General features: G+C 40.4%; 1 protein-coding gene and 1 pseudogene across 1 annotated transcript; one reads left to right on the top strand and one right to left on the bottom strand.

Moving 5' to 3' along the window:
- Nucleotides 1-17422: 17422 nt before the first annotated feature.
- On the top strand, nucleotides 17423-18859 carry LOC133758716 (52 kDa repressor of the inhibitor of the protein kinase-like; annotated as a pseudogene).
- Nucleotides 18860-28087: 9228 nt separating this feature from the next.
- On the bottom strand, nucleotides 28088-62084 carry BPNT2 (3'(2'), 5'-bisphosphate nucleotidase 2). The gene is made up of 5 exons (XM_062188477.1): nucleotides 61667-62084; nucleotides 47505-47667; nucleotides 46073-46168; nucleotides 34978-35139; nucleotides 28088-33708 (listed from the first exon to the last, which is right to left on the bottom strand). Exons 1-5 carry the CDS (start codon nucleotides 62051-62053, stop codon nucleotides 33437-33439), a joined length of 1080 nt encoding a protein of 359 aa, XP_062044461.1. The 5' UTR covers nucleotides 62054-62084; the 3' UTR covers nucleotides 28088-33436.
- Between the last annotated feature and the right edge of the window lie 10005 nt (nucleotides 62085-72089).

Below are 72089 nucleotides of genomic sequence, written 5' to 3'. Positions count from 1 at the left end.
TAATCAGGCTATTTGGATTATATTAGAAGTACTGTCAAGATGTGATGTGGTACCAAACTTTAAGTTTCTATAATGGAAAATGCTATTAATACAAATGTTTGAGAATTAAAAAGTCTAATGATCTTGTGTTACTAGACATGATAGTTATCTTAATGAGAAAGCCCCAGAGGCCTAAAGGGTTAAATACTTGTAAAATCCTACAGGTGCTTTCAAAAATACTGTGAAGTAAGCAAGTGCCTCTTGTTGGTTGATGAGTTTATAATTTTAAACATGGCAACTTAAAGTCTTTTGTCATCCATAGTTATATATGATTTGCTGCTCATAAAACTAAAGTGTTGTTGGTTTTGTGTTTAGCTGTCCTCCTATAGATTCCTATGGCCTTTTTCCAGCCACTTCTATTGTATTCAGTACTTTGGGATGGCTCTGTAAACAGATGAAGCCAATAATGTATTAACAGTACCAACTGAGAGAAAGTATGGTTAACTGAGGTTACTAAAAACATAAAGCAATTCAAATCAATTGGAAATCTACAAAAAGAGTTAAAGATTTTAAAAGCTATTATTGAAATTTCTATATTGGTCTATTATGCTATGTTATATGTGTATACATATTGTATGTCCACATGGGGAAATTTTATTAAGAGTTTTATTTTAAATGGCTTATAGATAAGATTGTCCATAAATTTAAGCTGCTAAAATCAATCAAAGATACATTTTAATTTGTGGGACCTGAATCTGTGTATCATATGTTTTAAACTTGTTGGTAGAAAGAAACTAAAAACATTTTATATGGTTGTGCTTAAGTTTACTGGTTAAACAAACTATACCATGTTAGATATTTAAGAGGTATTTTCAAATACATGATTCTTAAAATTTATAGAAGGCATTGGACCTTCTGGTAAATGTTTTCTTAAGTTGTTTTCTAGTGGTTGAAACGGTTTGCTAAGTATTCATGTGATATTGCTATTGTCAGCAAGCGATCTAGGACTTGCTCCCTCATTTCTCTATTCTAAGCCCAACTTGTCCTTTCATTTCTCTATTCTCTTCAAGGTAGGAAACTAATTCTATTATGAAGGAATCTGTAGGACGCACAATTTAATCTTTAGACCTTATAAAAGAGATGGCTAACATTTTTCTGGAATAGCATAGCCAAAATAAGAACTTAAATAATAATCTCATAGCTAGATTCACTTCGCCATCAGTGAAGTATACAGTAAGTAGAAAAAAAACCTCCCTTTCAGACCAAAGGGAAAGAAAGTTTTAAAGTGAGAATATAATTTTCCTCATGGGCATTGTCTACCTTAGAAAAACTACTACAGAACATGCCTGTGACTATAGACTTGTAGTTCAGGCCACCGAAGATTAGAGATGGGAAACGGGCACTCCCTTGACTTGCATCCTCTGGTCTGCTTTAACACAAACCAGGAGGAAAAGAAAGCTAGGCATCAGAAGCAATGGGTGGCAGGCCTATTAATGGCTGATCTGTACAGTGATCTGCCCTCAAGGAGACCCAACAGGCCAGTCCACTGCAGTGGCTTTCAATGTGGTAAGCCTGGGCTTCTGCAGAAGTCAGCTTGTGAAGAGCCCTGGCAGCTCTGCCAAGAGTTGGATCACTGGAAATGGACCTGCCCTGGAGTCGAAGGATGCCCAGGTCAGAGCCACAGATCTTATTGGCTCTAAGTTGAAAAGCCCTTCACTCAGCCCAACTTCCAAAGTGACCACTGTAGCTGAGGGGATGGTCAAGTAGGGTCAGCAACATTGCAGGCAGAACTGTAAATTTCTTGTTAGAGATGCCCCCTGCCTTTACCTGGCCAGCTCTCCTCCCAGGCCAGCCAAGTAATGAAAGTCAACAGAATGCCTTCCCCTAGGTGGTTCACACCTCCCTTAGGATATACCCCATGTGAAGAGATAGATAGGTCTGGGCCTCTTAACTTACAAGGCCTAAAGCCCACCAGATTATTTTCAAGCCCCTTCTATCAGGTTCTATTTGCCTCTCAATCAGAAAACTTAATTGTAGCTTAGACAGCACCTTTCTTAGCTCCTCTAATAATGACTCTGTCCTTTGTTCTAGACCCTGTCTAGCGCACTTGGGCCTCATTCCTTTGTAATCATAACCTCTACTCTACCACCAATGGCTCTACTCCCAACCTGTGTGTACTGATGGTCCTCTTCCCCACTTAATGCTGTATAATTGTTCAAACCTGGTAAATGCCACTCTTAGGATCATTGGTTACTATCCTCACTCTGTCTTTTATGACCTTGTCTAAATATGATCAGAGTCAGTGAACTTGGAAGGCTTCCATAGCCTTTGCAACTCATGATGACAGCCTAGGGTGGTTACTGGTGCCATAAACTAGAGTGTCAATTTGTTGGGTCAACAACAGGAGCCACTGTGCACTTGCTCCTCTTGTGGGATCTCTGTCCTTAATGTGCTGTACATTGTGATTTAATGCTATAACTAGTACTCAAACAGTATGTTTCACTTTGTGTTTCTATGTGGGTGCAAACTGTTGCAATCTTTATACTAAATTGATCTTCTGTATATAAAGAGAATTGAAAATGAATCTTGATGCAAATGGAAGGGGAGAGGGAGTGGGAGAGGGGAGGGTTGTGGGTGGGAGGGAAGTTATGGGAGGGGGAAGCCATTGTAATCCATAAGCTGTACACTGGAAATTTATATTCATTAAATAAAAGTTAAAAAAGAAAAAAAAAAACTTAAGCAGTTTGGATATAGAAGAAAGATTCCTCAAACCATCAAGGCAATATACTCAAAGCCAGCATCACATTGAATAGGGAATAGTTGGATGCATTTCACTAAGATCTGAAACCAGACAGGGATGCCCAATTTCATCATTGTTATTCAATATATTTCTGGAATATTTATCCAGATCTATTAGGTAAGAAAAAGAAATCAAAGGGACCCAAATTGGAAAAGAGGAAGTCAAGTAATCCCTGTTTGCAGAAGACATGATCCTATTTCTAGGGGAGCCAAAAGACTCAACTAGAGACAATTGGAACTCATAAGAGAGTTTGTTAAAATTGCAGGCTATAAAAGCAACACACAAAAATCAATAGCCTTTATATGTACAGACAACACTATGACTGAGAAAGAATTTATAAGATCAGTATAATTCACACTAACTACAAATAAATTTAAATACTTTGGAATGAAATGAAAAAATCTTCCATTTTCATGGGTTAGAAGATTTAACATCACCAAAATATTCTTACCACCCAAAATAATTTACAGATTGAATGTGATCCCTATCAAAATAGAAAGGACATTCTTCTCAGATCTAGAAAAAATGATGCTAAAATTCATATGGAGGCATAGGAGATATTGAATAGCTAAAGCAATCTTACACAACAAAAACAAAGTTGGAGGCATCAAAAATACTCGATCTCAAGTATACTAATGGGCAGTTATAATCAAAACAGCCTGATACTGGCACAAGCATAGACATGTAGACCAATGGAACAGAATAGAAACCCCAGAAATTAATCAACACATATAAAAACAAAAAAAGCTACTCAATCCCTGGAGAAAGGACAGTCTCTTCAAGAAATGGTTCTGGGAATTCTGGATTTCTGTGTGGAGAAGTATAAAACAAGACCCCTACCTTATACCTTATCCAAAAATCAACTAAAAATGCATCAAGGATCTAAATCTATGACCTAAGATCTTCAAACTACTAGAGGAGAACATTGGGGAAGCTCTGCAAGAAAGACATTGGCTTAGGCAAAGACTTCTTGGAAAAGACCCCAGAAGCACAGAAAATCAAAGTTAAAATAGACAAATGGGATTACATCAAGCTTAGAAGCTTCTGAACCACAAAGGAAACACTCAAGGAAGTGAAGAGGCAATCAACAGAGTGGGAAAAAATATTTGCAGTGCAACTTATAAAGGATTAACAACCAGAACCTATAAAAAAGCTCAAGAAATTAAGAAACAACTGAACAAATAATCCAGTTAAGAAATGGGAAAACATATACATAGATATTTTTCAAAGGCTACAATTCAAATGGCCAACAGACACATGAAAGGATGCTCAAGATCACTAACTATTGGGGAAATGCAAATCAAAATCACAATGAGGTTTTATCTCACCCCAGTTAGATTGGCTATCATCCAAATCTCAAAAAATAATAAACGCTGGCAAGGACGTAGGTGGAAAGGTACCCTAGTACATTGTTGTTTGAGAATGTAAATTAGCATAACAATATGGAAGACAGTATGGAGATTCCTCAGAAATAGATCTACTATATGACCCAGATACACTATTCCTGGAAATTTACCTGTATGAAATGGAATCAGTGTATGAAAGAATTATCTGTACCCCCATATTTATTGCAGCTCAATTCACAATAGATAAGATATGGAATCAACCTGGATGTCCATGGCTAGATAAAGTAAATAGAACAAATTTTAAAAATCAAAAATAGGTGAAATCATAGAAGTTAAAATATATAATGTGGTTACAAAAGCCTGGGAAGGAAGTGAGGAGGTAGCAAAGGGTAAGGATTGATTGATGGACAATCAGTTTATAGCTAGATAGGAATAAGAATTTCTGGGGTACTATTGCAAAGTTGGGTACCATAAATAATTAATATATGTATGTTTCCCTATATAAAAATAGCTAAAATATGGGATTGGATGTTTTCAATTTAAAAAAAAATGTTAAATGATTGAAAGGATAAGTATGTTTACCTGATTGAACGTTACACTGTGTAGATGTAATTAAATATCACATAGTATCCTATATGTGCTATTTTTCAAAGTAAGTAAAATAAACCAGTGGTCCTCAAACTTAAGCATCAGTATCACCTCTCAATGGTGAAACACAGATTGCAGGACCTCGCCCTCCTTATTTCTGAATCAGTGGTTCTGGGATGGGACCTGAAAATTTATATATCTAGTAAGTTTCTGGGTGATCATGATGCTACTGGTCTAGGGGCTACCCTTTGAAACCACTGCTCCCTAAAAAACAAATGTTTGAAGCTAGAAAAACACTTTCTGCATAGCCCTGCCTCCAATTTCTAAAAGGTCTGTGGGTGATGTAGGCTAACACCTGAAAGGATGAAAGGATTAAGATGAAGTAAGCATCAGTCAAGAACTCTGCAGGTGCACACAAAATCCATCCAGCCTCACAGCTGCAGCTTCCCTGCACAGCACCAAGGATGAGCTGTTCATGAGCAACTGTGGACACAGCTTTGTAATCACAGGCCCCTGTGATGAAAAGAATCAACTAAGCTTTTGGGAACCAATGTGTTCTCCCGTTGGCCACATAATAATTGAAGGAAACCCGGTTCTCTCATTTTCTCTTTTCTTTCAGGTGAGAGTTAGTCGCCGATCTGCATCGCTGCCCTTTGAGAGCCTTTATTTAGCAAACATCTGTATTTTCCCTTGTTCTGAGAAGAGCTATTCTTTAGTGAAGAAACACATCATGAGTTTCAAAGTTTGGCAGACACTTGGACTGCTTTGCTCACCCTTACTTTTCCCTCACTTTCTGTATCATGGTTCCACAACTTCCCAGTAGGAGGACCTTGCTCTTCATGTCTCTAAGCCTCAATTGTTTTCTTCCCTACAGTAAGCCAGCAAGCATGTCTCACCACTTCCAAGGGCTATTGAGAGGAGTAAATGAGACAGAGAATGCCCCAAGCTTGGAATAGGGTCTGCCATGCAGCATACTCAGCTTTATGACTCCTGGAACCTGACTTTCCTCAAGTACCCCACAGCAAGGTGCCTATATTGAAATACTGAACTAGCAGAATCTGCATTCCTATGCCAGGTGCCCATAAAATGCGCCCAATGGATATTTCTCAGGATCTAAGGAAAGCACACACATTCTCCAGATCAGTTCTGATCATCAATTACTGTCTCTTGCTCCAGCCCAATAAACCCCAGGTTTGGGACACGCTCTTATCTCATGGCTGGGTAAGAGATTGGAGCTCCTTGTACTTCACTGCTTTGCCCAAGATACCACCCTTTTCAGGGAGTAACCTGGAAGATGGGGAGCTCTTTCGTAATGAATATTTGATCTACCTGTTTGCTGGAGCCACAGGGATCCTGAATGGCAGATTAGCAATTGTTGGGAAAGAATTTAAAAGGATTCTTAGCTGAAAATAACTGAACTGACCTTAGCTACTCCCAATCTGGCAAGAATTTATTAAGTTGGGAACTCCCAGTACCTCAAGAAGGGCAAAGACAGAAGCCAGCAACAAGGCACAAATTATCCTGTGGGACATTGAAGAAAGACCCTGGAGCTACTGTTGATGGTGGCACAGGCACACACAGTCCGCCAGAGGCTACCTTTCAGAATTCTGCTGGGTTCATGTACAGTGGATTGCTTCACTGTGCTCTTCACTTTCATTCTTGCATGCCATGCTAGCCTGTTAATGTCACTGCTCTCCAGGTTGAAACCACATGTGAAAGCTACAGAGTCCAAGCCCTGTTCAGTATTCTGGTGGCAAAGAAGACTGAAAACAAGAGTTTCTACTCATGTGAAGGCAAAGCAATAAAAAGAAAAGGTGTGATGCATAGCTCCAGGCAGCAAAGAAACAAAATAAATATCTATAAAATGAATGGGCCCTAAGACAGCCTTTAATTTTTAATTAGTTTTTAACATACTCAATGTGCTTTGTAGATTCAATTCTAAGAACATAATGATATTCCTTTCCTCCTTAATTCATTTCCTCTCTTTCTCCCTCCCACTCTCCTTCCTTCTCCCTTTCTTTTTTTTTTTTTAGCTTCTGAGATAGCATTATTTTTAAATTTACATTACAGTAAAAAGACTTAATACTTCAACAAATAAGAAACTGAACAAGTGAAAAACAAAGAGATCCTAGTTTAGTGAAAATATAGACAGAGGCTATAAGCCAAAATAGAATGGGAAAATGACCATTCCACCCATATATAATACATTTAAAAATAATCACAGATAAGGGGGCCATCACAGTGGCACACTGGGTTAATCCTCTGCCTGCGGTGCTGGCACCCTGGGCTCTAGTCCCGGTCGGGGTGCCGGGTTCTAGTCCCGGTTGCTCCTCTTCCAGTCCAGCTCTCTGCTGTGGCCTGGGATAGCAGTGGTAGATGGCCCCTGCACCCGCATGGGAGACCGGGAAGAAGCATCTGGCTCCTGGTTTCCGATCAGTGCAGCTCCAGCCGTTGCGGCCATTTGGGGAGTGACCCAACAGAAGGAAGACCTTTCTCTCTGTCTCTCTCACTGTTTGTAACTCTACCTGTCAAACAAATAATTACAGATCATTAAAACTGTAATAGTATATATAACATTCCAAAACAATTGTTTGACAAAAATATAAAACAAAGTTTTATAAAACTATATTTGCTGCCCAAAACAGCACTCCTGCCTCAGAATCAACCCTTGGGACATTCAGATCTGGCTAAAAGGTCCATGAGAGTCTCACAGGCATGGAAAGCCATGACATGATGTCAAAAAACAATCTAAATGAAAGACCCTGGTGAACAAGACTCCAGCAGAAGGAACAGACCATCAAGGAGAGAGGCGCCTTTCTCTGAAGGGAGGAAGGAACCTCCACTGTGACATGGCCTTGACTAAACAAGTTCAGAGTCGGTGAACTCAAGGGACTTCCATAGCCTAGACAGCTCATAGCAAGAGTCTCGGGTGATTGCTGACGTCACAAATAAGAGTGCCAATTGTTAAATCAACAATGGGAGTCACTGAGTACATGCTCCCCATGTAGGATCTCTGTCCTTAATGTGTTTTACTATGAAATTTAAAAACACTACTAGTCGAACAATACCCTATACCTTGTGCGGTTGTGTGAATGCAGCCTATTGAAATCCTTGCTTAGTATATACTAAATTGATCTTCAGTATATGAAGGTAATTGAAAGTGAAACTCGATAAAGGGTGGGATGGGAGAGGGAGAGGGGAGGGCCACAGGAGGGAGGGAGGTGATGGGGGAAGCCACAACAATACAAAAGTTGCACTTTGTAAATTCACATTTATGAAATAAAAAATAAAAAAATAAAAAATAACTATACTTGCGGCAATACTGATACACAAAGATGTTTCATTTTTTGTCTTCTTTTGTTTTTTAAATTTTAGCACCCACATATAAGGGAGAACATGTTCATTTGTCTTTCTAGTTTCAGATTATTTCACTCAACATGATGGCCTCCAGTTGCGTTCATTTTGCTGCAAATCATAAAATTTCATTCTTTTTATAGCTGAATAATATCCCATTGTGTATATGTATCACATTTTCTTTATCCATTTATCTGATGATGGACACCTTGGTTGACCCCAAATTTTGGTTATTGTGAACAGTGCTGCTATGTACATGGTGGTACAGGTATCTCTTTGATAGACTGTGTTCATGTCTTTTGGGTGTATACCCACCAGTGGGAGTGCTGAATCATATGGGAAGTCTATGTCTAGTTTTTGGAGAAATCTCTAAACTCTTTTCCACAGAAGCTGCACTAATTTCATTCCCACCAACAGTGTATAAGTGTTCCTCTTTCTCCATATCCTCACCAGCATTTGATCCTCTTTGTTTTGGGTATTAGCCATTCTGACAGGTAGGAAGTGATATCTCATTGTGGTTTTGATTTGCATTTGATGTTTAGTGATATTGAGTATTTTTACATTTTTTGTTAGCCATTTGTATTTCTTCTTTTGAGAACTGTCTACTGAACTTCTTTGCCCACTTCTCAGCTGGATTGGTTGCATTTTTATTGTTGAGTTTTTTAAGTTGAGGATGTATTTGGGATATTGATCCTTTGTCAGATAGGTGGTTTGCAAATATTTTTTCTCATTCTGTTTGATGTCTCTTCACTCTATTGATGATTCCCTTTGCTGTGCAAAAGCTTCTGAGTTTAATATAATCCCATTTGTTTAGTTTTGTTTTTGTTTCCCATGCTTTGAGGGTCCTGTCCAAGAACTCATCCCCTAAACCAATGTCTTGGAGTGTTTCCCCTATGTTTTCCAAAAAGTTTTTAGTCTCAGGTCTTTGATTCATCTTGAGTTGGTTTTTGTATATGGTGAGAAGTATGACTATAATTTCATTCTTCTACATATGTAAATCCAGTTTTGCCAGCACCTTTTGTTGAAGAGATTACCCTTACTCCATTGTATGATCTGAGTACTTTTTATCAAAAATCAGTTGCTATATGTATGTGGTGGTCTAGACAGTTTCATTGCTCTGTGTATTGGTTTTATGCCAGTACCATGCTATTTTATTTACTATAGCTTTGAAGTATGCTTTGAAGTCAGATATTGTGAAGCCTCCAGCTTGATTATTCTTGTTCAGGATCTCTTTGCCTATTCTATGTCTTTTGTGTCTCCATATGAATTTTAGGATTTTTTCCTAGTTCTGTGAAGAACATCATTGGTATTTTGTTAGGGATTACATTGAATCTGTAGATTGCTTTAGGTCATGTAGATATGACTAATCCATGAGCAAGGAATATCTTTACATTTTTTGGATCCTTGATAATTTCTTTCATCAATGTTTGATAATTTTCATTGTAGAGATCTTTCACTTCTTTGGTTAAATTTATTCCTAAGTATTTGAGGTTTTTTTGGCTGTTGTGAATGGGATTTCTTTTGCTTTTTCTTGTGTGTTCATCATTACTATAAAAAAAGCTACTATTCATGGTTTTTTGGATATTCATTTTATAACCTACAACTTTACTGCATTGGTTTATTAATTCTAACAGCTTTTTGGTTTTTAGGGATTTCCATGTACAACATCAAATGTGCAAATATGGATAATGTGACTTCCTCTTTTCCAAGTCTCTCTGCCTTTCAATTAAAATGGGAAAAAAATAACAACAAAGGTCAACATCCAAAGGTCATAAGCATGAGTTGCCTCAGCAGAGATCTGAGTGAGACAGAGAATAACACTAAGACCAGATGGCTGTTAATAGTGTCAAGATGAAAGCAAAAGGAGAAAGGGTGTGCTCTGAGTGTAACAGCATGTAGGTCCCAACAAGCCCCAACAGAAGTCAGTATTTATAACCTTACACTGGCAAGTGTGGAAATAAACAAAGGCCCACCAACTGAAAACAATGAAGACCATCAATTCTGCCATCACAAAGGAGGAATCCACCATCACATGTGTTTTGGCAGAGAATCAAAACAGGGAGAAAATGTAGACAGCTTTGTAGTGCAGAAAAAGGAGGGTTTCCAGGTTTGAGGTTGTTGGCCTGAGGAAGCTGGAGATGGCTAACCAGAACTAGGGCATCCTGCATGACTGGATGGGGGTACAGGTACTCAATCCCAGATACTCTGATACGGAATGAGGGCATTCCAAGTGGCATCTTAACTGCTTTACCGAACTCCCACCTCTTGGCCTCCCTGTTACATTGTGTTTGCAGTGTCCTTATAGTCCACAGTGAGCTATGTTTGTCAGGGTCTTCCTCTGGTTGCTGGTCCTAAATTGGAAGTAGGGACAAAAATTAAGCAAGTTGCCAATTATTGATCAAGTCCTGGCCATTTGGACCTAATTGTTACAGACTTTATTGTTTAGGATCCTGGATTGTTACTAGAAATATAATCTAATCTGATTTACAGCAAGCTAGCTTCCTGGGTTGTTTACTCTAGATAAGGGGTTGGTTTCCTGGGCAAGTTGCCGTGGATTGTGAGTCAAAACTGCTTTCTATATTTGGTCTGGCCATTGTTCATGTATATATTCAGTCTCTCATCACTTTAACCTTTTGTGAAAAAAAAAAAGAAAAAAAGCTTAATTTTTTAACCCAATAACAATTATTATCAAAAAATACATTCAATATTTCTATTCTTTTAAAATTCTTGAGACTTGTTGTGCAATCTATCATATGTTCTATTATGGAAAGTGGTCTATGTATTTTTTTAAAGATTTATTTTATTTATTTGAAAGAGTTACAGAGAGAGGTAGAGACAGAGAGAAAGAAAGGTCTTCCTTCCACTGGTTCACTCCCAAGATGGCCACAACAGCCAGAACTGCACTGATCCAAAGACGGGAGCCAGGAGCTTCTTCCGGGTCTCCCACATAGGTGCAGGGGCCCAAGGACTTGGGCCATCTTCTATTGCTTTCCCAGGCCATAGCAGAGAGCCGGATTGGAAGAAGAGCAGCTGGGACTAGAACTGGCGCCCATATGGGATGCCGGTGCTTCAGGCCAGGGCTTTAGCCCACTCTGCCACAACGCTGGCCCAAAAGTTGTCTATGTGTTGGTAAGAAAATTGTTATTCTGCAGTTATTGGATAAAAACTTCTGTAGATGTTTGTTAGGTTCAATTGATCTAGGATGCAATTTAACTCTCCTGCTTCTTTGTTGATTGACAGGATGATAAATCAATTTCTAAAAGTGGGGTGTTTAAGTCCCTGACTATGACTGGATTGGAATCTATCTCTCCCTTTAGGTCTATCAATATTTGCTTTACGTATTTGGGTGTTCCAATATTGGGGATATTTATATTTATGTGATTTCCTCTTGCTAAAGTAAATCCTTTAACATTATAGAATGACTTTCTTGATCCCTTTTTACTACCTTTTTTCTTTTAAGATTTGTTTATTTGAAAATCAGAGTTATAAAGGGAGATGGAGAGGGAAATGAAGAGGGAAGGGGGGAAGTAGAGAGAGAGAGGAGAGAGAAAATAGGAAGGTAGATATTCCATCCATTGCTTCACTCCCGTGATGGCTGCAACTGCCCAAACTGGACTAGGCCAACGCCGGAAACCAGGAGCTTCATTCAAGTCTCCCATGTGGGTGGCAATAGACCAAGATCTTGGGCCATCTTCTGCTTTTCCCAGGCCATTATCAGGGAGTTGGATCCTAAGTGGAGCAGCCAGGACATGAACTGGCACCCATATGGGATGCCAACAATGTAGGCAGAAGCTTTACCTGCTATGCTACAGTGATGACTCCTACTCCCATTTTCTTATAGGTTCCATCTGCATTGAATATATTGCTCCATCCTTTCACATTTGGTCTAGAAGTGTGCTTTTAGAAGTGAAGTGAGTTTCTTTTAAACAGGATATAGTTAGATTCTGTTTATTAACTCATTCAGTCACTGTATCATTTTATTGGAAAATTTGATCACTGACATTTAAGGTAATAATTGACAATTATTGATGGGAAACGTATTACTATTGCCATTTTGACACTTGTTTTTTGTTTTTAATGTAATTCTTGTACTTCTTTGCCCCAAAATTTTAATCTTGCATTGTGATTAAGTGATTTTTCTCTAGAGCTGTACTTTGATACCTTGGTTATTATCTATGGTATTGCTATGTGTAGATTCTGTTTTGTGGTTACCTTGAGGCTTAAAAAATCTTTTTGTGGCTATAACAAGCTATCTTGAAATGATAGCAACACTGATTATATAAATACGAAAAAGACATAGAAAAAAATAGATAAGAAATCCAAACAAAACATTTGACATCTTTGCTCTGTCCCTCTCCACATTTTGAATTTTAATGTTACATTTGACCTCTTTTTATATTGCAAATATTTTAATATTTTAGCATAGTGATTATAATTTTAGTCTTCACCACAAATATATAAATGATGTACACACTGTGTTTATAGTATTACAGCATTCTGAATTATTATGTTAATATGGTTCCTCTTACCAATAAGTTTTCTACCTTATGATGTTTATTAGTGGCTCTTTCTTTTAGTTTCAAGAACACCGTTTAACATTTCCTATAGCACAGGACAAGTGCTGATAAATCATCTTAGCTTTGGTTTGTTTGGGAGTGTCTTTAACTCTGCCTCATATCTGAAGGATAGCTTTGCTAGAACAGTACTCTTGGTTGGCAGTATTTTCAATTCAGTGCTTTGAAAGATTGTTCCCATTACCTCCTGACCTGTGAGGTTTCTCTTAGGAAGTCTATAGTCAGGTAAATTGAGACTTTTTGCAGATTTGAGAATCATTTCTTTATCTTTAACCTCGGAGATATAGTTTATAAAGTGTCTTAGGGGAGACTTGATCTTTGACTTTCCTTTGCTTATATAGTTTTATCTTTCTTTAGGTTTGGGAAGGTTTCTGTCATTATCTTTCTGAATATACTTTCTACTCCTTTGGCATTCTTAAGTCCCCCCTTGAATTCTAATAACTCAAATATTTGATCTTTTCATGCTGCCCTGTATTCCCCATAACCTTTTTTCATTCTTCTTGATTCTTTTTTTTCTCCTCCTGCTCTGTATTTTAAAGTTCAATGGTTCTTTCTTGTATTTGATCTATTCTGCTACTAATGCCTTTTATTATGTTTTTAATTCCACTTAGTCTATTTTTTAGCTGAAGGACTTCTGCTTGATTTTATTTACTGACTTCCATCTCTCTATCAAATATTTCTTTTAGACTATTGAATCATGTCTCTGTGTTTGCTTGAATTTTGTAGAGTGTCCTTAAATCTGCTGTTTTTGAAATCTTCACTCAAACACTTTAAATTTTGATTCTGAGATGGGTGGTTTGTGGCATTTTATTTTGCTCCTTAGGTGAGGTAATGGTTCCTTGGAAATTCTAACACTTGTGTAGTATGATGTCATCCGCACATTCCTGGATTAGTTATAGTGATCTGGTCTTATTTGTGGTTATCTTTCTAGAAATTCTGAGCAGTGTGTTCTGCTGTTGAGGTTCACTGTTCAATGGTGTACCTACTAGCCACTGGAGGTGCTGGCTAGGATATAGGATTGCCCAACGAGGACCGTGGGACTCCACTGGGCACTGACTCAGGTCCAGAGACTTTCTATTCAGGCTTTGGGAAAGGGACCATTCAATTCTGCTTGATGTTGGGTTTTATCAACCTGACAATGAGTTCCAAAACAGCCTGTTGATCTCTTGTTGTTTGTCTAAGGTTGTGGGAGGGTTGAAAATGGCAGCTCCTCAGTTGAGTTACACCTGGATCTCACAGTCACCAGGCTCTGTGAATCTTAGGTGGGTATACCAGGCTCATGAGAGGCTGGTGATGATAAATGCCAAAACAAGTATGTAAACCAGGGCACTAGTCTTTGTCTGATATTGGATCAAACCCAGAGACTCCTCCTAAGATCCTGGCATAAGATGGAAACTGCTGGGATCTTCCCAGTCCAACACTGTTGTCCAAGACACAGTGTCTTTGCTGCTTCCTATCTGTTCAAGGTTGGAGGAAGGTGATAGAAACCCTGTTGGCCCTGGGCTGCTGCACTGGGTTCTGCATTCTCTGCACCCCTCAAAGATCTGATAAATACCCTCCAGATTCACCAGAGGAAATGTTAACTCCTTCATGGTCGGTTTCTAGCACTTTATTTTGCTCTTTAGGTGCCAAAATGAGGCTGATCCATCCAAGTACAGGTTTCTACCTGATACTGGGCAGATCTAGATGCCCAGTCAATGAGAACCAGCTGGCTGCTAGAAAAGTTTGGGCTTTCTGAAGTGTTGGAACCAGTGCAGTGGGTCTGGATTTGTGTTCCAGGGTATAGTCTTAGGCTTCCTCTCCTAGCCTTTCTGTAAGACTGCAGTTTTCCTTTTTGTCAGTGGGTGAAGAAGAGGTGGCAGAGGCTGCATGGCTCCATATTCACTTCCATATCCATATTCATGGAAAAGGAAGGGCCTGAGAGCAGGGTGCTAGTCTGAACTTTTTCTCTATGGGCCTGGTACTATCTTCCTCTTCCTAGTGGGAGGCATCTTTCTACACTGTTTTACTTGGAGCTAGGGGATGGGTGATACAGGCAGCTCTTTCCTTCTTGCTTTATTCAATGTGACTTTTCTTCTGATGAGGCACTGTGGTCTTTTATCTGGCTGCCATAGCTCTTGGGAAGGTGACTTGGTGTGTGTACAGCTGTTCACATTGGTGTCTCCGCTGCAGAGGTGTTGCTGGATCCACTTATTCAGCCTCCATCTTGGCTCTGTCTCTACTCCTTTTATTCTTTTACACTTGGTTCCCAGTGTGGCAATGTTGAGGCAATGAAAACCTTTAAGGGATGGGGCTGTGTAGGAGGTGATTAGGTCACTGGAGGCACTACCCTGAGAAGGGAATAATGCTGTTCTCATGGGACCCTAGTTGGTTCCTGTGAGAGTGGGCTGTTATAAAAAGAATAAGCCTGGCTCCCGAATCTCCCTTGCTTTCTCTCTGACCACATGCTCCCTCCCTCCCACACAAGCTCCCATCATAATACCAGATACCATGTTGTGATATGGCCATGAGCTGAGGAGATGGCCAAAATCATGTTCATGGACTATGATCTAAATGAATCGCTTCTTTAGAAAGTACTCAGTTCCGAGCATTTTGTGACAGCAACAGGTAAATGAACTAATGAAGTTGGAAAGAATGGAATCCTGAACATCAGAATAGAGTCCTATTGACTGATTCTATTGAAAATACAGATCCTGTACCCCAAAATTCCGCCAAGATTTCTTTGCCAGTAGAAGCATCCTTATGACTGTTGCAAGAAGAGTTGAATCTCCCCTTATCTGAAGAACCAGTAATGACCTTCACTAAGTCAACTGCTTTGCAAGGGACTGCTAATGTTCTCCAGGACATACTCCCACCATTTCCCTTTGCTTCAAAGCCTATAACTAGATTCAACTACTTGGAGCCCCCAGAAGATGAGACACAAAATATGATGCATGAGGAGATGCAACACATGTGAACATAATTTGCTAATTTATATTGACAGAAACCTGTCCTACTCTTACTCCTACTGTTTAGTTTTTATCCTCAATTACTTATATGGATTATAATTCTGTATAATGACTTTTCTTATAATTTAGACTAAACAAATTTGGGTGTCTTCTATAACGATGTATGTGAAATGATTAAATATCAAACTTGGCTGAACTTCAGCAAGCAGAAAGGGCATTTATTTCCTCTACAGAAAGCATAAAAGCATCCACATTTCTTCCAAGGCAGCAGCAAACTTGAACCTAATGTGAAAGAATTGCTGCCACCCAAGAAGCTGGGAAATTCAAGCCTCCTTTTTGTAACAACTTAAAGCTGAAAATGGATCCTAAAGAATGAAGGAAGACAAGGAGAAACAAAAGCTGCAAGGCTGAGAAAAATGAAAGGAAAGGAAAACATTCCAGGGGTGGTCAGAAGCAGGCAGCAGGTTTTTCGCTGGAGGAAAGCAACCTCCTTTGGGTAGTGAATGCACACTCTGAAATGAATTGGCTACCTACACTCTGAGAAGCTATGAACATTCTGCAGTCAATTAGGAGGCAGGAACTTTGGGAGAAAAGTGAAGCAATTCTGACCCCTGTGAGATGTGGACCAAATGGAATGCACAGATGAGGTTTCATGATGTCAGGAAACTTAAAAATGTTAACAATAGCTAACTTTTATGGGTGATGCCAGATGTCATGATTAAGCTTATGGGAAAACAAAATTATCTTGATTTTTCAGTTAAGAAAACTGAGGCACATGGCAGATAAATCACACGTTCAATGTTACACAGCTACGTCATCTGATTCCTGTGCTGTGTCCACCACTGCAATGCACTGCCTCCTCAAAGAAGAAAAATGTCCCTGCACTTCCCCAGAGGTTTGCTGTAAACAGTTCCTTAAGAGAGAGAATGATAATTATAATTAGAATGCCACCAAATAGCACTCGTGGTTGTCGTACATAGTAACCTACACTACCAAAAGCACGTGCAATTCCTGCTTCATAAGGTGGAGAGGATGTCCAAAGTTATTGTTGCGTTCATGAAGTCCCAGATGGACTCACTTGTCGCTGTTGCCACTTATCAGTATCTAGATGGTGCACCTCACAAGAATTTTTGGACTGATCCAGTGCTCAGAGTCTGAAGAGCAGAAAGCAGTTTCCCTTGATGTGATGCGAGCGCTTGGCAGGTACAGCACATAACTGGTATGTGTTATTCTTTGTCTTGCTGCCCAGAAGACATTATGTCTTGATTTTTTTTGACAGCTTTCACCTTAATCTTTGCTTTCCTAAGTATATTTTCTATGTCTAGTACATCCTAGACCTTATTATCCACTCTATTTAAGCAAATCTTATTTCCCAAAAACTTTCCTGATGCATTCACAGATGACTTTTGGTTTTGTTTCCTTTCTTCCCCCGAATTCAGTAACTGACAAACTGCTAGACTTATGGTGACCTGAAGGGGAAAAGTGGCACTCCTTCTTGACAAAGTAAATTTATCCTTTTCTGGCTGGAAATACTTTTATTCTACCTGCACAAATGTCAGAGTTCAAGCTCTGACTTGACTGATACCTTTTATTACTCTGTAAGGAGCATTTAAATTTGCTGTCCAACTTAAGTTCACCCAAATTATTAAAGCAGAAGAGGTTCATCTTCAGGAAACAGAAGCCTAGAGTTTAAAATGTCCTATCTTCCTTACACTCCAAATGACTAAGTATTTTAAATCACGTGTATTTTAATAATACATTTTCCCCGTGCGGCAGTCTTGCTGAGTGGGCAGGCTGGCCTGGCTCCTTCCTTGGCCCTGACAGGCAGCTGGGATGCCAGGAGGAGGTGGGGAGGCGAAGACGCTGAACTTCCGCGCTGCCCCTAACTGCACTCGGAAGGACTTGAAGTCTGATTGGGCCTTCTTCAGGTTCCTGCAGGATCCAGCCAGATGTCCAAAGAGGGTGGAGAATTATAGAAGAGGCAACTTAGAAGATAAAGCACTTGATCACTTAGATAAACAGCATCGATTGTGTGCCAAACACTTTGAGATCTCTGTAATCTGTAGAACTATATATTTTGCAGAGACATCAGAAAAGGGAAGGATGATTGAGTTATTTTATTTCTCAAAATTAATTGAAGCAGATACTGTGAAGTCATTGGGTGTCCTTATGGAACTGTTCTTTGAGATAATGCAATATTAACAATATTTGATCTTACCAGTCATTTGAACAATCTTCACAGTAGACACAGAAAACAAATAAAAGAAATCAGGACACTGAAACAGAAAAAAAAAATGATGAAATTTCTGAACAGGAGCAAAAGTATAAAAAAAAACAAACGCCAGCAATGTCCAGAACTCCAGTGCAGAAGAAGGGGGTGATGAGCAAGATGAAGACATTTTACCTTTAACCTTTGAGGAGAAAGAAAACCAAGAATATTTCAAATCTTTATTTGAAATTTTGATTCATATGGGCAAACAAAATATACCTGTGGATGGACACGAGGCTGATGAAATCCCTGAAGGTCTCTACTCCTGATAATTTTCAGGCTCTGGGGCAGTGTGAGATAAATTCTGGGGATGAGGTCTTGAGGAAGTGCTTTGGAGCACAGACCTTAACACGCTGTTTTGTTCCAAGGCGCAGCAGAAGCAGATGCAGGAGGTCTGTGAGAGCTACCTTCCAGAAGAAACACCCAGGGAAGTGAGGGACTCTCACTTCTTTTCCGTTATCACTGACGATGTAGTGGACATAGCAGGGGAAGAGCACCTGCCCGTGTTGGTGAGGTTGGTTGATGAATCTCGCAACCTGAGAGAGGGAATTTGGGGCTTCCTGCCTCATGAAGCTGATGCAGAAAATCTGGCTGTGAAACTGCACACTATGATGATTGAAAACTGGGGATTAAATATGGAATGCTGCCATGGCCAGGCTTACATTGTGTCCAGTGGATTTTTTTCCAAAATGAAAGTTGTGGTTTCTAGACTTAACAGAGAAATATCCCCAAGCTATCTACACACTCTGCTTTTCCTGTACCTTAAATATATGGTTGATAAAATCAGTGCCTGTTATGGGAGTATCAGTTGCATTGGGAAAAACTAAGGAAGGTTTTTTTTTTTTTTTCATTGATCACCACACTTCTTCTAAAATTTGACAATGTAATTCCCTTTCTTTTTTAGAACAGTGAAGGAAAAAAGCAAAGAACTGAAGGAAATTTGCTATTCTCAGTGGACATTCGGGCGTGATGCTTTTGAAATTCTCGTAGACCGTCTGTAAGCACTTGTTTTATGCATGGATGGTATAATTAGTGACACAGAGATTAATAACTGTACTCTGCAGTGCAGTCACAGATTTTGATTTCATTGTTACCATTGTTATTCTTAAAGATGTCTTATCCTTTACAAGAGCCCTTGGGAAAAATCTTCAGGGGCAAACCTCTGATGTCTTCTTTGCAGCTAGTAGTTTGACCACAGCCCTGCATTCACTGAATGAAGTGATGGAAAATATTATAGTATATCATAAATTTTGGTTTGAGGAAGCCACAGACTTGCCAACCAAGCTTGATATTAAAAAAAAAAAAAAAAAACTCCCTGGGAAACTCCACAGGTCTCAGCAAGGCAACCTGGAGTCTCAGCTAACTTCTGGGAGTTACTATAAAGAAACCCTAAATGTTCCAATAGTAGAGCTCATTATTCAGGGACTTCAAATATATTCTCAGAGCAGCACCTCAAAGCTCTTAAATGCTTATCTTTGGTACCCTCGGTCATGGGACAGCTGAAATTCAGTACATCAGAGGAGCAATATGCTGACATGTACAGAAGTGACTTACCCAATCCCGACACTCTCTCAGCCAAGGTTCATTGTTGGAGAATAAAATGGAAACACAGAGGCCAAGAAATGGAGCTTCCATCCACCGTTTATGAAGCTTTCCATCTGCATGACATCAATTTTTTTCCTAATGTGTATTCCTTACTGAAGGTGTTATGTATTATTCCTATGATGAAGGTGGAAAATGAGCACTATGAAAATGGATGAAAGCATCTCAAAGCATAATTAAGGAACACTTTAACAGACTGAAGGTCAAGTAACTTGGCTTTGCTTTATATAAATTTTGATATAAAACATGATCTAGATTTAATGGTGCATACATACATCAAACTCTACACAACTAAGTTTCCCACAGAGAATTTAGAACCCATTGAAAATACTTGAGACTTTAAAAATAGACCTTCTCAGGGCTGGCGCCATGGCGCACTAGGTTAATTCTCGGCCTGCGGTGCTGGCATCCCATATGGGCTCCGGTTCTAGTCCTGGTTACTCCTCTTCCAGTCCACTTCTCTGCTGTGGCCTGGGAAAGCAGTGGAAGATGGCCTAAGTGCTTGGACCCCTGCACCTGCATGGGAGACCAGGGAGAAGCACCTGGCTCCTGGCTTCAGATCTACATAGCTCCAGCCGTTGCGGCCATTTGGGGAGTGAGCCAACGGAAGGAAGACCTTTTTCTCTGTCTCTCTCTCTCTCTCACTGCCTGCAACTCTACCTTTCAAATAAATAAATAAAATCTTTAAAAAAAAATAGACCTTCTTTTGTATTTTACATATGTTGGCCACTTAATCAATGAGTATCTTTGTCTGTAAGCTTCCCATTGAATGTGCTAGCCATTGGCTGGTGCCGCAGCTCAATAGGCTAATCCTCTGCCTAGCAGTGCCGGCATACCGGGTTCTAATCCCAGTTGGGGTGCCGGATTCTATCCCGGTTGCCCCTCTTCCGGGCCAGCTCTCTGCTGTGGCCCAGGAGTGCAGTGGAGGATGGCCCAAGTGCTTGGGCCCTGCACCCCCATGGGAGACCAGGAGAAGCACCTGACTCCTGGCTTCGGATCAGCGCAGTGCACCGGACGCAGCACACCAGCCGCGGCGGCCATTGGAGGGTGAACCAATGGCAAAGGAAGACCTTTCTCTCTGTCTCTCTCTCTCTCTCACTGTCCACTCTGCCTGTAAAAAAAAAAAAAAAAAAAAAAAAAAGAATGTGTTAGCCATTGATAAATCTAATTATTGAATGGCTCCTGTTAAACTCCCGTGTTTGGATGACCTCTTAGTTCTTCCAGAGGGTGGCACTGGAAGTGCCACATTCCACTTCTGTGTCTCTGGTAGTGGGACTCTGGAATTATTTCAGTTAAGTCATATTAGGCATAACATTTACTTCCACTGTGGATCCAATTATCAGGTTTGCATTAGCAATGTTTTGAAGAAATAAATTTTCAGGATGTGTGGGAGGAAGAAAAAGATTTTAAGCAATCTGCAATGAAGCCCACGATTAGCCTTTGACTAATAAGAGTTCTGATTAATATGAGTTGAAAATCTGAAATGAACAATTACCCAGGAGATGTTAGTGATCTTGCTACACAAGGATTTAAGTGTAAATTTTGTCTTGATCAAATGATTTTGAAGGGAAGAAGTTAACACCATTATTGCTCCACTTCTGGATGTTGCTGTTTAAATTCCTTTGTTGCGCCTACATCTTTTTAGCAGGTTTATATTGAACATTTGTCAAATGGTCAAGACATTGTCCGAGGCCATGGATACTGAAAACTGACTTACCTGTATTCTTCTTTTTCTGTGACTCTATTGCCTAGTCTTGATTTATAAGCAAAACTTGGAAAACCTACAAAAAGAAGTGCTTTGTGGTTTATCTAGAAATAATACAGAAAATATTGCCTTTTTTGCAGAAAATTGATTTTGCATAGTTTATTTGAATCTAAACAAAATGTAAATTTGGTTTAAAAATACATTTTATTAGATTATATATGCTTAATCTCAAAATGCGCATTAATTCTCAAAATCATGATCATCAACTTTTATCATTCTTCATCATGCATGGTCTTAAAGGAAAACAATAGTGGAAATTGTTAAATGACCACTATATTTGTAGATCATGTAAGTTTTTCCTTTTCCTTTTTTCATGTTTCTTGATAGCCAAGTAATAAAAGATTAATGTTTATAAAGATGATTAAAATAAGAATAAATATTACATCCTAGAGAATGTGTGCACTCTTAAACTAACTTAAAATTTTGTTGAGATGACTTTTCATTGCTCACAATGCTTACTTATTTTTTTAAAGATTTATTTATTTATTTGAAAGTCAGAGTTACACAGAGAGAAGGAGAGTCAGAGAGAGAAAGAGGTCTTCCATCTGCTGGTTCACTCCCCAGTTGGCCACAACAGCTGAACTGGGCCGATCTGAAGCCAGGAGCCAAGAGCTTCCTCTGGGTCTTCCCACACAGATGCAGGGCCCCAGGATTTGGGCCATCATCTACTGCTTTCCCAGGCCATAGCAGAGAGCTAGATCGGAAGTGGAGCAGCCAGGACTCAAATTGGCACCCACGTGCGATGCCAGCACTGCAGGTGGTGGCTTTACCTACTACACCACAGTGCCAGCCCCAATGCTTACTTCTTGAAATCAAAATGTATAACACCTGCAAGGAGTCAGGAAAACAATGTTCATAAATAAAAGAAAAAATAAACCAAAGAAAATTTGCAGAAGTGACAAAGTTAATGAAATTATCAGATAAGACTCTGAAACAGATAGTATAATACGTTAAGGTGTTTAAAGTAAAACAGGAATAAAATCAAGAGACAAATGGAAACTATTAAAATATAACCAGTGAGGGGGCCAGCACTGGGGTACAGCGGGTTAAGCCACTGCTTCTGATGCTGTCATCACATATGAGAGAAAATTTGAGTACCAGTTACTCCATTTCTGATATAGCTCCCTGATAATGTGGCTTGAAAAGCAGCACAGGATAGCCCAAGTGCTTGGGCCCCTGGGCCCATGTGGGAGACCTGGATGGAGTTCCAGGCTCCTTGCTTCAGCCTGTCTCAGCCCAAGTCATTGCAATAATCTGGGAAGTGAACCAGCAGATGGAAGATTGTGTGCGTGTGTGTGTGTGTGTGTGATTCTGTCTTTCAAATAAATAAATAAATCTTAAAAAATAACCAATGGAAAAAATTAGAGCTAAACATGACAATATTAGGTTAAAGAATTCCTGGATAGATTGAGCAGTAGACTCAATACTACTATAGGAGCAATAGAGGGCAACAGAAATAAACCAGAGTGCATGACAATAAAAATTATCTAAACTGAAGCACACGAGCAAAAGATTGAAAAAAGTAGTGAGGAGAACTTCAGTGACCTCTATTAATCAGTTTAATCTAAAAGTAATGGCAGTATCAGAAGGAGAGGAAAGAAAGGACTATTACTTGAAGAAAGGATAAGCACAGGTTTTCTTATCATAAATCCTGAAAGTCAACCAAAGTCAAATAAGATATACAGAGATAAACTAAACCAATACAATTCCATGATAAAGAGAACACCATCAAGCATCCAGAAGAAAAGGACAAGTTACATATTGGGGATTATGTCAAGCAATACTCTCGACTTCCTGTCAGAAATAATGCAAACCAGAGACCCATAAAAAGAATAGAAATTTATCACCAAAGTAGCTATTACTTGATTCTTGTTTATAGCCTTTGCCTATTTTTCTGCTGATCTACAATCTTTACTTTTTATTTGTTGAACTCTTTATTTCGTGAAACCGTTAAGCTTTTGACTGTAATGCAAATTTTTTTAAAGATTTATTTTATTTATTTGAAAGACAGAGTTACAGAGAGAGATAGAGACAAAGAGAGAGGTCTTCCATCCACTGGTTCCCTCCCCAGATGGCCGCAGTGGCCGGAGCTGTGCCAATCTGAAGTCAGGAGCCAGAAGACTTCTCCGGGCCTCCCACGCGGGTGCAGGGGCCCAAGGACTTGAGGAATCTTCTACTGCTATCACAGGCCATAGAAGAGAGCTGGATTGGAAGAGGAGCAGCCGGGACTAGAACTGGTGCCCATATGGGATGCTGGCGCTTCAGGCCAGGGCTTTAACCCACTGTACCACAGTGGTAGCCCCTGTAATGTAAATTTAAAATGTTATCTCAAAAAATTTCAAAATTCCATGTATTGCATATTCTCTCAGGACTCTGTCAGCTAAGTGCCAGTGACCCCAGATTAATATATCCCTGCTTTAGATGTCTCCTATGCTTTAGAGCTATGTTTTGCAATCCATAACTTTAACTGAATATGCCACATGCTCCTCAAATTCAGCAATTCCATTTTAATACTCAGCTGCTTGTGGGGTCCTTAGCTTAAATAACTTGTATCTCCAAATCTACCAAACAAGAGAACAGATATTCTCATCACTCACTCTTTTTTTTTCACACGATTTCTGAAAATTTATAACTATAGCTACCAGGTGACTCTTCAATGTCCCTTTTTCCATTTACAGTGGACAGTTTTGGACTCTATCATGAAATTCTATAAAGAGACCTTAAACTTTGTCATGCGGTAGGTCTAGAATTCTCTTTAAAAAATTAGTTTTCTTCCTAACTGTAAACAGTACATACTCAAAATGAGTAAAATACCTATAAGAGGCTCAAGAAGGGAACCCCTGCAAACCCAAGGAATGGATGGTGACATGGAAACTAAAAAGAGATCAAAGTGTTTGAAGAAAAGAAGAAATAACAAGGGGAAAAGAGTTTCTGGGATGGATTAAACAACACAGCAAAATTCTAGCCACGTAGGCATTTGGACATGGCAGTTCAGTAGGCTGAAGTAAGAAACGTAAAAATATTACATTATCTAACTCTCCTCAGATGCACTGATTCCCCACTCTTAAGTACATTTACCTTCCCTGAAGCCAGATGCTGAAGAGCCACTGTGCTTCTTGCGCCCTTTTTACCACCTTATCTTTCCCACTCTTGACTCTTTCAAGGACTGCTTGCTTTCACACAATCCAGGACAAAAGCTGATCCAATGCAAGCAGAGACGCATAGGAGCACAGGGGACCACAGCAAATGATGCTGTGAGTTGAGCTTATGTTTGATTTCAAAGAACAGGAAATCTTTATTTCCTATCAGGGTATATGACAGCCACAGCCACAGAATCACCATGGGCAAACCACAGAGTGATCTGTACCTCCATGCACTGAAGAGTACTGTGCAATCAGCCCCCACCCACAGCCATGGAAATGCTTGGTAGTTTTGGGGTTGATGGCATGGATTTCAAATGAATGCCAGGGAGTTAAATTTCCCTCATCATCTCAACAGAGGTTAAAAAAAAAAAAGGCAATAGGGAATTAGATAAACAAAGTATACCACTCACCCACTAACCTTTCCTGAATTATGTATTTAGAATAACAAATACAATTATGATATATTTTAATGTGATCCCACTGCTATGAAAAGGACTTAAGACAACATAAAAGCACCCATCTCAGAGCCCAAATGCTTAATTGGTTGAACTCTGTAATTAACACACAATTATTCTTAGGTGTTTAAATTTAACTGAAAAGTGATCTCTGTTAAATATAAGAGTGGGAATAAGAGAGGGAGGAGATGTACAATTTGGGACATGCTCAATCGGACTTGCCCCAAATGGTAGAGTTAGAAACATACCAGGGGATTCCAATTCAATCCCATCAAGGTGGCATGTACCAATGCCATCTCACTAGTCCAAGTGATCAATTTCAGTTCACAATTGATCATACTGATAGGACTAAGAGTCAAAGGGATCACATAAACAAGACTAATGTCTGCTAATACTAACTGATAGAATAAAAAAAGGGAGAGAACAATCCAACGTGGGAAGCAGGATACACAGCACACTCATAGAATGGCAGATATCCTAAACAACACTCTGGCCTCAGAATCAGCCCTTAAGGCATTTGGATCTGTCTGAAGAGCCCATGAGAGTATTATAGGCATAGAAAGCCAAGACACTCTGGGAGGAAAAAAAAAAAAAAAAAACCCTAAATGAAAGATCTCTGCAAGTGAGATCCCAGTGGAAAAACGGGCCATCAAAGAAGGAGGTACCTTTCTCTGAAGGGAGAACTTCCACTTTGACTATGACCTTGTCTAAATAACATTGGAGTTGGCGAACTCAAAAGGCTTCCATAGCCTTGGCAACTCATGACAGGAGCCTAGGGAGATTTCTGATGCCATAAACAAGATTGTCAATTTGTTAAGTCAACAACAGGAGTCACTGTGCACTTACTCCTCATGTAGGATCTCTGTCCTTAATGTATTATTCAATGTGAATTAATGCTATAACTAGTACTGAAACAGTATTTTTACACTTTATGTTTCTGTGTGGGTGCAAACTGCTGAAATCTCTACTTAATATATACTAAATTGATCTCCCATAAAGAGAATTGAAAATGAATCTTGATCTGAATGGAATGGGAGAGGGAACGGAAGATAGGAGGGTTGCAGGTGGGAGGGAAGTTATGGGGTGGGGGGGAAGCCATTGTAATCCATAAGCTGTACTTTGGAAATTTATATTTATTAAATAAAAGTGAAAAAAAAATGTAAAAAAAAAAAGTTACCCTGAATCCTATAAATATGTACAATGATTTTTAATAAAAAATGTTTAATGTTTAAAATTAAAAAATATTTTTAAAAATGGCCTTGATATGTACCATGATCTTCAATAAAAACTGTAGTTGAGAAAAAAAATTAGTCGTATGACTCCTCCAGCATTTAAACAGGTCTTTTGTGCCTCTGTATGTACCAGTAGCCAGGAAAGGGAGGTTGTGTGTAGGAGTGCTAGTGAACTCCAGGATAGCAACACACACACATTCCCAGCTGGCACAGGGATCCTCTCCCCACCACCTTCATACTCAGCTCTGTCAAGGGGCAAATGTCCATCTACAAAGCAGACAAATACTTTTTCCGGAAACACTGAGGAAATTTAACAGAATTACAGAGAAACCATGTAGCCTCTGAAAAGATCAATTTATTTTGTGGCTTGAATATCTGTCCCCTGAATTCAAAGATTTAGCTCCCAACATCTTGAAGGGGTGGAAACTTAATCCAGTTATGGTGTTGAGTTAGCACTGGGGCTTTTGGGAAGTGATTAGATTGGATTGTTAGATTCCTGGTGGCCTTATGAGACCACACAGCCATACACACTGCCTGTCTCTTGCTGTATATCATGCTCTGTACCACTTTGTACCCCTTTGGAACTCTGACAGCAGGAGACTGAACCAATGGGACTGATGGGGCCCGCCTGGTCTTAGGCTGTGCACCTCGGGAACCATAGATAAATAAACTTCTTTCCTTTATCCGGCCAGCCAGTCTCAGGTATTTTATTATAGTAATTAAAATTTAGTACAATTTGTATCTAAGTAGGGCAACAGAAGAAAGATATTGTGGGCAACAAAGAGCAGCTGTCAACGGCAGTAGAGAGCCAATTCATTTGTCAGTGTCAGAATGAAAGTGTCTTGCTATTCTGAAACTTGCTCTATTGATCCTCAGAGGAAACCAAAATAAAAACTATCTTGAGAGATTGTATGATGTCCATTATCTGCAAAACTTGATTATCATTCTCATTTTATATTACTACCTCTCTACAATTTTTCTTTTGTTCTCATTTCCCTATCTCCATCTTGCTTTTAGCAATCTAACAAAGGGCTCAAATAATAGTTGTACTATTTGTCACGTAGATATCTGTTCTCAGATTACTTATGTACATTGAGAAGCCCACAAAATTGAGTTCAAAGCAGATGCATCCACAGAGACAGAACACAGGATACAGGGTACCAAGGGCTGGGGGTTGAGGAGAGAATGGGGAATCACTGTTTAAGATGTAGTTTCTGGGGCTGGCATTGTGACGTAGCAGGTAAATTTGCTGCCTGTGACGTCAGCATCCTGTACTGGCACCAGTTCAAGGACCGGCTGCTGCACTTCTGATCCAGCTCCCTATGAAAGGCCTGGGAAAGCAGCAGAGAATAGCCCAAATGCCTGTATCCTTATGAGAGACCCGGAGGGAGCTCGTGGTTCCGGGCTTCAGTCTGCTCCAGCCCTGGCCATTGCAGTTGTTTGAGTGAACTAGAGGATGGAAGATCCCTGTCTCTGGTCTCTTCCTCACTCTTTAACTCTGCCTTTCAAATACAATAAACCTTTTAGAAAAATAAATTTTAAAATGTTTCTTTTTGGAAAATGGGTAGTAGTAATGATTATACATCATGAATGTACTTAATACCAGTGAATTGTACATTAGAAAATGTTTAGAATAGGGGATGCCATCATGGTGCAACAGGTTACAACTCTGCTTCTTCTCTCCCCCCCCATCCCCTACTCCAGTGGCTCCGCTTACAATACATCTTCCTGCTAATGCTAACGTGCCCAGGAAGGCAGAAGATGGCCAAAGTCCATGGGCCCTTGTCATCCATGTGGGAGACCAGGACGGAGTTCCCGGCTTCTGGCTTCCACCTGGCTCAACATTGGCTGTTGCAGCTGTTTGGCAAGTGAACTGGAAACTGGATGATGTCTCTTGTCTTTCCCTCTCTATGTTGTTCTGCCTTTCAAGTATAACTTTTTTAAAAAAGAAAATGGTTATAATAGTAATTTTTTGTGTCAACATAATAAAAGGAACAGGGAAAAAAAAAAAGCAGATGCAGCACACCATCTCTCTCAGACATGACCAATTTATTCATAGAATTCAAATTGCATTTGGCAGTTTAACCAGGGTAGAGTTTGGGACAATTATGTTATTGTAAGCAATCACTATTTCTACAGTTAATTGACCAAGGGGTAGTACCGGAAGGAAAACAGAAATGTATCAAAAAAAAAAAAAAAGTGTGCGTGGTGATAATCACAAGATAAATATTTGCAAATGAAAGAAAAGAAACCACCAGCTCCCATAACTGAGGCATGAAACAGGATACTGCTAGTAGTCAACTTTCATGCAATTTAGTTCCACACACACTAAGCACCTAAGAAAACCAGGTCTAAGTAAGTATCGGGAACAGGGAAGAATCTAGTTTTATCGCTTTAAATGTATCCTGATTTCAATTTCTCTCATCTTTGTTGGCCTAAGAAAGGAACTCATAGGAAGTGGGGATAAGTTTGAAGAGGAACACAGACAGGAAACACAGTTTCATAGTTTTTTTTGTTTTAGAGTTTTGTTTATATACACGTGGAGCTGCTCAAAATTGCCATAGGGGAACAAAGAGGCCACATACGCCAGTGTTCATCATGGCAGAATAGGGTCTCTTCTGTTAGGCTTTTTTAGCCTAGTTTTGACTACTGCCAGCAGAGGGCATTAAAGGGTGGTTGGAAATTAAAAGTGTATGAGTGCTCCCTCTTTAATACAACATAAATGATGAAGAAGGCTATAACAGCTAATCTAGGGAAATAAGAGAAAATCGTTTTTGTAGGTTAAATGGTCTAATGATGCACTAGGCTTTTTTCCTATTTAAAAGAACACAGGGGGTGCAATTTATTCCTAGAGAAAAATTTACTATGTGTATATATAACATATACCTCAAAAATAATTTTAATGGACATACTAACCAAAAATCATTTTCTTTTTTATAATTCACACAAATTACATGAATTCTACCACTTCAGGAAATCCTTAAAAACACAATACATAAAAAGTTTTAATATTATTCATCATTAACTTATGAAAGTTTGGCTTACATTATCTCAAAGAAAAACTTATAGATCTCATTTTCCAACAAAATTATTTCACCACCCAACTTTAAAAAGAAAAAAAAAAAGTTAACCAATGGTCAATTGGAATGCATATTATCTGCCAGGCTTTGATGAAACAAAAAGACACAACTTACAAAATCATCACATCATAAAACCCAAACTTCATTTTGAAATACATAGCTTGATCTCCTTGCCCTTCCACACCCAGAATCCTCTACCCTCTTAGAAACTGTTTGTACACAACATATAGTATTTTTTAACAGTAATAAATAATTCATATATTGTCATGAATAAATACCAATTTTTTAAAATCAAAATGACTCTACATGACTAGGGGAAAAGGTACAGCATCACATACTGAAATGATTTATTTAAAAGTAAAATTTGTAAAGATGTGATCAATCCTGGTTTTATTCATTGAAATTAACAATCATGATATGGAGTATCATTTCAGACCTATTTACATCAAGACGCCAGTTCTTATAAAAATGTACTTTAGTTGAAAATGCTAGATTATGCAAAAATAATTTCATATCAATTTTATTTAATATTAATGAATTCCCAACTCTAATATTAAAAACATTAAAACAACTTAAATTTTAATGGCAAAAAGTTCCTATTTTCCCCACCTATTAAAAAAAGGTTTTGTTTTCCCTTATTAACATACAATGCCCTATTGTTAAGGCACAACTTTTTTTAAGATAAAAACAGAAATCATAGATTATGTTTACTTTACGCAAGGGTTACAAGACAAACTTTTTGTGGTCATATAAATAAATACATCTTAAATTCAACCAAGATCTAAAGTAAAAACGAAAATTCACTGTTTCTATCTAGAAGCAATCAACACACAGCCAAGACAGGCAGCTGCAGTTAGGATAACGCAAACAGTTCCTGTTTTAACCTGTAAGATTGTCTTACAAAGGACATCTCCAAGGTCTAATCCAAGACAGGAAAATTGGAGTTTCTTTTCTGCAGTGGCACTCCACCTTTTGCACTTGGGTTAATCAGAGATATGTCATCTTCAAAGCCTAAGTAAAGTCCAGATTTTGAATTTACACTGAGACAAGAAAGAGCAGGGTGCTGATGCTAAGGGTTAGGTCAGATGCCTCTTATCCTCCCTGGCCCCTGTGCCCAAGCTCCTCCATCTTCCTTCCCATCTCTTTCTTAGCCTTGGCCCAAACAACCCTCCTGGTGTGCAATTTACAAAATACTCAAGGGAAGGACTCAGCAAAGGAGAAGAATCTGCACAACTGCTACTTTAAACACGTAAATCAAGATGCTTTTGTAACTTCATTATACATTACAGACAATTCACTAGAATATTACTGGTTTCAGATGAAGACAGACTAAAATTGGGGTAAGGATACAATCACATACCAAAGACAAGTATGACCATCTTGTAGGCCCTTGTAAACTTAACTAAAATGGGGGATATAAATATGAAAACAAAAGAAAAAAAACAAATTTCCTCAAGCAGGCTTACCTATCCAACTCCAGTTTTTATATTTACATTCGTGAGAGATGCTTTGGAAAAAAAGCTTTGTAAAGACCAAAGTACTGGATTAAACTTGAAATGTAAAGGGTCGCTACTCTGAAGCCTATCTCCCTTCACAAGCTTTGAGAAGTCAGTCATCTAGCCATTTGCCAGGAACTTTATCAAGGCCTCAGTTCTACTTTAACATTTCAGCAGCCAATCACAAAGAAATGGTTACACGAAAGAATCTGGGGGTGAGCATACAGGCTGAGAAAGAGAAGAAATAAAAGAATATTAATGAGCAAGGGAGATGTTTGGAACAGGGTAGAGATGATGAAAAGGGACTAAAGACAGGGCACTCAATGGATACCAAGGTTACTGATGGCACTGCTTTTACGAAATGTGATGCAAAAAACTCAATTTCAAAGGAAAATTAATCCTCCAAATGAGAGCAAAGATGAATGAAAGGAAAAGGGAAGAGCAGAAATCGGGGTGGTGGGAGTTATTAGTAAACTGGACCTATTCTGCAGCTTTAGAAATAGTTTTATATAATTTTGGGAGGTATTATATGCCTCACTTACTCATGAAGGTGTTTTACTGGTATGTTCTGTCATAATGTCTCATATAAATAAATATAAATACTGTTTCCTGTACTTGAAATAATTCTGTAATGTTTACTGCCTCTTACAAATAAACAAAAATTTAAAAATGAAGTTTCTATAAAAGCGCTGATAAATCATTAATAACTAGACTATCCTAACAAATTGTAAAAATAAGTTATTTAACTCTCAGCCAATAGCTTAATTTTTGCACACAACACACATCCTTCACATATTTAGTTATACAGATTAATGAAATTAAAAATAAAGCCAAAGCAACCATGCTTGCTAATATGAACTATTTTTACCTCCACTAAATCATAAAATTTTAATATTAAAAAAACCCTTCCAATTAAATTCCATTTCCAACTTGCCAGTCTCATTTCCCTTTGATTGAACTACAATTAAAACAAATGCTTACACCACAGGACTTGGATAATGGAATCGTCTTTTGCTTTCTCTCCTGGGAAAAGGATTTCCTCATTTTGCTGCAAAATAGAAATGAGTTTCTTGATATTCTTTTCAAAAAACCCCATGCCTGTTTAGATATCAAGTGTTCTAACTACCCAAACTGAATGTTCAAAGGCCTATGTAACAAAGCCTCTGCCAATAACTAATTTGTGATCCTTTGCTAGCGACCAGAGGAAACCTTGGTATCATATTAACTTTAGTTCAATAACGGGGAACTGAAGGGCACTGGACAGTGTAACACACAAACCTAAAGTATGCACATGCTACCAAGCTAGAATGTGCACTCTTCAGTCAATTTTATTTCCACAACAGAAAAACAAATGGAAAGTCGTTTTAGGGTTCAAATAAAAAACAAACAAACAAACAAAAGAAATCATGAGAAATCCCTCTCCTTATCAGTGTATTAAGGAATATAAGGCCATTAAAGTCACAGAAAATAATGGCATTGATTTTATATGAAGTTTTCACATATCATATTGAGAGAAATCACACATCTCAATCAAAAATAGCTCATCAAGCTAAGTTCTCATTGCGGCAACACAGGAATATTTCATCATCTTTTTTTCCAGATTCTTCAGGGTGCACAGAAAAAAATTTCACAAGAAAGTAACTTTAATTTTCATTACTGTAATCTAAAGGAAAACTATGGAGTATCAAAAGTTACTACTTTGAGAGTTTCATTGGATCCTAAACATTTATTAGTAGTAAAAGCAACCATGGCAAAAGCAACTATACTCACTCCTGATAGACAATCTTCCACATACAAACCTGGCAATCTTTTAAAAAATTACTAAAACAAATTTTCTGAAAATAATAAAAGCTAGTTCAGTCCACATTATGTCAAATAACTTTCAATTATAATAGAATCATTTATAATCTTACAGTGTCTTATAGCATTATTTTACTCCTAATGAGAAAATGTACCAAAATTATAACCCTGAAACTTTAAACCAAACCTTCCAAGTTAAATACTAAATGCTGGTTAGGAGGGGAAGGATAGAATCATGCATCTTCCATAGGGAAAACAAAAACCTATAGCAAGATGGCAGAAATGTTGAGCCCATGGGTACAAATACATTTTTTCTTTAAAAAACAAAACACATACATACACACATACATAGAAATTATGATTACAATGGAAATCATCATGTCTATATTTTCTACAAGCTGGTGAATTTGTTATTAAAATTTCAAAGAAAAAATGATTTAAGCTTTTTCTATTTTAATCCATAGAAATATTCAGTAACAGATACAGCATTTGTTGTATATTAATGAATGTGTGGTCTCTTGTGCTTTCTATCCAAATTAGGAGTAAAAATCCGCAATTACCTTATTGTCAATGAGATATAATTGTAAGTTACATTAAACATCTACACAAAATCAATCCTTCCTTCAGCCCAATTCTGTATGAAAATACTGACAGAGTGAAGAATCATGATGTTGTGTGAAAATGGTGACTCAGAACAACATAGACTCAGCTATAGATTTTAATTCACAAATATATATATATTTATATATATATGCGCCTTGTGTATGACAACTGTACGAAAATAGTCTCAAAAATAAAGACAATACTTGAGACACGAAGCAACCCATTTTCCCTGATCTTTCATCCTATTATAGGGAAAATAAGTCTCTGATGCTTCATAAATACTTTAAAAAGTCCGAGATGGCCTTAACCATGCATAGTCTCCACATATCCCTTGATGCTTCCAGTGTGTTTCAGGCTAACCTTTTCCACTCTGGAAGAGTTGTACCCTGTAATCAGTTATGCTTATTTATGTCCTGTCTTCTCTAGATCTGGTAGTTTTCTGATCAGAGCCTGGTGGTTCATTCTGATGCTAGCAAGCAGTCCCCCTTCAATGCCGTCTGAACCGGTGTAACTAATTTCTTCACCATTCAGAGTGGTCATATGCCCCCCAAGGGCTTTTAAGATGGCATTGCCAGCACATATATCCCACTTTTTGATGTATGTCACATGGATATATAGATCGGCTTTTTCTTGATTCTGGTCAGGCACATCCAACAGTGCTAAAACTTTATAACCTGAAAGATAAACATAGGACTTAGGTTATTGCTCAAAAGAGCAGGAACTCACTGCAACTGCTTCCTAAGTTTAAAATTATTTCCATTTAAAAGCATTTTTTTACAAGTAACTGTAGAAACACTAAATTCAAGGAACAAAAATGTACTGCAAACTAACTTATTAAGCAAGTCTCAAGCATAAGCTATTATATGCCTATAATTTTATTTTAAAAATGTTATGGTTGTTTTATATGGAATGCCACATTCAGTGTGTGCCATTTTCTATGGAATGACATCTTATACAAAACTATGGAATGACATGTTATACAAAAGCTAGATATCAGTAAGTTTCACTAAAACCTCTAAGCAGGCCTGGGTTGAAATATGAGAGTAAAAATTAGTACTATCACCCTAATTACTTTTTATAATGCGGTAGGATTTAAACTTTTCCTTTTTTTTTTTTTTTTTAAATAAGGAAGGTAGATACATGCAATTTGCAATTTAAACTGCTGGGGCTAAAAGTTAATCATCGGCCAGTGCCGCGGCTCAACAGGCTAATCCTCCACCTTGCGGCGCCGGCACACGGGGTTCTAGTCCCGGTCGGGGCGCCTGATTCTGTCCCGGTTGCCCCTCTTCCAGGCCAGCACTCTGTTGTGGCCTGGGAGTGCAGTGGAGGATGGCCCAGGTCCTTGGGCCCTGCACCCGCATGGGAGACCAGGAGAAGCACCTGGCTCCTGGCTTCGGATCAGCGCGGTGTGCTGGCCGCAACGCGCCAGCTGCGGCGGCCATTGGAGGGTGAACCAACGGCAAAAGGAAAACCTTTCTCTCTGTCTCTCTCTCTCTCTCTGTCCACTCTGCCTGTCAAAAAAAAAAAAAAAAAAAAGTTAATCATCATTACTGCTCCCTTTTTTACTGTGCTGAAAGATGTTCTAGCACAAGTGTTTTCTGATTATAATTTGGTATTTACATGCAGTAAAACGCTTCTGACCACTTGAGTCAAACCCAGACCTTAGGTTGTTTTTGTATGGACAGATCTTCTCTAGTATTTGAGTATGGGAAATCACTGTTGTGAGATTGCTGAGTGTTTTTACTTCTTTTTTTTTTTTTTTTTCCTTTTTTCTGAAAAGATAATCAGTGTCACTGAAATTCCACCCCAGAGATTACCTACTTTGAAGTACACTATTTCTTTTCACTTTCTCCTTAAGCATGGGACAAACAGAACAGTCTCCTGACACAGCCGTGACCATGCCAGGAATACCATCTGGGAATCACCATGCAGCAGGAACATACCAGCACCACCAGCAGCGATAATTGTAGTCTGGTTTCCAAAAGTCTGAAGAGCAACTTGCTTGACCATCCCTGAATGGGAGCGAGACACAACAATCCTTGGCGTCTTCTCATTGTAGGAAGACCGGGCTTTTACATTTGAACCACCATCTACCATTGCCCAAGCTGAAAAGCAAATATAATAGCCATTAATAGTACTGAAGGTCTAAAATACAAGTTGTTCTTTTTGGAATTCAAAGTACCAAGTGACTGAAAACATGTCCTCGTTTACGGAATTATTTTTTCCAAAACAGAGAGTATTCCTTAATAAATATTCTGCACGATAACCTCTATCTCGAAGTCTGATCCTTGGGGAACCCAACATGTGGCATAAGCACAATGAACTTACCTGGATAATTCAAACTTTAAGTCTGTTTTTTTCCCTTTACTACCTCTACTTCAGATACACTCATGGCTTCTATTATGTGCCTATTGGCTCAATCTAAGTGGCTGTATAAACAATAACAACAAAAAAAGTTATATTTATATATCTTTTTTATCAGGGAATAGAAAAGGAAAAATAGAACAAAATTTTGCAAGGAAGAAGGAGACCCCAGAGATGGCTTGAGATGTTTTCCTGGATTTGGAAGTTTTCTTCACTATCAAACTAGACAACAAAACAAACAATTTAGAATTATTCCAATTAGATTGTCCTGGTAGCAGTCACTCACTATGGGATATAATATAATCCACTAACACTAGTCATGAAAGCAGGCACATCACCAGCTTATCCCTGGCTGCTGAAAAAAAGCTAAGCAGCATCTGGGTTTCTAAGTTGCCCAAGGATGAATCTCCTAGTCTCCTCTTATATCTCCTTCTGAAAATCATGTGCAGCAATAAGGAGAGCCAATGTACACACCCATGATCCACACCTACAGAGAAAGCAGGAGACAGAGGAAAACTAAACACAAATAGGTGAGAAAGGAGGGCAGGAAATACCACACACCAAGAAAAGAACAGGTGCTGACCCAGCGTGGGGATTACAGCATGGGCTTCACAGAGGTGCCCAGAGGTTGGAGAACTCTTAGCGGTGGGAAAACTCAGACAATATCAACCAAGATTTCTTCCCAGAAGGAAAAGGTCCCATCTAAAATGGGAACTACTGAAAGTAGGCCCAAAACTTGGCAAAGCATTCAGAGGCTTGGAGAAGACCTGGGATCAGAAGCATAGTCTTGAGAGCTAGCGTGGGCTAGGATTTAGCTGATGATACAGGCCATCCTTTGGGGTAAGGCAGCAACCAGAGCTAAAGAGAACAAAGGTTTGAAGCTTTGAGCCTTAGGGAAATGAGATTTGACCAAAGACAGAAGAAATCCGAAAGCAAAACAGGGTGTCTGATAATCAGATAAAGCCTTCCCCACACTAACAGAAAAGAATGCTCCTGAATGGTGAATTATCCAAATTCTCTTCCTGCTACCATGTAACAATCAATCCCCCAGTAATTGGCCCAAACAGGAAAAAGAAGTAAAAAGCTACAATGCCCGCTGAAAAATAGAAACATAAAATGCAGATTAAAACACTTCAGGATAGTCAAAAATTTCCACGAAGCCGAGGAAAACTATGAATTGCTCAAACAAATAAGCAGGGTGGATATTTGGTGCAGCAGTTAGGACATCTCTTGGGATGCCTGCATTCTATACCAAAGCCTGGCTCCACTCCTGATCCCAGCTTCCAGCTAAAGAACTCCCTGAAAGTAGAGGGCTGTGGTTCAAGTGGCTGGCCTTCTGTGATCCATGTGGGAAATCTGGATTGCGTTTCTGACTCCTCCCTCTGGCTTGGCCCAGCTCAGGCTGTTTTGTACATCTGAGGAGTAAACCAGCAGATAAAGGATATTTGTTTCTCTTTCTCCCTGTCTTCCTACCCCCTTCTCTCTCCTCTTTTTCTCTCCTCTCTATGTCCCTGCCTTTCAAATAAAAGAAAATTTTTAAATTAAAAAAAAAATAAAAATAAGCAATATGAAAGAAAGCAGCAAGACTTAGAAAAGTTGGCCAAATTTTATAGGAAGATGTGAAACAGGAATTCATATAACACAAAAAAAGAATTTAAAAAAAAGGACAAAATCACCGTAGACTTAGCACTAAATCACAGGACAAATCAAGGACAAAAGATCTGTTCAGAAGTAAAGCAAAGAGAAAAGTAAAAAGTGAAACAATTAAGCAGACAAAAGAAATCAGACAGAAAGTGATGGATATGCAAGCCAGTGAAAGGGTCAACATATGTATGTAAGCAGTTCCTGAAAAAGAAAATGAAATTTATATAGGGAACTAATCTTTACAATTACAGCTCAAGGAAATGTCCCTGTAATAAAAGAGGACCTAAATGTTTACATTGAGAGATATACTGGGTATCTGGGAATCTGTCCTAAATGTCAATTCTTGTATTCTTAACAGAAAAATTCTGATGTATCTCATAGTTTTCGCTATTTAAATTCTTTGCCATTTATTCTGTGCAAAAAAACTAACCATTCAGGTTGATATTGGCCTTTTTGCCAACAAGATTCAACACACACATATATGCAAATGCACACACCAGCTTAACAGTTTCTACAAGTTAATTAAGATAAAGGAGTGTACAGTGGGTTGAAGAGTGTCCTACTGAAATTCATGTCCACACAGGACCTCCGCAGTTGACCTCATTCAGAAATAGGGTTGTTGCATATGTAATTCGTCAAGTTGAGGTCACACTGAATTAGGGTGGACCCGAAATCCAATGACTGATATCCTTATAAAAACAGTACAAGAGATGAACATGTGAAGACAGAGGCACAAGAAACTGGAATAATGTGACCACAGACCAAGGAATGACAAGCATGTCTGGAGTGCTTTCTTTTCCTCTGTCTCCCTACCGCTCTGCCTTCCAAATAAATAAACAGTCTAGAGCCACCACAAACTGAGAGGAAAGGTTCTTCCCATAAGCCTACAGAAAGATCTCTCCGGATACCAGATTAAGATTCTGTTGTTTATGTCACGCACTGAGACACTAATACACGCACGCCAAAGACTATGTAATGAGCCAAGTTGTCTTTCAAGTTTCAAGACTCTCGAAAACAATTTTTAACGTGTACTCAGGTAGTATTTATGCCCATAAGCTAGGTATCCTGAAATGACTGATTAATCAGTTGGAGGGCAAGCTTTTGCTGAGAAAGCCTTAATAAAAGCACTGTTATTTGCATTGAATAAATCTGTGGATCTAAATGGAAATCAAAGATGGAACTAAATGGAAGAATGAAATGTGATGTCATCTCATGGTTGATTGCTATTTGTAAGAAGACACGATTTGATTGTTGCTTACAGTAAAGAATCAACAGATAATGTCAAAAGGAAAGGATTATACAACAGTATAAAAAGAAAGGATATAAAAAGTTAATGTGTTAATAAAAGTCAGCAATCAAAAGAACAAATTTAACTTCAAAATAACAACTGTATGCTGTTTGCATATATAAAAACCTTTAAATCATATGGATATTTTTTAAAAAAAGGTCTTCAGGGCTGGCGCTGTGGCGTAGCGGGTAAAGATGTCGCCTGCAGTGCTGCACTCCTATGTGTGCTGATTCTAGTCCCAGCTGCTCCTCCTTCGATACAGCTCTCTGCTATGGCCTGGGAAAGCAGCAGAAGACGGCCCAAGGACTTGGGCCCCTGCACCCGTGTAGGAGACTCAGAAGAAGCTCCTGGACCCTGGCTTTGGATGGGCGCAGCTCTGGCCATTGCAGCCAATTGGGGAGTGAACCAGTGGATGGAAGACCTCCCTCTCTCTCTCTCTCTCTGCCTCTCTCTAACTCTGCCTTCAAATAAATAAATCTTAAAAAAAAAAGCGGCAAACTCTTCTCTGAAAAAACATTTGTTTTCCCTAGAGGTGGTTTACATCCTATCTTCTTACTTTGAAAACTGGTAAATAATGGAAAAGAAGCATTTATACTGCCTTTTTAGAAGAAATAATGTTTCAAAATAAATTCATAACTCCATCTGATGTAGAAATTTTTCTACAGAACTTCATCTAATATACATAGAAAACACAACAGAATTAGAAAAATCTCATTATACAACATTTTTAATAGATCTTAGCACTATCTCATGAAAGGTTTCATAGAAAAAAGACTTCAAATGACACCAAAATATTTCTCCAGATTGCCTGCTGATAACAAGAAATCAAACAACTTATTCACTTGAAAGATTTGGTCATGACCACATTAACCATCTGAGTACCATTAATGAATGGTGAGACAAAGGTATTCTTGTATATGTCACATAACGCACTTCAGCAGGAAGTACATAATGCACACCTACACTGTATTCTTTTTTTTTTTTTAATTTTTTGACAGGCAGAGTGGACAGTGAGAGAGAGAGAGACAGAGAGAAAGGTCTTCCTTTTGCCGTTGGTTCACCTTCCAATGGCCGCCGCGGTAGGCGCGCTGCGGCCGGCGCACCGCACTGATCCGATGGCAGGAGCCAGGTGCCTATCCTGGTCTCCCATGGGGTGCAGGGCCCAAGCACTTGAGCCATCCTCCACTGCACTCCCTGGCCACAGCAGAGAGTTGGCCTGGAAGAGGGGCAGCCGGGACAGAACCGGCGCCCCGACCGGGACTAGAACCCGGTGTGCCAGCGCCGCAAGGCGGAGGATTAGCCTAGTGAGCCGCGGCGCCGGCCTACACTGTATTCTTGACAGAAAAATTCATAAACTCAATCCAATCAAAGCTTCAAATCTAATTTGCATATTTTAGGAAAAAGAGGATATAAAACGAATTAAATGATACCCTGAGGAAACAATCACACAAATCTAAAAGGCAGAACATTCCACAGGAGAAACAACCTATTCTCAAAATGTGAATCTCAAGAGAGGAAAAGGGGTCCTGCAGGATGTTCTAGATTAAGAAATTTAAAATAATCAAACAACTATAAGAAATCCTTGTGTCTTGGCAGCTCATGACAAGAGCCTCAGATGATTACTGACTTCATAAATAAGTGTGTCAATTGTTAACAACAGGAGTCACTGTGCATGTACTCCCCATGTAGGATCTCTGTCCTTAATGTTTTGTACTATGCTAACTAACGGTAAGTCTAGTCTTCAAACAGTACTTTATACTTTGTGTGTCTGTGTGGGTGTAAACTGTTCAACTTACTTGATGTATACTAAGTTGATAATTAAAAATGAATCTTGATGTGAATGGGATGAGAGAAGGAGTAAGAGATGGGATGGTTTGCGGGTGGGAGGGTGGTTATGGGGGGGGAAATCACTATAATCAAAAAGTTGTAGTTTCAAAATTTATACGTATTAAATAAAAGTTTTCTTAAAAAAATAAATTCTCTTCTAAAAAAAAGGGGGCTGGCACCGTGGCTCAGTAGGTTAATCCTCCCTCTGCAGAGCCAGCATCCCATATGGACGCTGGTTCTAGTCCCGGCTGCCCCTCTTCCAATCCAGCTCTCCGCTGTGGCCTGGGAAAGCAGTGGAAGATGGCCCGGGTGTTTGGGTCCCTGTTCCCGTGTAGGAGACCCGGAGGAAGCTCCTGGCTCCTGATCAGCGCAGCTCCGGCCGTTGCGGCCCTTTGGGGAGTGAACCATTGGACATTTTAAAGAGCAGCACAAATATAAAAACATCATCATCTGTTATAGCTAAAGAAATGTGAGATTATTCACAATAAAAGGTTTTTTTTTTTTCCTTTTGGAATGAGGAAGACAAAAAAACCGAGAAACCCTAACGTTGTTTATATATGTTCAAAATACAAGGTTTTACTAAGAAGTGAATTTACAATGCTTTATCTGTAGAGGTCAGTCTTGTGCAAGAAAATGAGTACCTAGATACTACTAGAATAATTTTTAGATAAGAATTACTAACTTAATGTTTTTGAAAATGTACTTCTTGTTATATAAACTCAATGCATTCATCTGTAACATCTGGATGGACAAAGTTATTTCAAGTGCCTAAAATAAAATTACCAATAGTATGTACTTAAATGACTACTGATGATGAGGTAAAAGTGGTAAGGTCAACAGCAGCCATAGAATGTGTTTATTTTATTGGTAAGATATGCTAAAAAAGCCAAGTGGAAATAAAAAGTAGCTGGCACACTGCTATACAAACTTGACACCATAATTTATTTTTAATAGCTATAAATTTCTACTAATACATTATACTTACTTTATACATTGTTTCTTAAATAGTACTGTTACTGTATAGAAAATGTCTTGAATTTATATACTACCTCATTAAAATACTAGTTGAGTATCTCTTGCTTCCAAGAATTTTAACTCAAGCAATTCATTCTAATTAAGTCTGAAAAGAATTTTGATCAGCTTTACTCCAATCACTGCCAACAACAATACTATTTAGTTCCTATTGTAGTCAAGCATAGCTAAATTCTGGTAAATATGCAATACTGTTCCACTGGTACTCTGCCAGCATCAATAGAGTCTGAATCTGCAAACAGTCCAAAAGGAGGGCACAAGGCAAACAAGTCTTCGATTCAGGGATGGAAGGTCCACCCACACAGACATTTATGGACCTACTTACTCTTTTAGAATGTTTGCTGACTAGCAAGCATTTGTATGTTCCAGCATACTAAGCAAGCAAGCTGCATCATAGAAAAATGGGCACTTTATTATTACCAACTTGGAAAGACATTTTTGGAAACAACTTGTTCCTGTTTATTTTAAAGTACATAGCCTAGAGTTACTGGGCACATATTATTACAGAATAAGGTATTTTAAAAATGGGCATTTTATTATCCTTATTCTGCCCCCTTCATATGATTAGATGTGGAAAAAAAGACTTAAATGATGTGAAATCTATTTGCCTGCCTAATATCAATTTCTTCTTCATTTCCTTCATCAAGTTTCTCAATTACCTTTGGAGTAGCTGGCTCCATTTGCCATGTGACATCCAGTCAATGAGATGATATAGATTTGATGGGTGAGCTTCAACTTATTCTTTTACCTTGGGAAAAAGTCATGATGGCTCCCTACCACTCACATGGTAGACCAGGATATGAGTCCTTGGCTCCTGGCTGGCACAGTCTTTTGGGAAGTAAACCAGTAAATGGGAGAGCACACATTTGTTCTCTCTCTCTCTCTTCCTCTCTCTTTTTCTTTCAAATACTTAAATAAAGTTAAAAAAAATTTTTCTGCTGGACCCATTTGCTGATCTAAAAAAAAAAGGATAACATCTCTCCCTGTCATGTAGCTATCAAAAACTTCAAATAAGAAAACATAAAATATTGCAAATTGTTGAATACTACACAAAAATTAAGAACTATGGAATTCTTATTATTAGGTAGTGTGATACACTAATCTGCATAAAATTCTTGGGGCTGATTCTGCCACTAATTTAGCTGGATGACTTTGGGAATGCACTAAGTTCCTCAATATCATTTTCTCATCTGTAAAGTGGAAGTACTAATTTTAAGTATGAGTTCCTCCCTCATAGGTGACACTGAGTTTAAAAGCAAAGCCATACTTCAATATCAACTTTACCCATTTTTCTTGAGTGACAGAAATCCTGAAGTTTAGTTTGCATGAGCCACTATTTCAACAAAGTCTACATTTCCTAGTGTCACTTGTGACTGAGTTCTACCTATGTTTTGATCAATGGACTGAAGTGATGCACATAAATTACAATTCAAATCCTTAGTGGAAATGACCTCCATGTCTCCCTTTCTACCCTCTCAATTGGTAGAATACAGATGAAGTGCTGAGCCATCCTTAATAGTACAAAGAGGGAAGAAAGAGCACAGCAAAGAACCTGCATGCCTGGGGGTCAGGGAGTTGACCTGGGCGGCTAACATATAGGAAAGAGAAATAAACTATTTTGTTCAACTTCTTATACATTGATATACATTACAATCAGCTTAAATTACCAGCCTACCCTGTACCCTAACTCTGCAAGATCAAAGGAAAACATGTGAAAATAACCCATAAGTCATAAAAAGAATTATATGCATATAATTTTTTTTTTAAAGATTTCATTTATTTGAGAGGTAGAGCTACAGTCAGTGAGAGGGAGAAACAGAGAGAAAGGTCTTCCATCCACTGGTTCACTCCCCAAATGGCTGCAATGGCCGGAGCTGCGCCCATCCAAAGCCAGGAGCCAGGAGCTAGGAGCTTCTTCTGAGTCTCCCACATGGGTGCAGGGGCCCAAGGACTTGAGCCATCTTCTACTGCTTTCCCAGGCCATAGCAGAGAGCTGGATTGGAAGTGGAGCAGCCTGGACTAGAACGGTGCACACCTATTGTGCCACAGTGCTGGCCCCTACAATTAATCTTAGGGCACAATATCATAGCGATATTATAAGCCCTTCATAGCTTTATCAAACTGTCAGCTTTAGAAACTATCTGAGGGGCAGATGTTTGGCATGGTGGTTAAGATGCTTATATCCCACATTGGAGTGTCTGGGTTCCATTTCTGCTTCAGGTTCCTGACTCAAGCCTCCTGCCAGTACAGACCCTAGGAGGCAGTAATGATGGCTCAAGTAGTTGGGTCCATATCATTCACACAGGAGATCAGAATTGGGTTCCTGGCTCGCAGCTTCAGCCTTGGACACTCCCTGGTTGTCACAGGCATTTGGGGAATGAAACAGCAGATGGTATCTCTATTTGTCCCTCCATCTCTCTGCCTATCAAATAAATATTTTTAAAAAAAAAACATCCATCTGAATTATGAAAAGGAGATACAGGTCAATTAGCAGATATGAGTCTGAAATGCAGAGTCAATACTTAAGCATATATTTAGCCCATCTCAGAGCAGCCTCCATTTGGGCTCCACAATTATTTGGCAGAGCAAATAATCTTACAGCATTCAAAACGTAACCTTGTCCCTCTGTTTCTTTCCAACTTGACTACTGGTCTTTTGGTACAGTGTTGGTCACACATGAGACACAATGGGGATGGCTGGAGTAAATGACAGTTGAACAGGATGCCAGGTGTGTTAGTTTCCTAGGGCTGCCACAATAAGTCACCACAAACTTGGCAGCTAACAACAAGAGAAATTGTTTTCTCACAGTTCTGAAGGCCAGAAGTCTGAAAGCAAGGTGTTGGCAGGGCTGGTTCCTTCCAGAGGCTGTGAGAGAGAAGAAATTCTAATACTTCATGCCTGGTTTCTGGAGGCTGCTAACAACCCTTAGTTTATTAAAGGCACTACTTCAATCTCTGCTTCTAGCCCCAAACTGTCTTATCCCACCTCTGTATATCTGTGTTCTTCCTGCTTCTTATGAGGACACTCTCATTGGTTTAAGGGCCTACTTAAATTCAGTGTGATTTCATTTTGATACTTACCTAACTTTCTGGGTTTTGTGCTACAGAAAGATACGCTGAAGTATTAACCCAACACCTCAGAATCTGACATTAATTGGAAACAGGATCATCGCAGATGTAATTGGTTAAGATGAAGTTATACTAGAGTAGGGTGGACCCTTAATCCAAACATGACTGGTGTCTTTATAGTGAGAGAAGAAACATAGATGAACAAAGACACACAGCACAGAAAGAAAGCCATGTGGTAAAAGAGGCAAAGAAGTGGTATGTTCAAAAGTCAAGGAACTCTATGGGCTGCTGGCCAACTAACAGATGCTAAAAGAAAAACACAGAAGGATTATCCTTTAGAGTTTCAGAGAAAACATGGCTTGGCCAACACCTTGATTTTAGACACCTACCCTCCACTGTGAGAGCCTACACTACTGCAGTTAAAGATTAAAGTTGGGGCTGGCATTGTGGTACAGTGGGATTAAGCTGCTGTGATGCCAGCATCCCAAATGAGCTATGATTCAAGTCCATCTGCTCCACCTCCATAATAAAGTGTCTGGGGAAGCAGTGGAAGATGGCCCACACGTGGGAGTCCTGGATGGAGTTCTAGGCTCCTGGCTTTGGCCAAGCCCAGCTGTGGCAGCCATTTGAGGAGTGAACCAGGGATGGAAGATCTCTCTCTCTAACTCTGCCTTTCAAATAAATAAATAAATCTTTAAAAAAAATGTAGTTTGAAGATTTTGTTTTTGTTTTTTAAATTATGATGGCAGCCATAGGAAGTCAGTACAGGGATGGACATGAATTTGGAGAGGCATTACTCAATCAACTATAGCTGGTCTTTAGAGCTATTTTCAAAACTGGCAAAGTGGATATTGTTACTTTGTCATCTTAGAAAGGAGTGGAGCCAAGGGCCACCTAATCTTTACCCTCTATTATTGATGGGAGTTACCACTTAAAAGTAAAACAATTCCCTTCAGATTGTCAACAAAGCTGCTTACACCACTGCTTCCCTCTCCCTCACAATCCGAATGGAGCGAACTCTTGGCCAGAACTGATCCCATCACTGCTACCTGAAAACCATAGCTGTCCTCTCTGCCGAACTGCAATGTAACAGCTGCAGTGACACCAAAATGGTGTCCCCATATCTGCTGACAGGGGCAAGGCTGTGGGCAAAGCTGCTCCTGAGCTGAATGGGAAGCTCCTTGGCTTGGCTTTCCATACCTTCACTCCCAGCGTGACCACCCTGGATCTGAAATGCTACCTGGAGAAAGCTATCGAACATGACTGCATCAAGAAGTCTGGAAAAAGGGGTCTGAAGAAGCTCTGGAGAATGTCTAGGCCTATCCGAGGAGTAAGCAGACTCCTGAGGCTTTTTTAGTGAAACCCACTCCTCCAATTTTGATACTAACACCCTTAGCTATAATAAAATCAAGCTCATTTCCCCATGACAACAACTTGGCTAGGGCAACTCAAGAGTGGCTCTCAGCAGCCACAAAGAATCCAAAGTACAAGAGCCCTGAACCTCATCCCCAGCAAAAACATTAGATAAACAGGAATTCAGCTATAGGGCAGTTTGTGCCCACTGGTGCCCTCCCACACACTACGAATGTCTCACTTCTTTCAATAATATCTGTTCCCTAAAGAGAGTTCAGAAAGCTCTGCTTTGTCATGTATTATCAGTATGCATCAGGAAATCTTCACTGTATCTTGGGAAGAGGTGGGGTTAAGGTAATGGAATGACTTCAATAATTAACAAGTTACGCATGTGACTCTGATATGATAGCAAATATAAAATTCAATAACATTAACTTCTGAACACTATTGCCTATGTCATACCTGTGTATTCAGAAAAGGGTTTATGTATGACTCCTAGAACAGGTTTACCATTTACAGCTACGCACACCATAGTAGTGACATACTTTCGCAGATCCTCTGTAAGTAAAACAACACACAGACAAATGTCAAAGTAATGTGCATAAATTCAAGGTACAATGTTATACCTTATTTCATTCAAATTTTAAGTGCAGGAAGTTTCAGGAAAACAATATCCTCAAGCAAACAGTATTCAGGCATAGCATATAGCCAGTTGAAGGGAGTAGCTAGCAGGTCTCGTTCTATAGGCAGATTGGCTACATTATTAGCAGCATGTCTTTGGGAAAATGACTTAAATTCAATTTCCTCATCTGTATAATATAAACAGTAATTAAGTACTCATCTTTAGGTATAAATTAATTTTTAGTTTCAGTATTAAGTTTAAAAATCAGATTAGGCAGCTAAAACAGTCCCACTTCACTAAATGTTATAATTTGACCAGGCCAGTCTAATTTAGGGAAAACTTTTTATAAACAAACTCCTTAATATTCCATATTTTTATTATACACTTCTGTAATGCATTACTTATAATTTCAGTTACTTTAAGATATATATCTCTTACATATATATACATTTCTTACAAATATATGTATGTATGTACATACAAATACAAATATATATATATATCTTACATATATATGTATATACAAATACACACTCACACAGATATACTACTTGTGCCTTCTCCCTGATTTCCAGACAGCTGCCTACTGATGAGTATTTATGATGGTTCAAGTTCAGTGCATAAACACTAGAATGTAGGGAGCTTACCATATAGTAGAACAAATAAACAGGTAACTTTTACATATTTACCATGAGAAAAGAGAAAACACAAGAATTAGATATCTCAGGGTAAGTAACAAGAACAAACAGAGAACTCACAGAAATTAAATCTGAACTAGGACTAGCTAACAAGAATGAAGAGGGGAGGTAGAGAATGTAATTCTATTTTCTACCTACTTGCTTTCTGAATACCCAGGATTTACTACTATGAATTTCAAGGCCATATGGACATGTGATAACCTAAATTCTCCATACCTGAGGTAAGTATTATATTCTGGCTAAATAAATTTTCTCAGTAACAGGTATCCAATAGAAAAACCATTTAGTTGCTACTATTAAAAAGGTTCCTTCATTTAAGAATCAGTGAGCCAGAAATATCCACAGGAGTATGCCATAACAGAGTGGTCTGAGGCTTAAAAAAGTTGAGACTCACTAATGCACTTCAAATGTTTTATATAATGTTGCATTTATCAAGGTTTCTGTCTCAAAATCTAAGTGGAAAAATTTTCTGATACTTGCAAAGTATCTACTACCATGTACATATTCTCTGCTTCAGTTGTAATTTTCTAACATGAAATGGCACTCTGAAGTCTGAGATTTCTTTTAAAATCACCTGTATATTCCTGCGTGGCATCCAGTGGGTCAATCCAGACAGTAACACTTTCTGCGGGTACCTCTTTAGGGGTAGTTATTTCCTTCAGTATATCCTCAGGAATCTTACGATCCCACAAGATAACCTCCTGATCAGTTGCATCCACATGTTCCTCAGTATTTATCTGCATCGAAAAAAAAATCAGTACTTGATAAAACATTAAAGAGAAAACATTTCAGATAAAATCACATGAATTGAAAGTAATTTCTCATTTTTATTTATTTAGAGGTACTTTATGGTCATCTAAATTCTGCTTTTGTTCCATAAGGAAAAAGAAACCTGGAAATGACCAAACAGTAATCAACACTAGCAGGTCATCAAACCTAAATACAGATGAAAGAAGAAATCGAAAAGGACACAACATACTCAATCTTCTTTTTTCCTATACTCCAAAAATGTGTCACAGGATCAGGCAGTAAGGTCACATTTTCTACTTTTCACTTAGTAATGAACAAAATTAAAAGCATACACAAATCTGACTTACCATAAAGATGAGTACTTTTTATTAGCATCCTGTCTACAAAAGAATAAACTGCATATTCCTTTAAACTAGAGATTTCTCAGCCTGGGCACTAGTGACAGCTTGGACAGTACAGGTCCTCATTGTAGGGCTGCTCTTTGCACTGCATGATGTTTAACAGTATCTTCAGCGATATGCCACTAGATGCTAGCAGCACCACTCTTTAGAAGTGACAACCACAAGCGTCTAGACATTGCCAAATACGCCCCTGCTCCATGGAAAATTACCACTTTAAACAGTAGGCTTCTTAATGCATACTTTAAAATGGCAGCTTTTACTCTGAAATCTCAGAAAAAAAAACAGCATATCTCAGAATGGACTCTGGTTTCTTTTTTTTTTTTTTTAAGATTTGATTTTTTTAAAAGATTTATTTATTTATTTGAAAGACAGAGTTACAGAGATAGAGGAAAAAAAGAGAAATCTTCCATCCACTGGTTCACTCCCCAAATGGTCACAATGGCCAGAGCTGGGCCAATCTGAGGCCAGGAGCCAGAATCCTCTTTCGTGCCTCCCACATGGGTGCAGGGGCCCAAGTACCCCGGCCATCTTCTGCTGCTTTCCCAAGGACTTTAGCAGGGAGCTAAGCAGCCAGGACTCAAACCAGTGCCCACACAGGATGCCAGCACTGCAAGTACCCACTATGCCACAGCTCCGGCTCCAGATTTTTTTATTTGAAAGGCTGAGAGAGTGAGAGATCTCCCATCTGCTGGTTCACTTCCCAAATGGCTTCAATAGCCAGAGCTAATCCAGGCCAGTATCAGAAGCCAGACCTCCATCTGGGTCTCACACATGGGTAGCAGGGGGCCCAAGTACTTGACCCATCCTCAACTGCTTTCCAAGGCACATAGCAAGGAGCTGAACTGAAGTGGAGCAGCCAAGCCTACGAGATGCCAGCACCACAAGTGGCATTATAGTGCACTGTACCACAATACCAGTCCTGATGGCACTTTATTACCTTATTTGGACATTGCCTCATCAGAAAACTTAATTTATCAGATCACAACACATACACACAAGAAAAATGTCCCCAAAATGTAGGCTTCACTTAGGAACTGACAGCCTAAGCAGGACAAGCTTCCTTCCAGGACAAGTCATCATATCATATGCCAAGTGATGCCATGCCTAGACCCTATGATGCTGAGCCAGAGTAATCACTGCACTGACAGTGCATGAGGAAGCCGCCACCAACAGGACAAAACCCCTACAACTTACAGTAATCTCCTGAATGCTCCCTGAAACATCCCGAATTCTCACAGAGAAGGTTATATCAAACCATTTAAATCATAAACTATTTCTTAGCACAGAGCACAGTAAATACCCAATTCATCAAATGTTGCCTTTACTAATTCAACAAATGTTTATTGATTGCCTACTATATACAGACACAGTTCCAGGATCTGAGGAAGTTTGAAACAAAAATATCTGCCGTTGTGGAACTTAGATTCTGGTGGAGACAAACAATACACAAGATACCTAAGTAATACCCAGTATGCTGGATAGCAGTAGAGAGAGAAAATAAAGCAGGGAAGGACTTGGAGGTATATCACTGGAGAGGAGAGGAAGAGTAACTCTTTATGACACGTGGCTAGATTATTCATAACAAAAAATTGCAAACTACCTAATACCCATCAATTGATGCATGGATTAAATGTATTCTAGTACATCCATATGATGGAAAGTTACTCAGTCATAAATAGCACTGAAGTATTGATTCATGGTAGAGCACAGTTGAAGCCCTTGCTTTGTGAAATCAGCAAGACATGACATAAACAGTATAAACAGTATGAGTCTATTAATGCACAATACCCAAATAGGCAAATCTATGGACACAGATTAATGGTTGCCTGGGTTAGGTGGTGGGGACGAGATGAATAGCAAGTAGGTAAAGGTTTATCACCAGAGTGATGAAAATGTTCTAAAACTGATTAATGATGTTGACTGTACCACCAGGCAGGGAAATCTACTAAAACCTTCTGAATTATGGCTTGAAATGGGCAAATTATGTGATATATAAATTACTGTGCAATAGAGTTGTTAAAAAAAAAAAAATGAGTAGCCAGGGAAGCCATCATTGCAAAGGTGGTCTCTGAATGAAGACCTAAAAGAAGGGAACCTGGCAAGAATCTAGAGGAAGTGCCCTACTACTCACCAATAAACAAATGCAAAGACTGAGGTGAGAGTATGCCTGGTGTGTTAGAAGGCATCAAGGACAGGATGAGCCAAGGAGAAAGGCACTGGAGGTGAGGACCTTGTAGGCCAACAGAGACAGGTGCCATCCATCATCACCTCTACTGACAATGTGCAGCGGGTGCTAGTCACTGCAATAAGCTAAAGGGGAACAGAGGGTGTGTCTGAGGAATATGAAGATCTGAAAGGAAGAAACGAAGCCATAATATGCAAGTTGGTGGACTGAGCACTGAGAAAATCCAAAAGAACTCACAGATAAATCACAGAATTAAAAACAAAGTTGCTGGATATAAGATAAATATTTATCAATCAACTGCATTATTATAGATTAGCAACCAGTATTTATTTAATTCTCTATAAAACAGGAAACCATTTAAAGGGTGAGCATTGTGGCTCGTGGGTTAAGCTACCATTTGTGATACTAGCATCTCATATCTTTCTCTCCCTCTCTCTTTCCCCCCTATTTTTCTTTCTTTCTCTGTTGCTCTTTCAAATAAATCTTAAAAATAAAAGAAAACCATTTGAAATAACATAAAGAAAGTACTTGGGAAAAGATTATGCAACATGTAATACATATAGAAAAATTAAACTATTAATAGACACAGGGGCCAGAGCTGGAGCAGAGTGGGTGAAGCCCATATCTGCAGCACCAGCATCCCATATGGGCACCAATTCGAGTCCTGGCTGCTCTATTTCTGATCCAGCACTCTGCTAATGTGTGAGAAAGCAGCGCAAGATGGCCCCAGTGTTTGGGCCCCTGCCACCCACGTGGGAGACCCAGAAGAAGCTCCAGTCTCCTGGCTTCAGCCTGGCCCATCCCTGGCTATTGTGGTCATTTGGAGGGTGAACCAATGGATGGAAGATCTCTGCCTCCTTCTCTCTGTAACTCTGCCTTTCCAAAAATAATTTTTTAAAGGTATGAACAAAAACCTTAACAAAAATCCCATTTTAATGGATAGAAAGACAAAAAACAGTAAAGGGGTTGATGATGTGGCATATGTGCTTATTATGATACTGATATTCTATATCAGAGTTCCAGTTAGAGTCCTGGTTGCTCTGCTTCTGATTTAGCTTCCGGTTAACGTGCCTGAGAAGGCAGCAGAAGACAGTCCAAGTACTTGGAGTTCCTGACTTCTGGTTTTAGCCTGGCCCAAACCTGGCTCTTGCAGTTACCTGGAAAAAATTCTCAGTGCCTCTCGCTCCCTCCTCTCTGTCACTCTGCCTTTCAATAATAATAATAATAATAATAATAACAATAATAATCTTTAAAAAGTAAAAATGCCAGTTTCATGATCAGTAAAAATGTCAATTTTACCATCAGTAAACTATAATTAATCCAACTCAATCAAAATTCTTACTTTCTTTTGCCTTCTTTTTGGAATTTGGACGAGCTATTTCTTGTTTTTTTTAAACTATTTCTGAAATTTACACGGTAGAGTAAAAGCCAGAAGACCCAGCTTTTGGAGAAAAGGAAAAAGGGAGAGAATATCAAGGTGTGGTGATTTTCTCTACCATATTATTAACACATTTTAAAAATTTTTACTTATTTATTTGAGAAGCAGAGACAGAGACAAGAACACAATCCAGGTCCTCCTGAATAGATGGCAGAGACTCAAGCACTTGAGCTGTCAACCTGTGCCTCCCAGGGTGAGCATTAGCAAGAAATTAGAACCTAGAGAGGAACTGAGACTTGAACCTAGGCACTCAGCCTGCTTATCCAAACATCTTCCTCTAGTATGACTTATTTTAATGTAGAATAATTACAACCATGGCACTGATGAAGCATTTTGGCTTCAGAGGTCACACTTTCAGTGATAACACTAGACTACCTCTGAAAAATGAAAGAAGCCATGAACCTGCAGATGGAAGATCTTTCTGTCCCTCCCTCTCCCTGCAATTCTACCTCTCAAATAAGTAAATAAATCTTTTAAAAAAAATGAGTCTCAGAAAGATACACAGTTCATGTTGGGCCTTGACAACTTCAGTTTACAAAAATGATATATCGTGCCAAGTCTAACTGGCAACTACTGAGTCTTATTATTAGATTTTGCTTATAATTCAAATCAACTTCACCATTTACTCTCAAGTGAAAAATAACTAACATTTTCTAAACTTATTATTTGAAAAAATATGCACTGGGAATGAGGTGAGGGAGAAACAAACAAACAAGAACATTAGCATAAATACTCAGCCTGCTTTTGCATACTGCTAGTTATAACCTGCCACTACCAAAAGACATCTGTAAATTTAATAAATCCAGTACCCACCAATGTAAATGCCCCTGCAAAACTAGGGTAACTTTCTCAAAACTAGGGTAACTTTCTCAGTCCTTTTCCATATTCCACATCAGAACAATAAGTCCTGGATTCTATCTCCAAGTTTTAAACATGTATCTATCGGGGCCTACGCTGTGGCATAGCAGATAAAGCCGCCACCTGTAGTGCCAGCATCCTATAAGGACACCGGTTTGAGTCCCAGACGTTCCACTTCCAATCCAGCTCCCTGCTATGGCCAGGGAAAGCAGTAGAAGATGGCAAAAGTCCTTGGGCCCCTGAACCTGCGTGGGAGACCTGAAAGAAGCTCCTGGCTCCGGATTGGCACAGCTTCGGCCATTGTAGCCATCTGGGAAGTAAAACAGCGGATGGAAGACCTCTCTTTCTCTCTCTCTCTCCTTCTCTCTCTGTGTAATTCTGACTTTCAAATAAAGAATAAATATTTTTAAATAAATAAATATGTATCTACCAAGAAAATCCTACTTTAAGCCACCATCTCTTACTTGGATTTCTACATAAAACCTTAGATTTTTCTTGCCTTCTATAGGGCACTCACTCATTCATTCAACAACTATTGGATTACTACACACTTCATAAACAGTTTTGTGGACCTGCTTCAACAATGACCAAAACAGACAATATCACTACCTTTACTAAAGCTTCCCTCCTCAACTCAGTAAACTGCCATCTTTATAAATCAGATCATGTCACTCCCAGTTTAAAACCTTTCGATAGTATTTCATTATGCAAAGACAAAATCCACATTCCTTACCATCACCATCATCTACAAGGCCAATCCTAAAAGATTCGACCCCAGGAACTGTTATCCAGGGAACTCTATTTGTTTCTTCAAAAAAAAGAGGATTTATTTACATTACTTGAAAGGCAGAAAGAGGGCAAGAATGAGAGCAAGAAAGAGAGAGTTCTTCCATCTGCTGGTTCACTCCACAAATGGACATATTAAAGCCAAGAGCTTTAACTAGGTTTCCCACGTTAGCAAGGGCCTAGGAACTTGGGCCATCTTCTGTTGCTTTCCCAGGCACACTGGCAGGGAGCTGGATCAGAAATAGAGCAGCTGGGACTCTAACAGGTGTCTATATGAAATGCTGGCATCACAGGCTGCGGCTTTTCCTGCTACACCACAACACTAGCCCCTATTTGTTTCCTTTACTTTGCACCCTGGACTTAGTAGTTTTCTTATGGTTCCTTGGCCTCTGTCTAGCTGTACATTTGCCCAGATCTCTTCATTATAACCTGTTTCTTATCATTCAGGTCTCAGCTCAAATGTCATAGCCTCAGTGTGGCCTTTTCTGTTTACTACAGATAAACCAAGATCACAGTTACTTTCTCCACATGACTCTCTTTTTGGCTTCTTCAAATCCCTGATCAGTATTCAAATCACCTGTTACATGTTTGCTGTCTATCTTGACTACCTAGAACATAAGCTCTGAGAGAGTACAAGGACACAGGCTTCTTTTTTTTTTTTTTTTTCATTTTTGTAGCTCCAGCCCCATAAAGGGGTGGGGAACATTTGGCCCACAGGTTGTATAAGGCCCATGGAATCATTTGGTCTGGCCCTGCCAAGGCAACCACAGGCAGGACTAAAGTTAGTAAATCTACAGCAGGCTAATTTTAAGTTGGTAATTCTGTATGGCCCACAAATGAGGTTATAAATATCCAAATGGACCTTGGCAGAAAAAAGGTTGCCCATCCCTGGAAGTAGGTGCTCAATAAATTCTTCTAGACTGAAATACTATTTTTAGCCAGTGCAGTTTTCCATTTCTTCCACCATAATCACCTTCCATTCAATCTACCACCCTCCCCGCTCTCATCCCGACTGCCTGTTAAAAACCTCAATAGGGAATTTAAGAATAAGAAATGAGCTTCAAGCTCACAAAGAGCCCATACCTATCCAAATAGCCTCAGTCAACCAATCCTCCTGAAGAGCCCTCTGTGGTATAAACGGGAGAAAAAAATACAGCTTTTTTTTTTTTTAAGAAAAAAAAAAAAAAAACAACATTTATTTATTTTAAAGGCAGAGTTAGAGAGAAAGAGATCTTCCATCCGCTGGCTTACTCCCAAATGGCTGCCAAGAGCTGGGGCTAGGAGCTTCATCTGTGTCTGCCTTGTGGGTGCAGGGGGGACCCAAGGACTTGGGCCATCCTCTGCTGCTTTCCCAGGCACATCAGCAAGGAACTGAATTGGGAGTAGAACAGCCAAGACTCGAACTAGTGCCCATATGGAATGTTGGCATTGAAGGCGGTGGCTTAACCCATCATACCACGATGTCAGCCCAAAAATGCAGCTTTCAGAGAACCTATGATTTTAGCAGGATAAGCCTAGACAGTTTCTGGAAATCTGAAAACAGACCTTAGGCTATGGTCACGCTTAATAGCTCATCTTGCAGTTGTAACACATATCTAGCAACTATCTAAACATTCTCATATTCTGTGTTAGCCTGTATATGTAGCAAATACGGATTTCTTTAAGTTAATTTGCCTCCTAAGCATTTCTACTGCCCACATTCCAGTTATCAGTCTTTTCCTGGGTATATGGAAGACTTTATGTCCCATTTCCCCTGCAGTCAGAGGCATATGGCAGAGTTCTGGCCAATGAAATATGGACAAAGATGTAGACATATGAAACATGGACAAAAATGCGGCTGCACATCACTTCCTGGCTGAGCATGAAACCAGCAACCCTGCTCAGGTCTCCAATTTCTTTCCCTCCTCTTCCATGTTGACAAGGCAGAACCACCCATCAACAAATGCAAATGGGTCACAGAGTGACTACACGGAAGACAACAGCGTGGGAGAACCAGGCTTCTGAGATTTGGGGTTGTTACCATAGCACTGCCTACTCAGTTCTTCCCAACTAATGCTTTTCTCTCTTATAGCAAAGTAAATACTCCCAAGCAGTATAAGAGCCAGAAGAAATTTACGTTTGATTCAATTTAGTTGATTCTCTTCCTCTAAACTTGAACCCTGTACCAGCAACTCTGAGGAATAAAAGTTATAATGGGGAAGGAGTTAGGGGAAACACAAGCAATAATTTGGAGCATAAAACAATAGGAATGGTACATACATATCTGAAGGGTAAGCACAGCTTAAAGGCGGTATTAGCAATGAGAACAGAATCTAGAATAAGAGGGATGGTCCATAATTTCAAAAGCATAAATTGTTCAGTCTCTATGCCAAGTAATGCCTGAATTAGCATAGTCATGTCAGGACTCACACTTTGCAAATACAAATATTTTTAGAACAAGCCTGCCTATTTAAAAATTATATTTGACTATATGTATATAACATATGTACATGTAGGCATATACATGTATTGGGGCTCACTTGTACCTCAGGCAAAAGAAAGGGGAAAGAAACTATTTTTTCATCGGTATTGTCCAAACTCAAGGTCCCAAAACATAGCTACTGGTTTTAGTATGGTAGCTCAGCTACTTTAGGGTTTGAAAGGACTTTTGGTTAACTCATTAAGGAGGAATCAAAGATTTACTGAATCTCTCCATAAATCATTATGTACTGGTACATAATCCATTTTTGGATATAATATTTCAAACAGTGCCAACCTCACACTAAGGGTGATGGTTAATTTTATGTCAACTTGACTGGATCATGAGGTACCTAGATGTTTAGCTAAATATCATGTCTAGGTGTGTTCATGACACTGTTTCTGGGTGAGTTTTGTGTTTGAACCAGTGGACACGGTAAAGTAGACTGCCCTCCTAAATGTGCATGGGCATCACACAATCCTTTTAGGGCCTGATTAAAACAAAATGGGGAGGGAGAGAGAGAACTCATCCCTTCTCCTGCCTCACCGAAACATCAGTCTTCTCCTGCCACTGGACTGAGACTTCACATCTTTGGCTCCCTGGTTCTTATGACTTTAGCGCTGGACAAAATCATTGCACTAGCTTTCCTGGGTCTCAGCCTCCATAATCAAGAGAGAAATTCTTTGTTAGAAATCCCTATTGGTTGCTTCTCTGGATTATCCTGACCAATACAGTAGGCATTCAATCACTACTTTCCAAATGTAAACATCCCCTGGGGCTGGCCTTGTGGCATAATGGGTTAGGCTATCTCCTGTGATGCTGGCATCCCATATAGGCGCCAGTTTGAGATCTGGCCACTCCACTTCCCATCCAGCTCTCTGTTAATGCACCCGCGGAAGCAGCAGAAGATGATCCAAGTCCTTGGTACCCTGTATTGATGTGGGAGACCGAAAAGAAGATCCCGGCTTTGGCCTGGCCCATCTCTAGCTATTGCAGCTAGTTGGGGAGTGAACCAGCAGATGGAAAGTATCTGTATCTCTCTCTCTCTCTCTCTCTCTCTCTCTCTCTCTCTCTCTCTCTCTCCTTCCCTCCCACCCTCCCTCCCTCCCTCGCTCCCCTTCTCTCTCTGTAACCCTCTCAAATAAAAAAAAAAAAAGGCACTAAAATATTTAATTCAGTGTCTGCTACTCGTTAGAAGCAAAGTAAAATAAGCTGAGCATAAATGTCCCAATGCCTGAGTTTCTAGTCCTCATTTTCACATGCCCTATTCTAACACTCTCCTAACTAGTCTCATTCACCTCCAAATGCCAAAAACCCAAACTAGGTCGTATCACAGACCTCAAGAAAAGTCAGTTAAGTTTGGCCACCTTTGGGTACTCCAGTATTAGACTTAAGATGAGGTCCAAACTCTTCTGAGCTTGGAATATGATCTTGCCCATGCCTACCTTTTTTGTTTTACATTTTTATTTAATGAATGCATTTTTTCATAGATACAATTTTAGGAATATAGTGATTTTTTTCCCCCATACCCACCCTTCCACCCCGACTCCCATCCCATCTTCTTCTCCCTTCCCCATCTCCTTCTTCATTATGGTTCATTTTTAGTTCCATTTTATATTCAAAGGACCAACTCCACGTTAAGCACAGATTTCAAGTTTGCACCCACATGCCTACCTTTCTAATCTTCCACAGTAATTCTCTGAAGTGTATTTTACCCAAACTCATCAGGTTACTTGGATGTGCTATGCTATAGTTTTTCTTGGGCATTCTCTTTTGACGACTGCTTTTCTCTGCCTGCAGTGCTTGTATCTACACCCATCACAAGTTACCCTGATTTTACAGAACAAACTGTGGCCCCACGAAGTTAAATGACTGGCCAGGACCACCTAAGCTGGTTACTGGGTAAGATGTCAAAGAAAACATTCTTGGTACCAGATAAGCACATCTCAAACTTTTCCAGTGAGTTCTTCCATTAAAAGAAATGAGCTTAATTCTCATCCTATAGGTCAAGGAAGGCACCCACCCAAGCTACTGCTATCAGACTGAAGTACTATACTTTATCTTCAAATAACTCATTGTCAAAACTTCTAACAATTCGAGGACAGGAGTCCCTCAAACGGAGTCTTCTGTACATTAAATCAAAACCATAGGGGCCAGCACTGTGGCGTAGCAGGTAAAGCTGCTGCCTACAGTGCCGGCATCCCATATGGGAGCCGGTTCAAGTCCTGGCTGCTCCACTTCTGATCCAGCTCTCTGCTGTGGCCTGGGAGAGTAGTGGAAGATGGCCCAAATCTTTGGGCCCCTGCACCTGCGTGGAGACCTGAAAGAAGCTCCTGGCTCCAGATAGGCACAGCTCCAGCCATTGTGGCCAATTGGGGAGTGAACCAGTGGATGGAAGACCTCTCTCTCTCTGTGTTTAACTCTTTCAAATAAATAAATAAATCTTTTTAAAAAAAATCAAAACCGTAAGTCCAGGGCAGGCATTTGGCCTAGCAGTTAAGATGCCTGTATTCTGTATCAGAGTGCCCGGTTTGAGACCTGGCTCTCTGCTGCCAATCCAGTTCCTTACTAATGCACACCCCAGAAGGCAGCAGGTGGTGGCTCAAGTAATTGGGCCTCTGCCAGCCAAGTGGACGAATTGGATTGAGTCACAGGCTCCTGGCTTCAACCAGCCCATCTCCAGCTATTGGCATCTAGGAGAATGAATCAGTGGATCAGAGAGTCTGTTCTCTCTGCCTCTCAAATAATAACAACAACAATAATAAAACAATAAAACCATTTACATCTAAGTTTATTCTGAGGTGGAAAACTCACTCCACAATACTGTCTTCACACTTTACTGCCACCATTATCCACAAGGATATAACTGGAACCATGTCCCACAAATGGCTACAGTTACTAATACTCTGACACATGATATCAAAAATTGCTAACATTTATGAAGAAGCAAACAGTTGCCCCTGGGACTCTTCTAAGATCCCTGAGAAAAACTTAAAGACAAAAGGAAACCCAAAGATCCCAGGCCAAACTTCACTTTTGTTAGGACCTCATTAACCTCTGGAGTGTAAGTTTCTCAACCTGGGCACCAACTGAAAAATTGGGCCAGATTAGTCGCTGGTTATAGGGGACTATTGTGTGTGTTATTTGATAAATATTCAATAGATGCTAACAGCAGTCCGCCCTGGTTGTGACAACTAAAAATGTCTCCAGACATTGCCAAAAGTCCTTTGAGGGAGATGGGCACAATGATCTTGGATGGGTGCTCTAACATGACTTCTGGTATATCCTTTTACTGATGAAAGGTAAATGGGAAAACTCAGGCCTCAGATACCAAACAGGAAAGTTAGGGAGAAAAGGAAATACACCTTTCTCATTTGCCAGGGCACTAGGTTAAAATAAAGGAGTATTTGCACTTGCTCAAAGGTCACTTTCCATCAGGAAGTACACTGAGTGCGATATGATTTAAGTTTCTTATCAAAAAGTTTTGGGTGAGGTTTCAAAAACAACCAGGCATTTAAATACTCTGCTTCCAGGCACTGGGGGAGGCAGGGCAGAGGGAAGAAATGCAGAGTTGAGTCTACTTTCTAGATGTACATCAACCTCACTGAAACTCCTGCTTGTTTTATAAACTGGTGGGAAACATCCACCTTTCGGAGGAGACAAAGCAGTTACTCACAAACACACCCTACATCTAGACACAAAGGAGGAGAAGCATTATTCATGATAACGGGAGCAAGTGAGGTGAAAAGAAAAAGGCAAAAATATTATTTTGTTTGCGTACACATCTGAAAAACATTGTACTAATGTCAATTACATCTGATATCCACCAGCTCATGATAGAAAGCCTGATATTCCTTTCTACTGTAACAAAAAAAAGGAGGAGGTGGTGGTGGAAGTGGAGGAAGAAGAGGGAAGGGAAGGAGAGGCTAGGAGAGAGGAGGGAAGGGAAGAGAAATGAGAATAAAGCAATATGATAAGATTGGAAGGAGACTTACACAAGATACATAATTGTACAATGACAACACTATTAACTTTTCCAGAAACAATACTAAAATGTCAAACACCTTGCAAAGAAGCCTGTGATATCACCATTAAATATTGAAATTCCACTAGAAACAAATTTTCTCCCCAATATCCAAAGCTCACTGTTAGGTGAGAAAAAAGAAACAGAAAGTATTGCTACACTACGTTGAACTCTTCCCCTGGAACTGCAATACATTTTATTTATTTATTTATTTATTTATGTATTTATTTATTTATTTTGACAGGCAGAGTTAGACCGTGAGAGAGAGAGAGAGAGACAGAAAGAAAGGTCTTCCTTCTTCCCTTGCTTTACCCCCCAAGTGGCCGCTATGGCCGGCCGGCGAGTTACAGCCAGCGCGCTGCGCGGATCTGAAGCCAGGAGCCAGGTGCTTCCTCCTGGTCTCCCATGCGGGTGCAGGGCCCAAGGACCTGGGCCATTTTCCACTGCACTCCGGGCCACAGCAGAGGGCTGGACTGGAAGAGGAGCAACCGGGACAGAATCCAGTGCCCCGACCGGGACTAGAACCCATTGTGCCAGCGCCATAGGCAGAGGATTAGCCTACTGAGCCATGGTGCTGGCCGTGCAATACATTTTAAAAGCTTTGTAGGCCATTCAGCAGCAGGCCCACTATAGTGATGCATTCAAAAAATATTAACAAATCGACAATGTTCGGATTTCCCTAAGAAAATGTCAACTCCTGGGGCAAGCGCTGTGCCGTGGCAGGTAAAGCTGCCACCTGCAATGCTGGCATCCCATGTGGGTGCAGGTTCGAGTCCTGGCTGCTCCACTTCTGCTCCAGCTCTCTGCTATGGCCTGGAAAAGCAGTAGAAGATGGCCCAAATCCCTGGGCCCCTGCAATCACGTGGGAGACCAGGAGGAGGCTCCTGGCTCCTGGCTTCAGATCAGCCCAGATCCACTCATTGTGGCCATGTGGAGAGTGAACCAAGGGTAGACTTTCTTTAGCTTTTCTTTTCTCTCTCTCTCTTCTTCTCTCTCTCTCTCTCTCTTCTCTCAGTGAACCAAGGGAAGAGTTTCTTTCTTTTCTTTCTCTCTCTCTCTGTGCCTCTCTGTAACTGCCTTTCAAATAAATAAATCTTAAAAAAAAAAAAAAAAAGGAAAAGAAAAGAAAATAGCAACTCCAGAAAACGACCCAAGAAAAGGTAAAAGTCAGTCTGCTCTTATTTCCTTGGAGGAAAAGGGGATCTTTAAGTGAGTGCCAGGTGACAGGTGGCTGAAATGAAGTTGCTGGGTGCACCCTCCAGACACTTTCCAGGAGGGCTCCCAGATTCTATGCCACGGAGAGAACTACAGGCAAACTATTTCACGAGCATAACCCTCCCGAAATGCCCTGCACACCGCCACCTCTGCTACAGGACTTTCGTGGCTCTGGGCCTTCTGGTTGGCTCCTGGAAGTTCTGCCGGAAACCATGTACTCCAGTCCCACTAAGGAAATTCAGCCGGGAGAGAGGGGCTGCACGGGGCGTTTCTAGTCCACATCTCCTTTACAGAGGAGCCTGTACCTGCGAGGCAACTCATTTTCTCAGCCTTTTGTCAGCAAAGCCCACCCAGAACCCACGGCTCCTGACCCCCGGTACAACCCAGGGCAGCGTGGGCCCGGGAGTCCGACGGCCTGCGACCTCACCCAGCTTTTCCAGGAACTGCTGGCGACCTCGCGCACCTCCACTTCGGCGTCTTTATAAACACATCTGCAAAATGGGAGCCAGAGGCCCCACCGCCCGGGGCCGTTAGAGCAGCCAGCGCCCTGAGCCACGTTCCCAGGGCCCGGGCGGGGGCGCGCCGCCCGCCCGCCGACTCCCGCCGCTCGCGGCCCCCCACCTGCACGCTGGGGAAGGCGGTCTTGAGCAGGTAGAACATCTTGCGGTTGGACAGCACGTCGCCGCTGGTCATCTTGTCCTCGGCTCCCTCGCGCGTCTTCCCCTTGGACTTCTCGTGGAGGACGTTGCTCTCGCGGACGCGCCTCACCTCGTCGCCGCCGCGAATCGCGGCCAGCACCGACACCGCCAGCATCTCGCGCAAGTCCACGGTGCCCCCGTCGGCCGCGGCCGCGGGCCCCGCCGCGCCGCCGGCGGGCTCGCCGCCCATGCCGAAGACGCTAAAGCGGCCGGCCAGGAAGCCCGAGTAGAGGTGGTAGAGCACGCCGAGCCCCAGCAGGCAGAACACGGCCACCCCCAGCGGGGACAGGCGGATGCCCATGGGGGCCATGGCGCGCGAGGCCGGGCGCTCGGGGCGGCGGCCCTCACAGGCCTCCCCGTGCCCGCCGCCGCCGCTGCCGTAGCCGCCGCGCTCGGGACCGGCCGCCGGGCGGGCTACACAGGCGTCGGCTCGCCGGCGTCCGCGCGCCCCATCGTGCCTCCCCGGGAAATGTCGAGCCGCGCGGCGAAGAGCCTCGTCGCCGCCTCGCGAGCTAGGTTGTCCCCTGCCCAGGCAGCGCCGCTCGGTCTCTTCGGCCGGCCGGTGGCTCTGACTTCCACGTTAGCCACGGGCCGCGAGGTGAAAGGGGAGCGTGGGTGTGTATCCGGGTTACGCCGGGGGCGTGGCGGATGGGCGTGGCGAGGCAGGCTCCTCCCCCAGGCTGGGCGGCCGGCTCGGCTCCTCCTCCCGAGTCCCGGGGCTGAGCTGCCTGGTGTTGTCGATTTGGGTTTTCAAAGCGCTGCTGGGGCCAGCAAGCTGCTTTCTGCCTTGAGTTAAGTGTCCCTTTCTGCGGCCACGTATGGCTGAAGTGAAGCCACGCTGGCGGTCTAGCCTTTCCCATCACTCTCAGATTAGTGAGAAACCCGGTAAAAACCGTTTTCTAAAGCGTAAGCTTTTCTCTCTGGTGCTTGTGTACACAGAGGCTGGTTTTAAATGGTCTTTCAGGGGCTGGGCGGAAAGGGGAGGACCTACCCCAGGCTGTTAATTCTGCGATCTGAAAGTTTATCGTCTGTATTTATAGATTTTCCCTTTAACTCCACATGCCAGAAGAAACTATCCTCTAACCGTGCCTTGCTCTCTGGCTGTGCTACTGAGAGAAAACACAGTAAGCTTCCAGGCTTCTAGGTTTACTTTAGACCTGCCCTGATCCGGGAAGCACAGGAGGGAGAGGTAGTCTTAAACAGAATCCACTTGCTGTAAAGGTTGTCAGTCTAGAATACGTGATCTCTGACTCAGTATAGGCTCTCCAAAGGTCCCATAACAGAAGCATTTAACAGAAATAACTGCCTTCTCCCGTGCAATCATAGCAGTGCTTACTAAATTTTAACAGATATTATAATATGTATTCTTAAGTTTATCTTTAATCCTAAAAGTGAATAAGATGGGGGCCTGTGCTGTGGCATAGCAGGCAAAGCCGACGCCTGAAGTGCCTACATCCCATGTGGGCACCAGTTTAAGTCCCTGCTGCTCTATGCTATGGCCTGGGTAAACAGCAGAAGGTGGCCCAAGTCCTTGGGCCCCTGAACCCCTGTGGGAGACCTGGGGGAAGCTCCTGGCTTCTGGCTTCAGCCATTGCTGCCATCTGGGGAGTGAACCAGTGTATAGAAGACGTCTTTCTCTCTTTCTCTCTGCCTCCCTATAACTCTGCCTTTCAAATAAATAAATAAATAAATCATTTTTTTAAAAATAGATACAAATAAAATTTTAAAAAGTGATTAAGATGTACACCATGATTCTTAAATGTTAAAGTATTTATAGGAAATCAACTTAGGATGCAGCCTGTGTTACTGCTATAAAATGCATTGGTTTTAATATTAACCACCCTAAAAACTGCAAGTTCATGGAACATCTGAACCTCCATTGCTAAGCAAGTCCAATGAAGCCTGACCTTTACCTGCTTCCTTAGAGTCCGGGCCTCTGCAGATAAAATAAACACCGACTATTATTGCTTGCCTAGTCTCCCTGCCAGCAATCCATAACTAGTCTGAAACTAATCACTGCATAAAATCAAGTACAAATATGAATCAATGAAAGAACGGTCCCTGTAGTTTTGAAAGCACCAGAGTTTAAGGAACTGGCACTGTCTTCCTTTGGGTAGCAACTTCCTAATTGAGCCAAGCGGCTTTGAAAAGAAAGGTCTCGAGTTACTATGGATAGCCGTCCCAGGGATATAGAGCAGAATTGGAAAACAGACACATAACTTGGGCAGAACCACAATGAGATCAACGAAAAGATTCGATTGCAGGAATCCATCAGCATCAGCACGGCCCTACAAGAAATGCATGATTACAGAAGTGCTACGTTAGAAGTGAGAGGATGATAGCTGCCGTCATGAAAATACATGAAAGTCAGGGCTTGAGAGCAGAGTAGATGTTCCAAAGAGAAAGAGAAGAAAAATCCAATGATGCACATTTTATTTCTGCTTTTTTAGTATATGATTTGATGTATATTTAGTTAAGGTTTTTTTTTTTTCTAACCCATATTAATTAGGAATATAATTCCATTGTGTATTTCCTGTATTCATTATTTAGTGTTGTCAGGGTTATGCTTTTTTTTTTTTTTTTGAGATATTTATTTGAAAGTCAGAGTTACACAGAGCGAGAAGGAGAGGCAGAGAGAGAGAGAGAGAAAAAGGTCTTCCAACTGCTGGTTCACTCCCCAATTGGCTACAATGGCTGGAGCTGCGCTGATCTAAAGCCAGGAGCTTCTCCCTGGTCTCCCATGCGGGTGCAGGGACCCTAGGATTTGGGCCATCTTCCACTGCTTTCCCAGGTCAAAGCAGAGAGCTGGATCAGAAGTGGAACAGCTGGGACTCGAACCAGCGCCGATATGGGATGCCAGCACTGCAGGCAGCAGCTTTACCCGCTACGCCACAGTGCCAGCCCCTATGCTGGTTACTTAAAATGAGTGGGAAAGCACTTGATTCTCCATTGTGTGAAAGAGCATATTATCGTGCTGCTGTTCTTTAAATATGTAGTAGAATTTGCCGGTGAAACTATCTAGGTGTTTAGTTATCTCTGAGAGAAGATATTAAAAATGAATTCCATTTCTTAAATACATGAGATTGCTTAAATAAATTTTCTTTCAGAAAGTCACAGTGGAAATCTAGTCTCTCCATTGCAGACTTCCCATTCAGCAGTTTTTCTTCCTATGTCTTTTCTAAATTCATGTTTTTGAAGAAATCTTGTATGTATATTTCACTTAGGTTGCCCCCAACTTGTCAGTATTGTTTAACACACTTTAAGAAAAATAGAGATATTCCATGATTCAGCGATCCTACTACTGGGTAAACACCCAAAGGAAATGAAACCCGTCTGCTGAAGAGACACCTGCACACCCGTGTTTATTGCAATGGGATCCACAGAAGCCAAGATATGGAGTCAGCCTGAGCGTCCATCAGTAGAAGAATGGATAAAGAAGATGTATGTATACAGAATGAGATACCACTCAGCCATAGAAATGTTCAAAAGCCTGTCATTTGCATTCTGTCTCTTCCTCTCTTTCTGCCTTTCAAATAAATAAATAAATAACAAAATGCAGACTTTTTCAGAGACGACTTGTGATTTTTATTTTATAAATAAAATCAAACAATAACAGAGTAATGTAAATTTTTCCACATGTCATTTTGTATACTTTTTTATAAAAGATTTATGTAAGAGATAGAGTTATAGACAGTGAGAGGGAGAGATAGTGAGAGAGGTCTTCCATCTGCTGGTTCACTCTCTAAATGGCCACAATGGCAGGAGCTGAACAGATCTGAAACTAAGACCAGGAGCTTCTTCTGAGTCTCCCACGTGGGTGCAAAGGCTCAAGCACTTGAACCATCTTCCACTGCTTTCCCAGGCCAGAGCAGAAAGCTGGTTCAGTAGAAGAGCAGCTGGGACACAAACCAGTGCCCATGGGAGATGGGCATAGAAACTTAGCCTACCATGCCACAGCGCCAGGCCCCTTTTTTGTATACTTTTTTTTTTTTAAAAAAAGATTTATTTATTTATTTGAAAGGCAGAGTTACAGAGAGAAAGAGAAAGAAAGAGATCTTCCATCTGCTGGTTCAGTCCCCAAATGGCCACAAGACCGGGACTGGACCAGAAGGAAGCCAGGAGCCAGGAGCTGCTTACTGGTCTCCCATGTGGGTGCAGGGGCCCAAAGACTTGGGCCATCCTCTACTGCTTTCCCATGCATATTAGCAGGGAGCTGGATTGGAAATGGAACAGATGGAACTTGAACAGGTGCCCATATGGGATGCCGAAGCTGCGGGCCATAGTTTAACTAGCTGAGCCACAGCACTGGCCCCCATTTCATATATTTAATATTAGCAGGCTCACATGCTGACCTAAAAAGGATCAATAACAAAGCTAGTATTTTCAATTGCAAGACTCAATCTTTTTTTTTAGCTTTTGTATGTTTGAAAAAAATTCTAACAATTCATTTGTGAAAAACACATCCCAAGTGAATTATACATAAAGCCAACTTTCCCAATTTATTTCTTCATCTTGGTCCCAAAAGGAATAGAAAATATATAGAGTTAGTCCTCCAGATCCATGGACAATTGGTTCCAGGACTCCATGAGGATCCCAAAGTTCTTGGATGATCAATACAATGACCTTACATAAAGTGATATAGCATTTTCATGTAACCTATGTACATTCTGCAATATACTATCAGTCATCTGTAGATTACTTATAATACTAAATACAATGCAAATGCTATGGAAACAGTTGGTATACTGTATGGTTTAAGGAATGTCAAGAGAAAAAGTAGGTACACATTCTGCGCAGATGCAACCATCATAGGCTCAACTACACAGTTCATGGAGAAGCAAGGTAAGTAATGTTCAAATAAAGGATGCTGGAGAGGGACTGAGACCTGTGCACAGCAGAAGCCCACAGCAGGGTGTGCCTACACGTCCCTTGTGTTTGCACAGTTTCATTGACATTCGGAGAAAGCAGCAGATTTTGGAACTTCCTGATTTATTTTTTCAAGCACCTGTGCTATGTTGGCTGAATGTGTGAATGAAAGAGCTCCGGGCATGGGAGACTTAGTCTAATTCTGCAGCATCAATGTGCTAATGCTGTGTGAGGGTATATGGTTTCTTCCTGAATAACCAGTTCTTTTAGCCAAACTTAACTTCTCACTCTTTTATCTTCATCCATGAACCTCATTCAGACAGAGACCGCCTGCCGCCTACCCCCAAGGTTTCCATAGTTAGAAAGATGGAAAACTCCCAGATCCCTCTGCATGATGAGGGTATATGTAAAAATGTTTTCATCATTGGGGAATGCCAGGAACATACTCAGCAACTAAAGTTATTTTGTGTCTCAGCACTTCCCAAACTGTGATGTTCAGCAGGTCATGAAATGTTTCACCAATGACTCATAGTCATGTAGAATACAAAAGCATCCCACTGACCTACTTTTTTATTTCATGTATTATGTTCACATCAGCACAAAGAGCTCTAATTGGGTCACTCATATGGCCTGGTTTCAGGCCAGTTTCCTTGCCATGCTATAATTCTCATGCACATTTACATAGGTGTCTTTGGAACTGCAAGGTTATTTCAGCAAGAGTGGCAGGATTATTTTCCTTTGATATCCACACACATGGGAAAAGCCATAGCAACTTCCACAAAAAATAATTGCCTGATGTTGTTTTCCTTTGCAAAGGGCTGTGGCAGATATGGCCATCCTAATCCATCTAATTAAATGCCCTGTGGAGTATCAGCATCGTCATACTTCATAGTGAAGTTAATAACACATGCTAGTTGAACATTGAATCAAGAAATCTTAGCGATTAGAGAATTAGATGGAAAATTTAGCTATACTTCTGGATTTTACAGGTGAGTAAATCAAGTTCCTCAAAAGCTATGCCAGATGCAGAATCCTGATCTTGCACTTCCTATTTAGTGTGATTTCCAATGAATGCCTGGGTTTGGATGACATAACCCTCCTAGGGAAGTCATCAAGTGTGTTAGCTTCTGAAATGCAAAGCCTGGTTTTTCAGGCCTGCCACCATGCTTGCTTCATGATCATGGCATGTTGTTTCTCTCTCTCTCTCTCTCTCTCTCTCTCTCTCTCTCTCTCTCTCTGTTTTTCTCTTTCTTTCCCTCTTCTTTTTAAAAATACAATTGAGGCACTTTAAAATTGCATGTGGTGTATTTCAGATTGCATTTTAAATTTTCTACTTGAGTGCTTCTGAATGATATCATTTATTATTAAACATTCTTTTTCTACTTTGAGAATCACATATGACCAAGAACAATCCTGGCAAACAGATCCTCAGGTTTCATGCTCCTGATGGTTTTGAAACCGGTTTTAGATATTATAATCTCCAGGAAGCTTTCATGGCCACAAAACTGGGCTTCATGCTCTGTGTTTGTTCCTAGAGCAAACAGTGTGGCTGTTGCCATTGTGTGGATCACATATCTTTGCCTGATTACCAGGCTATATCCCCTTTTGTACTCAGCTTGTGGGTAAGACCCACTGTTGGGACTTGCTAGGCCATTGGAGCATATATAGTTCATCTCAAACCTAACGATTTTACTGCCCGGTAACCTGTTGCCCCAGCTTTAACTGCTGTGAATGCCTCTTCCCGGACATACTGAACTGACACGCTCGTAAATTGTGCATCAGGGGTCTTCTGCCCATTCAAACCCACCTTATTGCAGTGGATGTGGGTCTTTGCTCATCAACATGGCCCCCTCCCAGCAAACAGCATAAATAGGCTCTTAACCACTGCCTGGAGGGCTGGATCTCTTCTCATACCCAAAAGTAAATCTTACTTTCCCCCTACCATGCTGTCCTGTCTTCCAGAAATCTCTACTTTAGCTAGTTGCATTCTTGCCTCTTTGAACTCTAAAAAAAATTCTAAACCTAACACCCATATCTTATTCTAGTTTTGTATCTCAGAACCCAACACAGTGGTTGGCACATGCTCAATAAATGACTTATGGTGCATTTTTCTCATTTCACCATCATTGTACTGCCATTGTGCATACTCTGGATTCCTTCCTGCAGCCTCATTCAATATTTTCTATCTCTTCTTGTTTCCAAAGGTCAGTAGAGTAAGGGTGACAACCTCTCAGACACAAAATCCTATCAAAATCTATCCAAAAGTAGTCAGAGAAGTCAAAGAAAGAGTTCACTATGTTCAGTTGCAATGGTTCATCTCTTTCTGTTTATACTCAGAGTGGTCTCTTTCAACCTCCATGCCAATGTCAATTAACATGACATATCTTTGGAAACATGGAGCGGAGCAAATGTGTCTGTGATATACATGGAGGAAATCAACAAAGATGATGAGTTCGCTGGTAGCTCCTACTAAATGGGTAAAAGATAGATTTGAACAATTTTTGATTCTTTGGGATGCCAATTAGGAAATGGCCAGTGAAGTGTAGATTAAAAGCAAAAAATCTTAGGGCATATTTATGTGATTGTACTCTTTTAGACTGTGAACAGAACCCATCATATTTAAGACAGGAGTCAAGCTTACCAGGACAGGAATAGGCGAAGGAGATTGATTGCAAAATCACTTAGAGGTACAGAAGTTTCTGTACTGGAATTGCAGAGTGGTCACCTGACTCTATACATTTGTCAAAATTCATCAGATTAAATATTTAAAACTTGTGAATGTCAGGTTATAAATTATACCTTATAACAAATTTTTTAAAGGAAGAAAGCAATACTAAAAGAAAAATTCTGAGATGTTCTAAGTTTAATTACAAAGGCTAGAGGGTGGAGTCGGGAAGAGATAAGAGAAGTTAATCAGTTAACATTTATAGGTGAAACTTAACGAAAGACTGTTTCATATTTTTGAATAAATGTTGAAACCTTGACCTACATCCTCTCACAGTGACCCCAGGACCACCTGGCATAAACTTTCCAGACTGTTAGTCCCACTCCATTACTATGCTTGTGGACTTCCCTCCTTCCCCAAAGCTTTCTCAGCTTCCTCTTATCTTGTCTCTCTTTTTTATATCTAAGATGGGCTCGGTATAAACACCTGACGCTTTCATTCTCCCCAATTTTCCTCATAAAAATTCTTAGCTCTAGCTCTAGAAGACATTTTTCCCAATGATCTCCTGTTGCAAGTTGCCAAAACTTATCCCAGGAGCTGATCTTTTTTTCAGACTAGTATCAGTAATGGGTCATAAATGTGTTTTTCAGAAATTTCTCATTTTCTTTATTTTATTTTATTTTTTTTAATTTTTGACAGGCAGAGTGGACAGTGAAAGAGAGAGATACAGAAAGGTCTTCCTTTACCGTTGGTTCACCCTCCAATGGCCACTGCAGCCGGCGCACCGCGCTGATCCGAAGCCGGGAGCCAGGTGCTTCTCCTGGTCTCCCATGGGGTGCAGGGCCCAAGGACTTGGGCCATCCTCCACTGCACTCCCGGGCTACAGCAGAGAGCTGGCCTGGAAGAGGGGCAACTGGGACAGAATCCGGTGCCCTGATTGGGAATAGAACCCGGTGTGCTGGCGCCGCAGGCAGAGGATTAGCCTATTGAGCTGCGGTGCCGGCCAACAAATTTCTCATTTTCAAGACTATTGATTCACAGGAGACAAAGAGAGACAGAGAGAGGAACAGGAAGAAGAAGGAAAGGAGAAGGAGAAGGGAGGGAGGGAGAGAGAGAGAGAGAGAGAGAGAGAGAGAGAGAGAGAGAGAGAGAGAGAGAGAGAAAGGGGAAAAGGGGACTGAATTGAGGAACAGATCTTGCATGTGATGTTAATATAACTCTTTAGATGTGGAGTTGACATCTTCATTTCTGCCAAGTTGTGCTACAATTGCATGTCCCAAAAAGATTGTCCAAGTACAAAAATTTTTAAAAAGATTTATGTCATTACTTGAAAGCCAGAGTTACAGGCAGAGGGAGAGAGACAGGGAGAGATCTTCCATCCACTGGTTCACTCCTCAAATGGCCACAATGGCCAGATCTGGGCCCACTTGAAGCCAGGAGCCAGGAGCTTCTTCCGGGTCTCCTATGTGGGTGCAGGGACCCATGGACTTCGGCCATTCTCAATTGTTTCCCAGGTCATTAGCAGGGAGCTGGATCAGAAGTAGAGCAGCTTGGACTGGAACCAGCACTCATATGAAATGCTCGCACTGCAGGCAGCAACTTTACCTGCTGGCCCCAATCCTGGCCCCAAAGGGCAAAGTTTTAAGAAGATAAGAAATACTTTGTATTCCTGCCTAACACAATCTGCAAGCACATTCTTGCCATTGACTCGGGAAGGTGGAAATAAATAGTAAAATGAAGGCAAAAACATGACCTTTTCACTCAGAAAGCTAGAACATGGATGACTAGGAAATGGGAGAATCAGTATTCCTTTAGCAGAGGCACATGGTGAATGGATAGAAATCGTGAGGGTGAATCAACACCCAGGCCAGCAAAGACTTACCTGGACAAGAAAACCTAAAGCCATATTTAAAATGGAAGTCTCAGGTCCCCATCAGTTCCAGCAAGGCTACAGCCAAATAGGAAGAGGAGATAAATGCACATGAAGGAATTTGGAAAGACTTTCTGCTTGCTTTCTCATTGGAGCATTAAGATGGATTTAAGTTATGCTTGGGAAAGGCCCCCTGAGATCAAGTCTACAGAGAGAACAAAGATACAAAAGAAATGTTTTGTTTTGTTTTTTCTTAACTGGTATAGGATTCTTAACACTTTGGTTGTTCACCTTGGCTGCCTTCCTGAATCAGTTTTCTCTTCCTCTGTGTGCTCTCCCTGCCTTTCTTTGCTTTGTCAAATGTAAACTGTTCTCCAAGACCCAGGAATTTGGCTCCCTTCCTGTTCCAGGCTACTCTTACCGGCCTGTTGTCAGAGCTCCAATTAGCCTTCTCATCTTTATTGTTCAGTTGAATAATGCATTATTTTCCTAATTATTTACACATAACGTCCATAAGTCAAAGACGTTAACAAATGCCACATCAAAGAAGCGACACAAATGGCAAATAAGTATATGATGCTCCATGTCCTGTGTCATCAGGGAAATGCAAATCACAATGAGATACCACTATATCCCATCAGAATAACCCAAATCCAGAACACTGACAGCACCAAAAGCTGGCAAGTATGTGGAGCGACAGGAACTCTCATTCTTTGCTGGTGGGAATGCTAAATGGCACAGCTCTTTGCAATATGATTTGGAAGTTTCTTACAAAATTAAACACAGTCTCTCCATACAATCTGGCAATCAGTTTCCTTAGGATTTACTCAAAGGAGTTGAAAACATATATGTCCACGAAAACACCTGCATGTGGATGTTTATAGCAGCTTTTTTCTAATTGCCTGAACTTGGAAGCAATCAAGATGTCCTTCAGTAAGTGAATGG

The sequence above is a fragment of the Lepus europaeus genome, chromosome 4 (genome assembly GCF_033115175.1).
Source record: "Lepus europaeus isolate LE1 chromosome 4, mLepTim1.pri, whole genome shotgun sequence".
Lineage (NCBI taxonomy): Eukaryota > Metazoa > Chordata > Mammalia > Lagomorpha > Leporidae > Lepus > Lepus europaeus.
Note: the sequence above shows the minus strand (reverse complement) of the source record. Positions and strands in the feature narration are given on the sequence as shown.

Excerpts from the sequence above, each read along its gene's own strand:
- BPNT2 (XM_062188477.1), bottom strand. The coding sequence starts at position 62,053 with ATGGCCCCCATGGGCATCCGCCTGTCCCCGCTGGGGGTGGCCGTGTTC. Across the intron at positions 35,140-46,072 it reads ACCCTTTTCTGAATACACAG|CTTGGGCAATGGTAGATGGT; the intron begins GTATGACATAGG and ends TTTGCTTTTCAG. Across the intron at positions 33,709-34,977 it reads TATCGCTGCTGGTGGTGCTG|GTTATAAAGTTTTAGCACTG; the intron begins GTATGTTCCTGC and ends TTTATCTTTCAG.